Source organism: Manihot esculenta, chromosome 12 (assembly GCF_001659605.2).
Source record: "Manihot esculenta cultivar AM560-2 chromosome 12, M.esculenta_v8, whole genome shotgun sequence".
NCBI lineage: Eukaryota > Viridiplantae > Streptophyta > Magnoliopsida > Malpighiales > Euphorbiaceae > Manihot > Manihot esculenta.
Genome location: NC_035172.2, coordinates 6,715,063 through 6,787,151, shown reverse-complemented (window position 1 = coordinate 6,787,151; position 72,089 = coordinate 6,715,063). Strand labels below are relative to the sequence as shown.

At 35.8% G+C, this 72,089-nt stretch overlaps 3 protein-coding genes and 1 long non-coding RNA gene across 6 annotated transcripts in view; 2 read left to right on the top strand and 2 right to left on the bottom strand.

Annotated features, from left to right (window-relative positions):
- LOC110628670 overlaps window positions 1-14 on the bottom strand; it is a 12,429-nt gene extending 12,415 nt beyond the window's left edge. Inside the window, exon 1 of the long non-coding RNA XR_002490094.2 lies at window positions 1-14. This exon is cut by the window's left edge and continues 421 nt beyond it. This is a non-coding gene — a long non-coding RNA (uncharacterized LOC110628670).
- Window positions 15-12,463: 12,449 nt separating this feature from the next.
- On the top strand, window positions 12,464-18,814 carry LOC110628487 (indole-3-glycerol phosphate synthase, chloroplastic). The gene is made up of 10 exons (XM_043948986.1): window positions 12,464-12,745; window positions 12,846-13,106; window positions 13,194-13,370; window positions 15,187-15,261; window positions 15,409-15,453; window positions 15,555-15,719; window positions 17,258-17,336; window positions 17,495-17,577; window positions 17,724-17,792; window positions 18,391-18,814. The coding sequence occupies exons 1-10, from the start codon at window positions 12,614-12,616 to the stop codon at window positions 18,472-18,474; spliced, it is 1,170 nt and encodes a 389-aa protein (XP_043804921.1). The 5' UTR covers window positions 12,464-12,613; the 3' UTR covers window positions 18,475-18,814.
- Window positions 18,815-39,688: 20,874 nt separating this feature from the next.
- Window positions 39,689-67,513, top strand: LOC110628454. 3 transcript variants are annotated; one of them, XM_021775108.2, is made up of 7 exons: window positions 39,689-40,103; window positions 40,897-41,181; window positions 41,288-41,336; window positions 46,163-46,457; window positions 54,378-54,456; window positions 65,933-66,033; window positions 66,117-66,797. In XM_021775108.2, the coding sequence occupies exons 1-7, from the start codon at window positions 39,759-39,761 to the stop codon at window positions 66,577-66,579; spliced, it is 1,617 nt and encodes a 538-aa protein (XP_021630800.2). In that variant the 5' UTR covers window positions 39,689-39,758; the 3' UTR covers window positions 66,580-66,797. The 3 variants fall into 3 exon arrangements, with proteins under 3 accessions (XP_021630800.2, XP_043804535.1, XP_043804536.1); XM_043948600.1 differs by having other exon boundaries at window positions 39,691-40,103; window positions 65,933-66,017; window positions 66,117-66,596; XM_043948601.1 differs by lacking the exons at window positions 65,933-66,033; window positions 66,117-66,797 and adding an exon at window positions 67,082-67,513 and having other exon boundaries at window positions 39,697-40,103.
- A 337-nt stretch (window positions 67,514-67,850) lies between these two features.
- On the bottom strand, window positions 67,851-71,565 carry LOC110628337 (protein NOI4-like). Its single transcript, XM_043948602.1, has 3 exons — window positions 71,392-71,565; window positions 69,068-69,259; window positions 67,851-68,227 (listed from the first exon to the last, which is right to left on the bottom strand). The coding sequence occupies exons 1-3, from the start codon at window positions 71,395-71,397 to the stop codon at window positions 68,186-68,188; spliced, it is 240 nt and encodes a 79-aa protein (XP_043804537.1). The 5' UTR covers window positions 71,398-71,565; the 3' UTR covers window positions 67,851-68,185.
- Between the last annotated feature and the right edge of the window lie 524 nt (window positions 71,566-72,089).

Below are 72,089 nucleotides of genomic sequence, written 5' to 3'. Positions count from 1 at the left end.
ATGTATAGTGTAAATACTGTAATTTCTTTTCAATTATTTATTGGCACAATGAACTGACTTTTATTCCCATCTAGAAAGACCCATAAACGTGTATATAAAGGAATGCAAAATCAATAAACATTCATTTCTTCATAAATATATTATTTTGGCTAACCATACACGCATATATGACACAAAAAATCCTTGATTTTACTAATTGTATAATTATATTTCTAAACTAAATATTTATGATTAGGACATGCATTTTGCCTCATAACATAAATAATAATTATTAATTACTAGTAGGGAGTGACAAATTAGCATCTAAATCTTTATTTACTTCTCCTTATATAGAAATGACTGTCCTATCTCTCAACAAACTCACAAACCCATAGAAACGTATGAGAAATATTTATCTGGATCTGATCTATCCTAGATCAAGGCATTTTCAATGAACAAGAAAGTGGGATTCTCAATGAAAAATAGATTAAACCCACCCCAATATCTTTTAAATCTATGGTGGACTAGATCCACCTAAAAATTTTCTATAATCAAATATTTTTAGTAATTGTCAATTGCCAACAAAGATTGACAACATACCTTCTATATTCTATCTCCATCATACAAAATACATCATAGTAATTTTAGTAACGGTTAAACACCAATGATAATTAATAACTTACCTTTTAATCTTGATCATTTTATCCACTAAAAAAAGTTGAATATTGATCTCCATTTTTTTTATTTGTACAGTTATTTAGCACATCTATCCTTGTGGGTGCATGACTTACAAGCTCTATAAGTTTTCAAATGTTAAATAGTTATATTTTATAAAATTTAAGTGTTAAATAATTATATTTTATAGATATAATCACAAAAAACATTTTTTCTTTTTCTTATTTTAGTAATTGCACTATATTCCTTTTAGTTTCACCAATTAAACTTTATATTTTTATATTCATTTCAATTACACCATGATGTTATATTTTCTATTAAAGACTAACGAAATTGTTATATCATCACCACATCATTCTACCATATTAGTAAAATTTAGAGTGCAATTGATTAAAATTAAAGTTCAGGATGAAATTATAAATTTTTTAAAAGTCAAATTTTTTTAGGTAATTTCTCCTAAAATTTAGAATTTATAATATTAAAAAATAATTTATATTACTATTATAATTTTTATAGTTTTATCAATTATTTAGTAAACTAATTTATCTTAATTTAATCCGAATTGATTCACTTCTTAAATAGTTTGTTTGAAATTCACACAAAGTATTACTATAGTTTATAATAAAAAAATATGATTAATAATATAGTTGATTTTTTAAAAAAATACTATTTAAAAGAGTTATTAAAAGAAAAATTGTTATACTATTTTATTATTTTATATTTTCAAAATAATAAAATTATTTTTTTAAATAATAAAATAGTATGTTGTTCTTTTTTTCTCAAGAGGTCTTACTATTAGAATATTTATATATTTTTATTTAAAATTATTAAATATATGATCTGGTGTTAGTTTCACTAAATAAGGTATTTTACGCCAATACCACAAGGCGGATATCCACTAAGCAAGCCACAAGGCGGAAATTCGCAGGTCACATGTATGGATGTTAGTCCCAATTAATTAAGGCATTTTATGCCGACACGACAAAGCGGGTACCCGCCAAACACACGACCAGACGTTGGTCCCATTAACTAAAATATTTTATGCCTAAACTACAATGCAGATATCCGTCAAGCACATGACTGGGTGTTAGTCCCGTTAACTAAGGCATTTTATGCCCAAACCACAAAGCAAGTATCTGCCAAGAAAGGACCGGATGTTAGTTCCGGTAACTAAGACATTTTATGCCTAAAACCACAAGGTGAGTATTTGCCAATCACAGGTGTAAATCCCGATTAATAAAAATCGCAAAGGTATTTCACACTTAGGCCATAAGGTGAGTATCTACTAAGCACATGACTAGATGTCAGTCCCGATTAATAAAAATTGCAAAGGCATTTCACACCCAGGCCACAAGGCGAGTATCCGCCAGGCTAACAATCGGGTGCCAATCTCGATTAATAAAATTCTTAAGTCATTATCGTGATCGGGTGTTAAGTTCGATTTACTATTTTTTTCAAGTTATTTATTCCATAGTTACGAGGAGGACATCCGCTAGATAAGTCAGGAGGCGGATGTTAAGTCTCATTAAAAAGTTTAATTTATTTTATAGCAAAAAGCAAAGGCTGCCAGGTGCTTGATTAGGTGTCAACCCCACTTAGCAATTTTAAAAAATTATTTGACGATAGTTGAACGAAGGTTATGATCGAGTATCGATCATATAAACACTTTGTAAAAATAATGACAAAATATAATGAAAAGATTTTTCATTCATTAAAAAGGAGTATAACAGGGCAGGAGGGACATCATCAGTCACCTCCTCCCGAACTTCTGTTATAGGTTCATCTATTACTATTACAATAGAGGCCGAGACAACAAGATTGTCTTCAATTGTCCTCTTTTCGTCCTGCTTATCCTTGTCCTCATCCCCCTCATCTAGAAAGATGTTGTCAATTTAGGAGAAGTCCTCTACAGGAAAATGCTTGGCGAGTTCTTTCTTGATAGAATCATGCCCTTGTACGAACATCTCTCCGCCCCGAGCCACCGTTTCCTCAAGCTTAGCTTTCAATTTAGCCACTCTAGAGGTGGTAGCCCGGACCTTCTCTGCTTGAGACTGCAGTTCTTGCACTTGGCATTTGAGAGTAACCACCTGGTCCTCGGCAGATTTAGCCTGGTTCTTAGAGGCCAACTTTGAAGTATTAGCCTTGTCTAGGTCTGCTTGGAGTTTATCAACGGACTCCAGTGTCTCCTTTATTGTACCCTCCACTTCCTCAACTCGAGCCTTCAGCCTCAAGCATTCCTTTTGCAGGAGACATTTGTCTGTCTCTTGGGTGCCGAACTCTCGCCTCAAAGCCTTGTTACGCTCATTGGCCATGTAGGCACAGAGTGCACTCTCCATTGTGGTGGAGTGGATAATGTTATCATAAAGATCGTCTGTCTCGACATCATTCAACCAATGACAATCTCTAGGCCTTAGGGCATTTTTAGCTATAAGGATTGGTAGTTGGGGTTTCTCGACAACTGCTTTGCCTTTACAAGCAGTGCATGCTACCTCGGCAAACTTATTTTGTGACTGGCTATATTTGCATAAAATACAAGGTGAGTAAATAAGGCAGTTTGAAATATAAAAAGAGTTGGAAAGAGAAATACTCTGCTCGCTAGCCAGGGAGGTGCTTTCTCCAAGGTAGGGAAGGCTGGACGGGTGAGGAGCCCATGCCTGACTCGTCTGGAGATGGCTCTGCCAGGATAAAACGGTGTTCCTCAATACCATGGTGATGTCTATCTTTTGGGATGTGGCTATCATCTGGAGAAAGTTTAAAGCCTCTTCCTCACTCCTCTGTGGCTGGACCCTATCCTTTCTCAACTCCACATATACATTTCAGCTCGTGTGAAGGGGACCAAAATCCCCAGACACTTGGTGGTAGAGAATGAAAAATTTATTCTTTCAGCGTTTCAAAGATGAGGGGATCCGATCAAAGAGTGTTTAACGTTTTCTCCTGCTAAAGAACCAGAACTCCTCATTCTTTCATGTATCCAGCTGGTACATTTGGGAGAAAAGCGCAATGCTCGGCTATATATTATTATTAAATAAACGAATTGAAAGGCCACAAGATCCTCCAGCTGTAGGGGTGCAGTTGGGTGACTGACAACTTATGAAATAAAAGGACCTTAGTAAAAAATGGATCCATGGAGAACCGAAGACCCGTCTTCAGTTGCTCTTCGTAGACCATGATGATATCCTCCTTAGAGATCTGGTCATCTACGCGAATGCTCGGAGATGGAGCAAAGACACAAAAGATTTCTCGAGAGATGTGGTATTGATCGTGTAAGCAGTCTATGTCCTTCTTAGTTAGTAAGGGATGTTGTTAACCAGGGGGCTTTCATTCTCATGGATTGCCCTTAGTGGAATGATAGGTGCTGGAGCGCGAATAGGGCCGTCGGAGGAGGAGCTTGAGGCGAACTTCCACCAGAAAAAGAAGAAGAAGAAGAAGAAGTATTCCTATTCATTTCTATAAAAGGGAAAGCAAATAGGAATTACTTTGAAACAAGGAAGTGTGAATGAAAAAGAAAAGTGGTTGAGTTTTTTCTAAAGTGCAAATATTATTTGTGAGCAAAAGTGGTATTTGGAGGAGATGAAAGGTTTTTATACGGTGTCTTCGTCGGCAAGTTTTGAATACAACTCGAGAAATAAGACAATCATCATTTATGTGCAGGAGCACGTAAAGTGATGCGAATATGGAAAACCAATCTAAAGAAAACACATGTCCTAAATCGTGAAGATAATTGTCACCTTCAAATCTGAAAAATTGAAAACCAACGGAGTACTTCTGATATAGCACAACAATCGTCTAAAGTAGGCCATAAGCTAGTACTTGAAAATATGGCTATGTGATAAGGGTCTGATCAGATAATACTCGATTCCACTAACAAAAAAGAAAACCTGAACACCGTAGGTCTCAACTCTTCGTCAACCCTCACTCTCTCAACTGCAGGGCGAGACTCCATGGAAAGTTACTATTAGAAAATGCAATCTAACATATCCTCATTTCACCTCACTTATAAGCACGGCTCTATATCCACTAACCAGTACTAATTAGATTTAACTATTTAATTATTAAATTTACAATAACTTCTATTATTATTATATCTATTAAATAATTTTATAATATTTTATTTTATTATAAAATAAATTTTAATTTATACACCAATGTCATATATATTATAAAGATATAATAAAAAGTTTTCATCTATTTTAGTAATATTTTTTACTCTTTTTCTCTACAAACACTATTTCGTTATAATATTTATAAAATGTAAATACGATATTTTATATTACTATAAAATATAATAAATATAAAAAAATTGCAACGACCTGCGAATTGCAAAATGTTTATCATTACATCTTTATTTAAATTTCATTTGATACCTAAACATAATAAAAGTATAACTATAATTAATCTCTTAAATATTAGTCAATAAAATGCAAATATCTAATATGAGATTATTAGTGTAATTTTATAAAAGTATATTAATTTTTATAATTTTATTTATTAAAGTAATTATATTAATGAAATTTTAATAACTTCACATGATTACTTCATATAAAATTAATATTTAAAAAATAATTATTATATATCATGTGTGTTCTACTATATTATTATGCACTTGATAGAAAATGTTATCAGTTGACTCTGCCATGTTCATGATTACCGTATAAGATATATTAATTATAAGGAGAAATGAAAAAAACATGATATTTACGTTATTTTACAATTTAATTTAAATATTTAATTTTTTATTATTAATTAGTATAATATTTATATTTTAGTGTAATTTTAGTTAATTTTTAAAAAAATTAAAAAATAAGAGTTCAAATAAAATATTTTTATTATTTTTTAAATATAAATTAATTTTAAATATAAAAATAATATTAACTCATATTTAATTATAATTAAATGATATATTTAATTTTAAAGATAATAGTAATATAACAATTAATATAAAATTATATTATTATTAGTTATTTTATATTATTTTAAATTAAATAATATATTTATTATAAAATATTTATAATTATTATTATAAAATAAAATTTATAAGCGTTTGAAAATGTAAATTGTATATTTAATCATTAAATTACTTATTTTTATTTCTAAAAAAGCTTTTTAAATTTAAAAAAATAAAATTTTTATTCTAAATAAAAAATTTAATAGAAAAAATAAATTAAATTAAATTGAATATTATGAAATCTTTAATTCAAACAATGGGCATATGATAAATATTATTATCAGAAAAGAAAATCTTTTTTAGGAGAAAAAGTAATTGTTATTAAAGTCTATTCATAATTTATATCTATTTTTTATTATTTAATTATTTATTTCGTCCATTAGGAATTTTCACTTCTATAAGCTTATATCTTTAATACTTTACCATTCATCATAATTTACATTTGATTTTTATCATTAAATCATTTATTTTATCACAAAAGTTTATATTTTTAATTACAAATTTATTATTTCATCACTAAATATTATTTATTTAGTGATGTCAATACAAGTGTAATTATTTTGTGATATTTTTAATGACGTTGGAGTGTTAGCATTAGTTTTAAATTTTCATTATATTATTTTTTTAAAAAATTATTATTTAGTCTTTATATTACGGAAAAACTCATTAGTTAGTTTATTAATTTTAAAAAATTGTATTAAAATATTATGATATTTTAAAAAGTTTGCTAGTTAATTTTTTCTTTAATTTTAGCCATTAAATATTACAAAAAGTCTAAAATATTTTTGATACGGAATAACTAATTAGTAATTTTTTTAAAAATATATGGGATTAATTAATAAATTTTTTAATATAATAGAGATTAAATAGTAAAATATTTAATAATAAAATTAACAGATGAATTAAGTAGTAGACTTTTTAAAATATTAGGAATATTTTAATGTATTTTTTAAAATTGAGGAATTAATTACTAAATTTTTCTATATTATAAAAATTGAGTAGTAATTTTTCATAATTTTTTTTTATTATTAAAACGTCATTATAAATGACAAATTTATCTACTTATTGTAATAACTTAATTATTTAACGACTAAAAATTCAAAATTCAAAAACTGTGACAAAATTTAAGCGCCATGTTCCTCTTTAATTATGGTGTCCTAACAAATTGTTGCTATTTTTTATTAATTTATTATATCTTCCAAAAACTATTTTGTAGCTCTAGTTGTTCCATCGCATCAAGCCCTTGAGAAATGGACGCATGGAGTTCGCATAATAAAAAAAAGTAGGAGAATTTCTTAGAGCTATCTAACAAAGATTAAACTATAACTGAGGTTCAACCATCATTGTCCGAGGTCTCTAATTATTACTGCATGCAGGTCAGTGTCTTTTGAAGCTCAACTTTCAGTTCATTAACTCTGTCAGTGGTAGTTTGACTTTTTTGAGCATGTGATTGCAGCTCTTAGATTTATCGTTGAAGGTTAGCCACATGATCGTCAGCAGTCTTGGTGTGATTTTCAAGAGTGAACTTTGTAGCATTTGCCTCATCCAAGTTCATCTGGAACTTGTCTACAGACTCTAGAGTTTCTTTCATGGTGTTCTCCACCTTAGACACCTGAGCCTTTAGTCTTGAATACTATTTTTGAAAGAGGTTTTTATCCATCTTTTGCGCCCCAAACTCTCTCCTTAGGCTTTTGTTGCGCTCCTTGGCTAGGTAGTCAAATAGAGCACACTCAATGGCCGAATGGAGTAAGTTGTCGTATAAGTCATCCATCACAACAGCTCCGAGCCTCTGATGATCTCTAGGTTGTATAGCGTTCTTCACCATGAGGAGGGATAATCTAGGCTCCTCAAGGAGAGAATCAACCTGGGTTAGCACCATGTCAAGGTGTTGGATACTTCGAGGCCAAGGAGCCCCTGTACTAGCCTCTTCATAGCTTTGTGGAAGGGGATGACTGGGAGAAGGAGGAGTGCTCCTGAACGAAGACTCGGGCTGAGTATTTGAAGGCCCGGTCGCAGTAGGAGGAGGAGGAAGAGGAGGCAAAATAATAATCTCTTCTGCCCGTTGTGCCCGTTTTGAAGGAGGATCCAAGGTACCCATAATGGACTTTCCTTTTTGAGCAGCACGAGCTATCTCTGCAATCTTGCTCTTCCCCTTACCGCCATATCTGCATAAAATGGAGAGTGGATAAGTAAAATAGTGTAAAGGTAAAAGTGGTTAAAAGGTAAAATAACCTGCTTTGCAGAAGAAAGTAGTGTCATCCGAAGGTCCCATTGACCGGGTGACCATTGCAACTGAGCCTGTTCTGCATGGTATTGGCTTTGCTATGATAGGATGGCATTTCTCATGGGCACATTTATGTCCATTTTGTGGGCTAAGGCCATCTTTTGTAGGAAGTCCAAAGTCTCTTCCTCATCCCTGTGCGATCGGACTCCATCCTTTTGAAGTTATACAAAAACATTTTGTTGTCCCTTGAAGCAAACCCAAGAGGGAAGGGGTAAATTGGGTTTATAAAAAATTAAAAGCTAAAAACACAAATTAAGGGATTAAAAGGAAAGATAAAGTGATAATGAACGCAAAGATTTATAGACGTTTAGCTATCTCAAGCCTATATCCTCTCCTTAAGGCCTTCATTGAGAGTTCAACTCTACTATCAAATCTTATTTAGGTGAAGACTAAAATCTTTTACAATTCTAGAGCACAACCCTTACTCTTTTCAATTCTCTTTTTCTCACAAGAGCAATTCTTTGCTCAAAATCACACCCATTATAATAAATTTACTCAACAACCTTCACTCAATCTCAAAATACAAACCAATTACAACTTAAAGAAAACTTTCAAGAAATTAATATTATGGCTCAAGGTTTAGAGAGAGAGTGTGTGAAAAACTTGAATCTTAATAAATGTGTGCTTAGATAGTTGTTGTAACTTTTTTCAGATAAAAAACACATTATATTTATATAGTTATTAGGGATGTATTAAATGCAAATAGAGTCGTTGTGTATTGAAATAGCCATTGTTTCTAGCTAAGAAAAACTCAGGTTCGACAGCCTAATGTTAAAGTTCGGCGGCCAAACCTTTGGAGGTAAAAATACAATTTTTTGAAAACAGACTTTCGGCGGCCTAAAGTCCCAATGTTCGACGGCCGAACATTGAAAGTTTTGCCTCTACTTCTCCACTTTCAGAAGCCTAACATTGACTTTAGGGACACAAAATATTTCATTAAATCTTTAAAAAACCATAACTTAGGCTATAAAACTCCAATTTTCAATCCGTTTGAATCATTGTAACCTATATTTTAAGATATTTTAGATTGATAAAAAATAATTTCAAAAGCACTCCATTTAAAATTTTTTATTCTGGTCCCTTAAAGAGTTATGGAGCAAAAACTTAAGTTACAAACTTTCAATTTTTATTCTATTTAAATTTTTGTAACCTATAATTTGAAATCTCTTGTTTGATATAAAAATATTTTTAAAAAGGCTCCATACGTCAAATTTCATTTTTGTTCCCAAAAATAATTTTCTTAAAGAGTTGGCCATATTGATAAGATTTAGAATTAAAAAAAAACAAAGAACATGAACCAACACAATTAATTAATTGAAATTCACAATTCATAAAGTAAAAATTATGTTTTAGTTCTTTTCTTGTAGTATACTTCCATTTTTGGCACCTTTTATTCATGAAAATGAAGCAATTCTATTTATTTAAATAAGGGACATACAAGCTCACAAACTAAAATTCTTGTAGTATACTTCAACGTTTCAAGGAAGAGGAGATCTGGTCGAAGAGGTTCTAGCACTTCTTCTCGTTGAAGAACTAAAATTTCTTATTCTTTTGAGTTTCCATTTGGTATAGTTGGGAAAAGAGAGCAACACTCAGCTCAATGTTGTTATTAAAGCATACAAAACGGAAGGCCACAAGAATAAAGTTGGACGATTGATAGTTTATGGAATCTGAGTACTTCAATGAAAAACGGGTCAATTGGGAACCGAAGACTCACCTTGAACTATTCCTTATATACCATGATGGTATCTTCAGCAGGGATTTGGTCATCAATACAAACATTCAAATTAGGAGCATAAATTCAAAAGATTTCTCGAGAGATCTGGTAGTGATCGTGAAGACAATTTATGTACTATCTGTGCTAACCAGTAGGGTGTCATTGTCATGGACCGCCCTCAATGGAACTATGTGAGCCAAAGCAAAGATGGAGCCGCCAGAGGAAGAGCTGGAGGTTGAGCTACTACTAAAAAAAGAAGATGAAGAAGACCTATTCATCTTTAGAGAATGGAAGATGACAAGAAGAAATTACCTTTGAAAAATATGAATAAGAGGACCGAGTGTTCGAGCCTTTTTAGAGAAGAAGGAAATAATTGAGAGCAAAAGTGGTAATTGTAGGAGAAATGGAGATTTCATATTGTTGTTTCGATGGCTGGTTTAAATGCAGTTCGAGAAGCAAAGCAAGACATCATTTATCACTAGTACAGGCAACATGGGTATGGAGAACTAATTCGGGCATGTCACGTGTCCAAAACCATAGAACACAGTTATAAACTTCAAAATTTGAAGAGTTGAAGATCGATGAGGAGATTTCTGATATGACACAATTTGGGCCTAAAGTATGCCATCGTTGTCACCATACGACAGAGTCACGTGACAAAATCCTAATAACCCGTGACACTTAGCCATTCAAGTCTCGCCCATAAGAAAGAAGACCCAGTCATTATGATAGTCAATATTCAAAATGATAGAAGACTTGCCCCATATTGGTTGAGCCTCTCATGACATCTAAGTTACCATTAAAGGATATTATATAACAGATTTTCATTACATTTATAATTATGAAATCTTTTATCCACTAGCTGATACTAGCTGATTTTCAGGAAAGTCGCTAACCTTATCTTTTTACAGTATAACAGCAAAGTATACACAGAATTTAAGGTACGCATTATTACACACTCCTCTTAAGCTCAAGCAATCTACTTACACTCACCCTCTCATCGAAGTTGCTGCTCATAAGTGCCAACCACCTCACATTCCTTTTTTGCAGGTTGAGAGATCATGTTCAGCATCTTTTCGGTCATATTACTATGTAAAAGTATTTTAGATAAATTCTTGTAAGTTTTTCTAAAATTAAGCCTATTAATTATTTTTATTGGTTTGGATAAATAAATTTTAAACGATAAATATTGTGTGACGAAAGTAATATGTATTTATATTTTAAAGAAATCATAATTTTAGTTCATATTTTAATTTTTGTCAAATTAAATATTTTTATCTAATTTTCTAATAAATAATTATAATAACCTTGGAGATATACTATTTTTTAACATTAAACTATATCAAAATTAACACTTGTTTCTCTTAAATTTTTGAAAAATTAATGATTTTAATTTCTGTGTTTTGATTTTATGAAATAAACAGAAGGTTTTAGATATGGTGTGAACTTTCATTTTAATAGATAAAATTTAAAAAAAAAACTGTTTTTTTTCAAGAATAAATAAAAAAAATACTAATGTCAATATAATTCAACAATAAAAAAATAATTTATCCTAATTTTAAAGTTAAATTAAAGTTTGCTGTACCTGCTGAATGAAATAAATAAATAAATAAAATGAGGTCTTTTCTTTTATCAATTACTGGACATTATCTGCCTGTTAAAATTCATTTGTTTGGTCGATTACTTTTTCTTTGTTTTTTAAAAAATTAAATCCACTTTTTTATTATAAAAAAATAAAATTATTTTTCCAACTCAATTTAATTATTTTCTTGAAAAATAAACATTTTAGTCCACCTTTAATTCCAAGTGTTAGCTCATTTTCTTTGACAATTACCACCATAGATTGGATTGGAGGAGGACAAATTTTAGGCTTACCCTTCAAAATCAATACAACCAACACATGGGCTGCAAAGCCTTTTATTAATTATATATATGCGGGGAGATGTCAAAGCAAAGTGTATTAGTCTCTCCTTAACTATTATTTATATTATTTGTTGTTTATAATTTTAATTATAAATATTTATATTATTTAATTTTTTAATTAATAAATAGTAATATTTTAATTGAATAATTTTAAAATAAATATAAAATAATAAATTTTTTAAAAATTTAGAAATCACATAATAACTTTTATAAAAAAATATTTGACAAAAGCAGCGACGGAAGTGTTCATCTCACTAGAGATCATAGGCTCATAGCCTTCAAAAAAATAAAAAATTATCTTTTAATTAATACATAAAATTAAAAAATCATATCTACATATGAAAATTTATCCATATTTTTTCACAGCAGTTTTAAAAATAATGTCGAAAAAAATCAAAATAAATTTACAAAATTTTTAATATTAAATTTGTTTATTTTAATAAATTTAAAGATTTAAGTGGGAGATTTTATTTGGTAACAGTTTAAAAGATATTTCATTTATTTTTAAAGACTTCAAAAATCTTTTTTCTCTAAAAATTATTTATATAATTTCTTTCAAGTAAATATATTTCATAATATTCATATTTCTAATATAGAAGTTAATTTTAAAATATAAATTATTTTTAGAATAAAAAATTATAAAAAAATATTTTTTAAAATAGAAATTATTTTTTCCAAAGAGTTAATTTTTATATGATTTTATAATAAATTAATTTTTTTAAAAATAAATTATACCAAATCAGGAATTACCAACATAAAAAAAAGGGGGGGAAAAAGTAAAAAAAAATATTATTTTAATGGAAACAAACTAAAAAAATATTATTTTAATGGAAACAAACTAAGGAAAATAATTTAATTAAATTAATAAAATTTCAATTGTCCAATCCATAATTTCTTTGTTAGGCAGCTATTTTTTTTTTTTCCATATAAATGTCTGCATAAACGCACAATCCATGTGAATCCTTGGTGTCAAACGTGGCAGGAGAAGGCCTGTGCATATTCCAAATCCACACCAACCATCCTCCGCTTTCAGCTTCAAAACACTCCAGACGCTGCACAAACGTCTCTGCTGCGAAATCCCCGTTGAAGAATGGAGGGATTGGTTTCAACTAGGGTTTCCCTCAGGACTACTCTCTGTCACAGACCAAAGTTCTCAATCAGACGCCCAATGGACTTCCCTAAACTGAATCGTTTATCTGTTGCTTCAATTCGAGCTCAACAGGTATGCTTACGGACATTTGTTTCATTTCTCAATTCTTGTGTTTTTTTTCCCCTTTAGAAAGAGTCTGTAGGTTTTTTTTATAACTGATTGGTTTTTGTAGCCGGAGACCAAGGAGGGTGCGGTTACGGTGTCCGCCGTGAGGGAGGAGCAGGCAAATACCCTCCAAGTGAAGGAGTGGGAAGTGGATATGCTCCAAAACGAGGTGGCTGCTAGCCAGGGGATTAGAATTAGGAGGAGGCCGCCAACGGGGCCGCCTTTGCACTATGTTGGACCTTTTGAATTTCGCATACAGAACGAGGGTAATACCCCCAGGAACATCCTCGAGGAAATCATATGGCACAAGGACACTGAAGTCTCCCAAGTAATTCTTCCAGACTTTTTTTTTTATATTTTTTCTGGGAGAGCTGCTTGATGTTGATTGATTCTTATTTGTTCATTTTTGTTGCAGTTAAAAGAGAGAAGGCCTCTCTTCCAGCTGAAGAAATCTCTCGAGAATGCTCCTCCTCCGAGAGATTTTATTGGTGCTCTCAAGGAAGCTAATCTTCGAACTGGACTTCCAGGGTTGATTGCTGAAGTGAAGAAGGCTTCTCCAAGCAGAGGAATCCTAAGAGAGGACTTTGATCCAGTAAATATACCTTTTTTTTTTTTAATTTGTTTCCTCATGCAATTGCATTTTTTTATCATGTTTTTGGGCTAAATTTGATATCTTGGGTGTTCCACAGGAACTTGAACCCAACCAATCTTTAAGCTTTACAGGCATATAGGCATAGGCATAATTTTACTCTCACTTGCTCACATTATTCTCATACCCAATAAATTCTTGTTCTGGAAACATTTTGGGCTGTTTCTTAATTCTTTCCCTTGTTGATCGGTTTGTGCTTTTCTTGCCATTTTGTTTCTCAATGGCTTATGATTTTCCTTATCTGTATCATGTTTACTTCACCTTACTTAGTATCCATGAGGCCTTTCAAACACATTACAGAAATTATCTGGCTCTGTATGGTGATGCAAAGACTTTCTTACTGAACGTGGAAACTTTAAATTTGAGTTTTTTTGTTTGCACCTCTTCCCCTCAAATCCTTAGCAACAGCCCCCTCCCCTCACCCTCCCCTAACATGCAAACACACAAAGACCCTAGATTATGGCCTTGATATCATTCATTTCCATCCATACTCATATCTTGGCTTTATTAAGTTGGATGCTCAAGCACTGCAACTGGCTTCAGGAACCTGGAGTATTAATAGCCTTAAATTAGGGCTCTTGTCTATGAGTATGCCACTTGCATGGTTCATAATATGCATGTATATATATATATATATAAATGTCCCCGAATAATTTATTTTAGAATAAATTACACTTTAGTATCTGAATTTTAGTATAATTAATAGATTGAGCCCTGTATTTTTTAAATCGAACACTTAAGTCACTCTTTAATCAGTCCATCCAAATTAGAGGTCTCTCCATCCATTTTTGCCGTTAAAAGTGTGAAAATGTCTTTATTACCCTCCTTAAATGGATAATTACACTTGAGTCTTTGAGTTATAACATAATTAATAGATAGTTCTCTGTATTTTTAAAATCGTACATTTAAATCCCTCTATGATTAGTCCATTATCATCTATTATAATTTAAACTTTTTGATCCTTCATTTTTTATTTAAAAGAACACTTAAGTCCCCATTAAATTTTATGTATAATATCTCATTTAATTAATATTTAACATTTTTTTTTAATTTCCATTTATTAAAATACTTCAATACTTATAATTTCAAAATTTTCAGAAAATATTTACAATTTCAGCTATTTTAAGTGGTACCAAGTAACTTTTAAGTAGGTTATAAACTTTTATAAAGAGTATTTTAGGAAGAAATTATAATTCTGAAAAAAATTTGACTACCTACTAGTTTTAAACTAATGTCTGTAGCGAAAAAATTATAATTTTAGACGGATTAAATATAGAGAGATTTAATAATTTAGTTTAAAAAATATAATGATTGATTTGTCAATTACCCTAAAACTTAGGGATCAAAGTGTAGTTTACACAATATAAAATTCTCAACTATATTGAGAAGGATTTAAGTATTTATAAGGGCATTTTAGGTATTTGAAATGTTTATTTTCCATTTGACCGGTTGACTAACGGAATTATGGATGGAAGGACCTCCAATTTGGATGGAACGATTATATAGGGATTTAAGTGTTCGATTTTAAAAATACAGGGACCGATCTATTAATTATGTTAAAACTCAGGTACTACAATGTAATTTACCGTTTATTTTATTGCAATGCTGCCTCTTTTCCAATCAAGTCTTCTGTACTGAAATCTCATACCAGAAGTTAAACCGTTTATTTTGCATTTGGCTTTGCTGGGTGTTCATCATTAAGTTCTTTTTCTTTTAAGTTATGTTATTTCACCTTATATACAATTGTTTCTCATAATAGGTTGAAATTGCCCAAGCTTATGAGAGAGGTGGTGCTGCATGTCTCAGTGTTTTGACTGATGAAAAGTTTTTTAAGGTACACATGCCATCTCCTGGATATTATTTTCTTGTGCATGCATGACAGTTTTCTTTTCTTTTCATTTTATTTGTGGAATATGCAGAGAACATAGCTAATTCAATTTGGTAGCTTTTGTTGACTTGCTTTTGTTTTTTATGAATTAAGGGGAGCTTTGAAAATCTGGAGTTAATAAGGAAGTCAGGAGTAAAGGTCTGAATTTTATTGGTGCTATTTGTGTATAATTTGTTTCTAATTCTTTTTGTTTTGATGGCAATCCTAAAATATAATCCTAATGCTATCAAATGATGCAGTGCCCATTACTGTGCAAAGAATTTGTTATAGATGCATGGCAGATCTACAATGCACGAGCTAAAGGTGCAGATGCTATTCTTTTAATTGCTGCCGTTTTGCCTGATCTTGACATCAGATACATGGTCAAAATCTGCAAAATGCTTGGGTTGGCAGCACTTGTTGAGGTTTGAACAATGCTTCCTTTATCATCATTAAATTTGTCATTTTTGTAAAACATATTTAGAGTTGCTTATCTTTTCGTTCCTTTATTTTACTTTAATTTTATTGTGAACTTTGTGCTCTTTACCAAGACTGGGCTTCTGTTTCATGTTTAACTTCTTGAGCTTTTTTTCAATATCTGTCTAATTAAACTGGATTGTTGTTATTAGTTTTTATTAAAATGTTTGGGAAATTTAAACTGTGTTCCAGTTAAAAAAAAAAAAACAGAACTTTTCTGGATCTCATAAGCCCATGTGTTTTTGTGTAAGAACAATTGATACCTATGATGACTATTTTTCAACTAAAATTGTCATGTATGAGGAACTCTGCATATGGAAAATTGTCACCTGATGGTGATTTCATTGCTGATGCAACTGTTCAACCCACTTCAAGTTGGTCTTTTGCATTGTAATCCTAGTAAGTGCGTGCATGTTTCCTGTTGGACAAAGAAGTTAGCTCTAACGGCAAAAGTTACTTGTCATTTTGCTAAAAATATTCCTTAATGAATCCAAAAGACCATACCTCTTATTCTGTAAATAGATTGACAATCACTTCATCTTGTTAATATTTTCTCAAAGATTCTCCAGATCCAAGTTCCACTGTTCTAGAAATGAGATGGGACAGTTGTTGGTTGCCATTTATACTGTTCAGAGGAATTGCTATGCATGTACATGGCAGGCAAACATCACAACCCAAATTGTCACTTGGGTGATTGTTGCTGGGAATCATCATCGTGCTAGGAGCTTTTTTTGCAAAATCTTGTCATTCCTAATTAATGGTCTCAAATGCCTTGTGATCTGTTGATTGGCTGGATCTATGGGCTCCAGCCAACACTGCGCGGCAAAAATTACTGATGTAGAATAAGCTTTGATACTGTATTGATGTAGAACCAGGGGAACCAAGGGATGAGAAACAGATTCTCAAAGAGTAGAAAAACACATTCTTTAGAGAAACACATTCTCAGATAAAGAAAACTCAAATTCTCTAATCTTCTTAGTTGTCTTCAATAATATCTTAATAATTTCTCTAATAAAATACCTGGAATCCTTAAATGAGAAAATTCTACTACTATAATATTATCCTACTGCTGTTAGGATTTGGAATCCTTAAATGATAAAATTCTAATCAAATATTAATTAGGGATCTTAAACCAATACAAGGTAGAAATACTAAAAAAGATGAAATTTGAGTGTTCGTATCAATACCCTAGATTTGATTCATCATTTTGAGAATTCAATTTCATATCCCAAGCTGTTAAAAGGATAAAAAGGATGACAATTACTGATTACAGAATTTTAAAATGAAGCCCTGACTTTTTGCTCTTTTATATTGGCATAGCTAGTTTGTGTTGGTATTTAGTATCACAATATTTCATTCATCAGTTTTACTTAGTTTGTGGCTCCTCTCATTTTTCCTTCTTCCATTATGACAAGTTTATTTCGTCACTGAAATAAGATAACAATTTTTTGACTGCCTTACTGCTGCTTCTGCTGTTCATTTGCAGGTGCACGATGAGAGGGAGATGGATCGTGTACTTGGAATAGAGGGAATTGAGCTAATTGGTATCAACAATCGTAATCTTGGTAAGCTTTTCCTTCTCCTGTAAATTGGCTTTGTTATGGAAGTGGTGATCCCCAACACAGACTTTTCAAAATTTATGAATTCTATATCTCACCCATGTATAGCTCCCATATAAACTATAAAATTTACCAGCAACTTATTTTATTCTGCTTGCACTCAGAAACATTTGAAGTTGATATCAGCAACACAAGGAAGCTTCTTGAAGGAGAGCGAGGTCAACTTATCCAACAAAAAGGCATAATTGTACGTGTCTTATAGGGTCTTCACCAACATAGATGTTCTATTCCTATGCATATCACCTTCCCGTGGTTAGAGCAGCAATATGCCTTTAAATGCTCGCATCATCTCATTGACTGCCGTTTCGGTTTTTTTCTTGTTGGATTTTTCAGGTTGTTGGGGAATCTGGGCTATTTACTCCTGATGATATTGCTTATGTACAAGAAGCTGGTGTGAAAGCGGTAAGCTCACAAATTGAAAATCTTACTTGGCTAGATGAGTTTGTTATGCAGCAGGATTCTCCACTCCAGAAAAGAGCAGAATGAGAGAGCACTACAATAAAAAGATCGAAGATTTCTATTAGATTCTTGAGATTGATTACAAATGCCAGTATATTCTCAGGGTACCTCTATTTACACAGCTACACTGATTCAACTAGCAACTCTTCCCGCCACACACTAACAAATTCCCAGCTGACTCTACTACCGCTGCTAACTTCCATATTATTCCTTTATTACAATTTTAACCCCAAGAGACCCTCTATTTTATCTTCAATACCCTTTATTCTCCTTATCATAACCAGAGTCCTGATCATTGTTGCTAGTAGAAGCACTGGATCACTCATTTGAAACCAAAATGCATTTCATTGCCCATTCATGCTCTTTGGTGACAACGTATGAATTTGAACTGATAGTATTATCTATCCAAACCTCAACTGCAGAAATTTTGATACTATTTTGCATGAACGTAATAGTGAACTATAAAATCTGTGCTGCAAAAATTTACATGCATTTCCGGTGTTTTTGTACGGAACACTTTTAATTTTCTGTTGTATTGCAGGTTTTGGTTGGGGAGTCGATTGTGAAACAAAATGACCCTGCCAAGGGAATAACTGGACTTTTTGGTAAAGAAATTTCATCATGAGTTGAAACTAGGAAGTTTAAACAGAGCAGCCTTACTGTGACCAGCATAGAGTTGAAGCCAAATTCAGGCGCCCGTTCATTTGGGTTCCTGCATCTTTGTTTCCCGTCCTTCCCCTTAAATTTGAAATCTCCAAAAGATATATGATAAGCAGGCATTCCTATCTAAACTCGGAAAACGAGTTACTGATGCTAAATGTACTAAAATCCATTCCCCATGTTTGGAATATGTTTTTTGAAATATAATTTAGACATAATTATGTAAATATTTATTTGAATTCTTATGTTATAAATCATCTATCCCAAACTAAGCATTGTAGTGAAATAATTTTATATTTTAAACATATGTTATGTGGATAAGTTGATCTGTATTTATTATATTCATAATTACATTTCCTATCAGTGAGAATAGGAATATTATTATTTGGTTGTGAGATAGGAAACACATTAGTTAGTTTATATGTTTTGAAAATAAGTTTAAAATGTAGTAGATATTTTTATGAAACTGAATTTTTTATAAATATTTTAAGGTTATTGGGATGACTATGTAGTATATTTTAAAAATATATATATATATAGAGGTTATGTAGTAAATTTTTAAAATATATTTTTTTTTAATTTGAAAGAAAACTTTTTAAGTTTTTTTTTATAATACTGCTTTTTTAATTAATAATTTTAATTAATAGTTGAAAAAGCAAAGAAGATAAACGATGAATTTCATACTGTTGATTTGCAATAAATGAGAGTTAATTTGATCTTTACAATATTACTTCTTAAACATAGATTTCATGCCAATGTGAAAGGAAAATTTAAAAGGTAATGAGCTCACAATCTTATACCCACATATTTTTTAGGGAAATTTATTATTTACTCCTTAAATTATAAAAAATTTATTAATTAGTCTGTGACTTTTAACAAGTTATTAAAATATTAATTATTTTATTAATTTTAATTATTAAATATTTTATTATTTAATTTTTATATTTTAAAAAAATTTATTTATTAGTTCATCAATTTTATAAAAAATTTATTAATCAGTCATATTTAATGATGTTTAATGACTAAAGTTAATAGAGGAACATATTAATAACTTTTTAAAAAATAAAAAATATTTTAAAATTTTTTAAAATATTAAAAATATTTTAATATTTTTTTTAAAATTAAAAAATTAATAAGTAAATTTCTCCATATTTTTTTCTTTTAATATCGTTGAATTAAATTTTAATAGTTTAATACCGTTGAATTAAATTTTAATTGTTAATAATGAAGTTTACTAAATTTGCGAAATCAAATTTAGTTAAAAAAAATTCTATTTGAAAACAAAAAACATCCTTTAACACAAGGTTGTGTTTACACTTTTTTATTTAAATTTCAAAGTACAAAATTTTTTAACAATTCGGTATTAATCTATAATTTTTCGATATTAAACTTTTCATTAAATTAAAACAAAGTTATATTTAAATGCAAATTGCATTTGTAATTTTAATTTTAATAATTAAATATTAATTTTATAATTTTGAAATATCAAATTATTATGTTAAAAAATTGAATTTACTAAAAAAAACAGCAATTTTCAACCAATCCAGATCGATCGATTCTTCTTAATCGATTAGTTATTTTTGTCGTTCTGCCAAATCTGCCAAATCTGACTCTCTTTTGTTTTGCTCCAGTCATATACCTGCGTAGTGTATCCTTCAACACACGCATTACTATTTTGGTTGGGAATTTTATTTTTAAAAATTTTAATTTCAATTTAGTTTGATTTTAATTAAAAAATCAATATAATCAATCTGAATTATAATAATAATATATTATTTTTTATAATATAAAGATATTAGGTTATAATTAAAATTAAAAAATTTTAATTAAATTTTAAAATATTAAAAATAAAATATAAAAAATAAAAAAATTATTAAAAATTTAACTTATTAATTCGAATCGAATCAAAATATTTTTTATTTAAAATTAATTTAATTTTTATAAATATTAAAATTTTAACTTTTAATTTAATCAATTCAATTTAATTTTAAACAAAAATGATGAAATGATTATTTTATATTTTAGTACTATCTCAAAATTGTATTAGAGATTTGGCGATGTTTAGAATCATTTTGTAAATTTCGTTCGAGCCTTGATAGTATATGCAAATTCTTATATTATTAGGATATTTTCTAAGATTTTTGGTTTCACACAAAATAAAATTTATTTTCTTACCAAAAATAGGATGACAGTATGATTTTATAATTTATTTCGTATGATTTTCACAAAATGACACTATTTTTCATAAGCTACTTAAGTACAAAATTTTATTAATTTAATTTAAAAAAATAACATTTATTCATATGAAAAGCATATAATATTTTAATTTATATTATAAAATATTACTTATAAATGGCACTAAATAAGTTATAACTTTTCATATTTAAAATTTATGATTTTAATTAAAGGTATAAAAACTAAGATGCTTAAGAAGAAAAAAAATGATTTAACATAATTTTTACAATTTTATCTCACAACATTTTTATAAAATGATTTTTTAGAAGAAAATTAATTATAAAAAAATTGATAAATTAATTAAAAAGAGCTTCACAAAGATTTGTTTTTAGTAATACTAAATAAAATAAAATATTGGGTAAAAATAAAAATTGAGTTTTATAATATAAAAAAAAATTTAATTTAATTTAAATTTTGTTATATAATTTGATGGAAGGTTTAATAATTTTTGTTAATTCAAAGATGATAAATGAAAATTTAAATTGAACGAAATTTAATTAAGAGATATTATCCATATATGCAATTAAAATATTTTCTATTTAGATATAAATTTTATTTTATTAAAAAGATGATTTTGATTAATTAAATATACAATTTTATTATTAAAAGAAATTATTATATAATTAAAACTCTAAATATATATTTTGAGTAAAGTTTTCTCTCTTAAAATTAAAAAATATATTTTTTATTATTTTATCATATAAATTTAAAGAATATTAATGACATTATTATTAATAGAGCTATATACAATTAACAATTTTAAAAATTTCTATATAAAAGTTATAGTTGATATTATTTTATAAATTATAATAGTTAATAATTATGAGATTAATTTATTTAGTATTTATTTCAATTTATCTATGATTTATTATATTTATTTAAAGTAGAAGATATTTATAATATAAATAAAAGTGAGATAAATATTTATTATTATTATTATTTTAAAAAATTATGAAATTTATTTATTTTTATTATAATGGTAAGTTATTGAATTTGAATGAATACTAATATTTAAGAATTTTAATTGGATGATTATTTAGTAATAATTAGAAATTTAATAATTTTAAAATTATGCAAAGTATTTTTAAAATATAATTATATATTTAATAAAAATTAAAAATCATTCAGATGATAAATTATAAGTTAATATAAGTTAAATTAAAATAATTATATTTATGATTTTTATTTTGATGAATGGCCGAGATAAATATATAAATATAAAATTGAGACTAAAAATATTTTAAAATTATTTAAATAGATATTTATCGAAATCAAGATTGAACTGATAATAATATAATGATATATATTTTTCAACTAATAAAATTTAAAAAATAATATTCTATTAATTCTATATAATTTTTTTAATTCTTAATCGATTTAGTCATATAATTATTTTATGATAAGTATTTAATATTTTTTTTTTAAAGTAAAACTACTAATTGTATTAATAAAATTTCATCAAATAGAGAAACGATCATACCTAATAGATTTTCTAGCCAAAGTATGAACAGGTAGAGTGGCATGACTACGAACCCACCTAACAGAAATATCAGTTCTAGAGTCTAACAAAAATTTACAATCATTCAAAATCAAATTCAATTCAGAAATGTCTAAATGTGTAGACTGAATAGCTTGAACTACCTGCAAATAGTCTATAAGAATGCAGCCATTAAAAAGTAAAATTTCCGTCGCAAAGAGCAAACAGTGACGGAGAGCTAAAGCTTCAACAATTACCGGCGTACCATTACCTTCCGAGAAATCAAAAACACTACGTTGAAATATACCCTCAGAGTTTTCCACAATAAAACCGTAGCCAATAAAATTTTGAGTTTGAAACAAAGCCCCATCAACTTGACAAAACCAACTGAAATTGTCCAAACTTGAAGATGATGCACGAATTTGGAGAGAAATGGCTTCAGGATCACGAACAGGATTGGAGGAATAAAACAAATTTCTGCTCTAATATAAAGTAGAAGTGGTATTTTCATGCAAAGCACCAGCACGTTGAGCAGCTTCCCAATCCAAGATATGATGCATGACGTCTTCCACAAGGTGAGCTGCTGAATTTTACACCTGGTTCCATAATAATGAGTTCCTTACTGACCATAATCTCCATGCACATACCATTACAAAGATTTTTTCGAACCTTGTCTTGGGACTTCAAAATTTGTAGTAAAAAATTAAAAAAATTATCATTACGCTGCAAATCTCCCACTCCCCCTAACCTCCAAACTTCCTTAGACACAGGACAATGCAACAAAATATGATTAATATTTTCATCTTCATGGCACCAAAGACATCTAGCATCCACATCCACACCCTTTTGCCTTAAGTTATCCTTTGTAGGCAATATATTTCTACAAGCTCTCCAACAGAAATCCTTCACTTTTGGAGGAATCAAAACATTCCACAAACTAGTCCACAAGTCACCCCCCATATTAAAAGATGATCTTCCTAGCAAGTTCATACACACAAAGTATGCGGACTTCACCGTATATACACCTCTTTTATCAAAGTGCCACAAGAAGAAATCTTCCTTATTGGTAATACTAATAGGAATACTAATAATAGACCTGATATCTCTTGAAGAAAAAAATATCCATTAAAAGAGCAATGTTCCAAACCCTCCTATTACCTTCAAAAAGATCATAAACATGCAAATGTGGTTCAATAAAATCGGGGCCATCATCCGCAAAAAAGGTATCCTCCTTAGGAATCCAGCTGAAGCCACTAAAATCTTATCTCCATTACCCATCCTCCACCTTATACTCCTTCGAATCAACTCCCTTGATGCCATCACAATTTTCCAAATAAAACTAGCACCATTACTTACATTGGCGGAAAATAAATCACCATTTGGAAAGTACTTTGCTTTAAACACTCTATAACAAAGAGTATTAGGATTTGTTAAGAACCTCCACAGTTGTTTGCCAAGTAAAGACAAATTAAAATTCCTAAAATCCCGAAATCCCATACCCCCCTCTTTCTTTCTACTACACATCTTCTCCCACGCTAGCCAATTAATACCCCTCCGCCCTTCTCTTTTACCCCCCTCCCACCAAAAGCCATTGACCATTCTATGCAATTCATTCAAAATAGTAATGGGAATAAAAAAAATATTCATGCAATATGCAGGTATAGCCTGCAACACAGATTTTATGAGAACCTCCCTGCCTGCTCTAGATAGGAATCTGCTGCTCCATGAATTAATCTTCTTCAACATTCTTTCTTTCAGAAAATCAAAAATTGCTTTTGTAATACCCGGCTAAGCTCCGGCATCGAAATTCCAACTTTCCAGCGGAATCTCTGTTGGAATTTGGAATCCCGAGATCAGAAACCCTTAGAAGGGTAGAAATGAAAGTTTTCATATCATGTTTTAATGTTTTTATGGTTTTGATAAAGAAAGAAAATTGAGTTTTAAAAGAAAATGCCTTGGAAGAGAAACCCAGGTTCGGCCGCCGAACATGGTGGAGTTGCGGAGGCACTTTTGGCCCTCGAAGGTGGTCTGGCCAGCCACCTATAAAAGGCCCCATGTCCAAAAACGGGCGAGTTTTCTCTCTCCATTTTCGGGCAAGGTGATTCTCTGCCACCCCCTTGTTGATCTTGTGTTTTCTCCTCAAATCCTGCAAGTTTTTTTTATAAGTTTTTACCTTGTTTTGGAGATTTTTAAGCTAATACCAAAGTTTGAAGCTTGGAGACCTCCGGAGCTCGTTTCCTCCTCATCTCCAAGTTGGATCACGCTTACCTTCGATCTTCAAGAGGTAAGTCTAGATTCATACCTTTTTACATGTTTTAAGTAAGTTTTAAAAGGGGTTAAGGGTATATGATGCATGTTTTAGAGTAGATCTAAAATGTTAGAGTTTATGTTAGTTTAATGATAAATATATGTTAAATGTGATGTTTGTTGGGGTATAGGCTAGTTTTATGGCCTATATGCTTGACAATGTGTTTATGCATGTTTTAGAATAGGTGGATGTGTGTTGGGAAGTTTGGATGGCTGGATGTGGGATGGCAGAATCGGGTTCTGCCACCCAGGAGGATCCAGGTTCGGCCGCCGAAGCAAGGTTCGGCCGCCGAACCTGCCAGGGGAGGCAGTTTTGGCCGCCTAAACTCGCCCCCAAAAGTTGGGACTTTCGGCTCTGGAGGGGAGTTTCGGCCGCCGAATCTGCCCCCGAAGGTTAGTGACTTTCGGATCTGTGAAGGTTTTCGGCCGCCGAACCGTGCCCCCGAAAGTGCCTGACTTTCGGATCTGTAGGGACCTTCGACAGCCGAACCTGCCACCGAAAGTCCCCTGACCAGCCTTCCTTTGCCTGGTTTCTATGCATATTTTATGATGTTTTAGGGGGTTTTTGGGGAGATGTTTAGAGTCATGTTAGAGTGTGTTTGGTTCCTCATTTGAGTCCACCTGTGTAGGATCGGACCCGAGGAACCGAGGAGGCCAGCAGTGTTAGCTGTTTCAGAGTCAGCCAGAAGAGAGTAGAACATAACTTCTTTTATTTTCAAAGCAATCAAACTTTTAAGCATGTTCATGCATCATGATATGTAATAGGTTGTTTGCATTAGAATTCACGAATATGACGCATTGCATAATTTGCTGTTGATGTGGATGGATATTGAATGACCCACTAGCCCTCGATATGATGTGATATGATATAATATGTAAGTCCAGGTCGAGGCCCATGCTACGCTCCTGGCATTATGTAAGAGAAAGTCCAGGTCGAGGCACATGCTACGCCCCTGGCATGATTGGTTATATTATGTTATGTTATGTTATGTTATGTTATGTTATGTTATGTTATGTTATGTTATGTTATGTTATGTTATGTTATATTAAGAGAAAGTCCAGGACGAGGCCCATTCTACGCCCCTGGCACGGTTGGATATGTAGAGGGTTATTGGTGACAAGTCCATCTGTGATGTGATGCATTTCATGATGGCATATGTTTAATGAACCGTTTTTATTGTTCTGCTCACTGGGCTTTAGTAGCTCACCTGTAACGACCCGAAAATCAGACCGCTACCGGCGCTAGGATCCAGATCGGCTTAAGGCCGCTGGGACCCGTAGCAAGCCTGACATACAACCTGTAAACCTGTTTCATCCCATACATGATCAACAACATACATAAAAATTTGAACTTTTTCTTTTCTTTTCTTTTACCAAGCTCAACCTGTGCATGCACAAAAGCATATACATGAACATAAACATAAACCCCACACTGGAGCTCTCAACAAATGCTCCAATGGGGCATCTCATCATACTCGAGTTTGGTAGCACATAAACATCATAAAACATAGATCATGTATACAAAAGGGATTACTATACATATAGGGTCAAGCACAACCTCTAATCCTCAATATCATTTTTACATAACATAACTATTCATAACTTTACATCCTTTTTCAATTTATCATGTCCACATTCTAACTATTACATACACATGACTTCATTCATCTCAACTTCTCTGCCTAGCCCGTACATGCAAACCTGGGGGATTAGGGAGAGGGGTGAGCTACTAGAGCCCAGTGAGCAGAATACTAAAACATTCAAAACATATGATAACATGGAATGCATCACATCACAATCATATCACATCAAGGATGAATTTGTCACCAATAGTCCTCTACATGGTCCGACTGTGCCAGGGGCGTAGAATGGGCCTCACTGGTCTTTCTCTTACATGCTGCCAGGGGCGTAGAATGGGCCTCACTGGTCTTCCGTACCGTATCATCATCATCATATCATAACATACGGGGACTAAAGGATCATTCAACATTCATCCGCATCATCAACATATTATGCAATGCAACATATTCGTGAGTTCTAATGCAAACATCATATTATATCTCATGGCATTCATGATGCATGAAGCATGCAAAAATTGATTTATTTACTTTAAAGCATAAAGAGTCATTCCACTCACTTCTGGCTAGCTCTGACAGACACAGAAGCAGCTGAGCTCACTGCTGGGGTCCTCGGTTCCTCGGGTCCGAACCTACACAGGTGGACTCAAATGAGGGACCAAACATACATGAACATAACTCTAAACTACTCTCCAAAAAACCCCCTAAAACATCATGAAACAACCACATGAATCATGCAAAGGAAGGCTGAATAGGGCACTTTCGGCGGCAGGTTCGGCGGCCGAAAGTCCCTCCAGAGCCGAAAGTCAGGCAGGTTCAGCGGCACCTTCGGCGGCCGAAACTCCCAGACAGAGACAAAACTCATGCATGTTCGGCGGTACTTTCGGCGGCCGAAACTGCCCTCCAGAGATGAAAGTCTTCTTTCGGGGGCAGGGTTCGGCAGCCGAAAGGCTTGCCTCCCAGGCAGGTTCGGCGGCCGAAAGTCCTTCGGCTGCCGAACCTGGTTTTTGCCAAAGGGCAGAAACTTGGTTCCTCATGCATAGTTGCCTCCCAACCTTTTAGATCAAGCATACAACTCATTCAAATCGTGCAAAGATACATACATTGTCCATAAAACACATAAAACCTAACAATGCTCAACTAACATAAACCTACATTTCTACCCCATGAATCAACTTAAAACTTGCTTAAAACATGTAATGAGCTCAAGATCGGCCCTTACCTCTTGGAGATCGAGAGGAAAACGACCCTAGCTCGAAGATGGGAGAGATTGAGCTCCTTGAACCTCAAAACTCCAAAACTTGCTTTAAACTCGAAAATCTTCAAAACAAAGTGAAAACTTGTGAAAATCGTGAAAGGTTTGAAGGAAGAAACTCAAGATCGGTGAGGGACGGCGGAGAGCTCACCTTGGCCGAAATGGGGAGAAAAAGCTCGCCCGTTTTCGGCTAAGGGACCCCTTTATAGGTGGCTTGCCAGGCCACATTCGGGAGCCAAACGTGCCTCCGCATGCATGCCGTGTTCGGCGGCCGAACATAAGGTTCGGCGGCCGAACCTGGACTTCCCTCACTTATGCTTTCGGGGGCCTAAGGCACACCCGAAGCGCATGCATGTTCGGCGGCCGAACTTGAGGTTCGGCGGTCGAACCTGAGGTTCGGCGGCCGAACCTGAGTTTTCCTCCAAAGATAATTTCATTCAAAACTCATTTTCCTTTTTACTTAAAATCATAAAATACATTAAAACATTTCATGAAAACATGATTTTACCCTTCTAGAGGTCTCCGACACCCGAGATTCCACCGGACGGTAGGAATTCCGATACCGGAGTTTAGCCGGGTATTACATTCTCCCCCCCTTAAGAACATTCGTCCCCGAATGTTCCTCAACTAGCACATGCAAAGCATACAACATATCATACACATAAAACACATAAACTCACAAGGAACTAACCTTAGAAAAGATAAGGGTATTGCTGGAGCATGGACTCCCGTGTCTCCCAAGTGCACTCTTCCATATTGTGGTGGTTCCAAAGGACTTTTACCATCGGGATTTCCTTGTTTCTCAGCTTCCTGATCTGGGTGTCAAGAATCCGCACTGGCTGCTCAACATAGGTGAGATCTTCTTGGATCTCCACATCAGGCTCACTAAGAACCTTGCTCGGATCTGACACAAACTTCCTTAACATTGAAACATGGAAAACCGGATGGATTCTTTCCATTGAAGCAGGTAAATCCAGCTTGTACGACACATTCCCAATCTTTTGCAAGATTTCAAAGGGTCCGATGTATCATGGGGCCAGTTTACCTTTCTTTCCAAAGCGAACCACTCCTTTCATTGGAGACACCTTAAGCAATACCAGATCCCCCTCCTGAAACTCTATCTACCTTCTGCGGATGTCTGCATAACTCTTCTGTCTGCTTGCAGCAGTCTTGATCCTCTCTCTGATTATGGGTACCACCCTGCTGGTGATCTCTACTAACTCAGGCCCTGCCAAGGCCTTCTCTCCAACTTCCTCCCAGCAAACAGGTGATCTGCACTTCCTTCCATATAAAGCTTCATATGGAGCCATCCCGATGCTAGCATGATGGCTGTTATTGTAGGCAAACTCCACCAAGGGTAGATGCTGCCTCCAAAAACCGCCAAAATCCAGCACACACATTCTAAGCATATCCTCTATCGTCTGGATGGTCCTCTCTGAATGTCCGTCCGTCTGTGGATGGAAGGCAGTACTGAAATCCAACCTGGTACCCATGGCATTCTGCAGACTCCGCCAAAACCTGGAGGTGAACTGGGGCCCTCTATCGGACACTATTGAAACAGGGACCCCATGCAGCCTGACGATCTCATCAACATACACCTGCGCCAACTTGTCCACAGAATAGCCACTCCTGACAGGGATGAAGTGAGCGGATTTGGTGAGTATGTCCACAATCACCCATATGGAGTCCAATCTGTTGGACGCTGCCGGTAACCCCACCACGAAGTTCATAGCTATATTCTCCCATTTCCACTCTGGAATAGGTAGTGGGTTAAGCATTCCAGTCGGCTTCTGATGTTCCAGCTTCACCCTCTGACACACTTCGCAGGCTGACACAAACTGTGCCACTTCTCTCTTCATAGCTGGCCACCAATAAACTTTCTTCAGATCTTGGTACATCTTGGTGACTCCGGGGTGAACGCTGTATCTTGCATTATGAGCCTCTCTCATAATGTCTCCCTTCAGCCCTACATCATCTGGTACACACAATCGGCTCCCATAGCGGAGGATCCCTTTGCTGTCGAATCTGAACTCACTATCCTTGCCTGACTGAACAGTCCTGGCAATCTTCACTAATTCTGGGTCCTCATGCTATTTCTGAGCCACCTACTCCAGAAACACGGGTGCCACCTTCATCTGAGCAATCAATGCACCTGTACCAGACAACTCCAACTGTAGACCTTCATTAATGAGCTTGTAAAACTCCTTCACCACTGGTATCCTCTCAGCCGTGATATGGGATAGGCTGCCTAGTGACTTCCGGCTTAGGGCGTCTGCCACAACATTCGCCTTACCCGGATGATACTGAATCTTGCAATCATAGTCACTCAGCAATTCTACCCATCTTCTCTATCTCAAGTTCAGATCTCTTTGACTCAGGATGTACTGCAGGCTCTTATGATCTGTGAAGATCTCACATTTAACCCCATAGAGGTAGTGCCTCCACATCTTGAGTGCAAAGATTACTGTTGCCATCTCCAGGTCATGTGTGGGGTAATTCAACTCATGCTTCTTCAACTGCCTAGAAGTATAAGCAATCACCCTTTCATTTTGCATTAACACACAACCCAATCCCACTCGGGATGCATCACAGAAAACTGTGAAATCCTCATTGCTAGCTGGCAAAGCTAACACTGGTGCCGACGTTAACCTCCTCTTAAGTTCTTCAAAACTCTCTTCGCATTGGTCGGTCCACACAAACTTCTGATTCTTCCTGGTCAACCTGGTCAGAGGAGCTGCAATCTTGGAAAAATCCTGGACAAATCTCCTGTAGTAACCTGCCAAACCCAAGAAACTCCTGATCTCCGTCACTGAAGTGGGTCTAGGCCAGTTAGCCACAGCTTCTACCTTATTGGGGTCCACCTCTATTCCATTTTCCGATACCGCATGCCCCAAGAATGAGATGCTCCTCAGCCAGAACTCACACTTGGAGAACTTGGCATACAAGCCATGTTCCCTCAAGGTCTGCAGAACCAACCTCAGATGATGGGCATGCTCCTCTGCATTCCTGAAATACACTAAGATATCATCTATGAAGACAATAACAAAGTGATCCAGGTATTGGCTAAACACTCTGTTCATGAGATCCATGAATGCTGGAGGGGCGTTGGTTAACCCGAACGGCATAACAAGGAACTCAAAATGCCCATATCTGGTCCTGAAAGCTATCTTTGGCACATCTTCCTCTCTTATCCTTAGCTGATGATACCCAGATCTCAGATCTATTTTGGAGAAACAACCCGCTCCTGCCAGCTGGTCGAATAGATCGTTGATCCTTGGCAATGGGTACTTATTCTTGGTAGTGACCTTGTTCAACTGCCTGTAGTCGATACAAAGTCTAAGGGATCCATCCTTCTTTCTCACAAACAAGACTGGAGCACCCCAAGGTGAGGTACTCGGTTGGATGAAGCCCTTTTCTACCAGCTCTTGCAACTGCTCTTTCAATTCCTTCAACTCGGCTGGAGCCATCCTGTAGGGAGGGATAGAGATCGGTCGGGTTCCAGGCATCAGTTCTATCTCGAACTCTATCTCCCTAGCAGGTGGTAAACCCGGCAGCTCATCTGGGAAGACATCTAGAAACTCTCTAACCACTGGCACCGAGGCGGGCTCTCTAACCTGACTGCTAAGCTCTCTCACATGAGCCAAATACCCCTGACATCCCTTCCTAAGCAACCTACGAGCCTGAAGAGCTGATATCAGACCTCTAGGTGTACCCCTCCTGTCTCCCCTGAAGACAACCTCTGACCCATCCTGACCTCTGAACCTGACTACCTTGTCCCTGCAGTCCAAGGTAGCACCATGGGTAGATAACCAGTCCATCCCTAGAATGACGTCAAAATCTGTCAAGTCTAGAACCACAAGGTCGGCGGAAAGGCATCTCCCCTCAACAAAGACTGGACTGCACTGGTAGACTGACTCTGCCACCGATGGATCACACTTAGGTCCACTGACCCAGAGAGGACACTCTAACCCAGAGATCATCAGACCCAACCTCTCTACGGCTCTCGGAGCAACAAAAGAATGAGATGCACCAGGGTCCATCAAGGCATACACATCTGAACAACCAATGACTAAGTTACCTACCACCACGGTGTTAGATGCATCTGCCTTCTGCTGAGTCATCGTGAAGATCCGTGCTGGAGCTGATGGACCTTCACCTCTAAAACCCGCTGAAGAAGAGGCTACCCCTCTTCCTCCGCCTCTGCCACTAGCCTGAGTCGCGGCTGGAGCTGCTGGTTGAGCCACACTACCAGAAGCTGTCTGCTGAGACTGCGCTCCAAAAGCTGCCCTAGGACACTCCCGAGCCATATGTCCCTCCTGCCCACATCTGAAGTAGGCTGTCGTCCCAACCAGACATACTCCCTTATGCGGCCTCCCACACTTCTTGCATACTGCATTATCTGCACCAGAGCTTGTGCCACTCCTTAATCCCAGACCTGACTTGATCTTATTCCAGAACTTGTTCTTCTTTGGCTTCTTGGTGGTACTGCTCCACCTCTTGCTGCCTGAAGCTGCTGCACTTAAAGAAGAAGAGCCTGGGGTCTTTGAACCAGAAGGCTGTGCCACTGACTGCTTAACCATCCCCTGAATGATGGCACTGGCCTCCATCTTCCGGGCCATATCCACTATGGCATGGAAGCTTTCTCTATCTGCTGACTGGATCAAGGAGGAATACCTGGAGTGGAGTTTCATGATATACCTCCTTGACTTCTTCTGGTCTAAGTCAAGATTTTGCCCTGCAAATGGCAACAGCTCCAAGAATCTGTCTGTGAACTCATCCACACTCATATCATCAGTCTGCCTCAACTGTTCAAACTCTATCATCTTCAGTTCCCTTGAGCTATCAGGGAAAGCCCATCCTGCAAACTCGTTTGCAAACTCTTCCCAAGACATGCTGTCCACCCTCGGGTTCACATAATTATTAAACCACTCTCATGCCTTCTTGCACTTAAGCGTGAACCCAGCCATCTGAATGGCTCTACTGTCATCAGCCCCAATCTCATCTGTGATCACCTTGACCCTTTCAAGATACATAAACGGGTCATCCCCTTTTTCATACTGAGGGGCACCCAACTTCATGTAGTCGGTCATCTTGACCTTGCTCCCTCCAGATGAGCTAGGCTTAGGTACTGGGTTTTCTGGAACTATGGGTTCTGCTGGTGGAGGAGGAGGTGCAGCATCCCCTGGGGTAGGGTTTGCTGGATTTGGATAGTAGGGCGGGGGTGGATACATTGGGTACTGAGGGTATGATGGGTAGTAAGGTGGGTATGGCATCTGTGTGGGATAAGGGTTAAAGCTATGGTAATCCGATGTGCCTCCCATCGAATACCCGGGGTTTTGTGAGAAGGGTGGGTAGTAAGGTGGCTGAACAAATCCCGAGGCCTGAGTGCCTTCTTGGGACTCTCCCATACCTTCTTCTGACATGCTAACTCCCAGACTGCCATCCCTCCTCTGCTCTACATCCATATCATCCCCCATGTCCTCCGACATTCCTCCCTGAACTGTTCCCCTCACTGATCTGCTTCTACCCAGATCCAAAGATCTTCTAGGGTCTCTTACTGCTCTTTCCCTGCTGGACCTGCTTGACATTGCCCTAGGCAATGCAAGAGGACGGGCACTCGTGCCCTCATCCTCAGGTGGTACTCCAGTCAATCTTGCTGATCGACGAGTTCCTCTCATCCTGTTTTCTGAAAAACAGTGCACATCACACAAAAACATTAGCATTATATGGTTCATGTGAGCACACATGAACCCGCATCACATACATATCATTTATATCATAGCATTAATACACATGCATGTAATCATGGCATTTCACATCATCAATCAAGACAGGACTCTTTATCCTATCCTAGTGGACATGATTTTCCTATTGTGCTTGACCTTCTATAACATCTATGAGTCCGACACTCTAGGTCCGACCATATGAACCTAGGGCTCTGATACCATTCTGTAACGACCCGAAAATCGGACCGCTACCGGCGCTAGGATCCAGATCGGCTTAAGGCCGCCGGGACCCGTAGCAAGCCTGACATACAACCTGTAAACCTGTTTCATCCCATACATGATCAACAACATACATAAAAATTTGAACTTTTTCTTTTCTTTTCTTTTACCAAGCTCAACCTGTGCATGCACAAAAGCATATACATGAACATAAACATAAACCCCACACTGGAGCTCTCAACAAATGCTCCAATGGGGCATCTCATCATACTCGAGTTTTGTAGCACATAAACATCATAAAACATAGATCATGTATACAAAAGGGATTACTATACATATAGGGTCAAGCACAACCTCTAATCCTCAATATCATTTTTACATAACATAACTATTCATAACTTTACATCCTTTTTCAATTTATCATGTCCACATTCTAACTATTACATACACATGACTTCATTCATCTCAACTTCTCTGCCTAGCCCGTACCTGCAAACCTGGGGGATTAGGGAGAGGGGTGAGCTACTAGAGCCCAGTGAGCAGAATACTAAAACATTCAAAACATATGATAACATGGAATGCATCACATCACAATCATATCACATCAAGGATGAATTTGTCACCAATAGTCCTCTACATGGTCCAACTGTGCCAGGGGCGTAGAATGGGTCTCACTGGTCTTTCTCTTACATAACATAACATAACATTCTGACTGTGCCAGGGGCGTAGAATGGGCCTCACTGGTCTTTCTCTTACATGGTGCCAAGGGAGTAAAATGGGCCTCACTGGTCTTCCGTACCGTATCATCATCATCATATCATAACATACGGGGACTAAAGGATCATTCAATATTCATCCGCATCATTAACATATTATGCAATGCAACATATTCGTGAGTTCTAATGCAAACATCCTATTATATCTCATGGCATTCATGATGCATGAAGCATGCAAAAATTGATTTATTTACTTTAAAGCATAAAGAGTCATTCCACTCACTTCTGGCTAGCTCTGATAGACACAGAAGCAGCTGAGCTCACTGCTAGGGTCCTCGGTTCCTTGAGTCTGAACCTACACAGGTGGACTCAAATGAAGGACCAAACATACATGAACATAACTCTAAACTACTCCCCAAAAAACCCTCTAAAACATCATGAAACAACCACATGAATCATGCAAAGGAAGGCTGAACAGGGCACTTTCGGCGGCAGGTTCGGCGGCCGAAAGTCCCTCCAGAGCCGAAAGTCAGGCAGGTTCGGCGGCACCTTCGGCGGCCGAAACTCCCAGACAGAGACGAAACTCATGCATGTTCGGCGGCACTTTCGGCGGCCGAAATTGCCCTCCAGAGATGAAAGTCTTCTTTCGGGGGCAGGGTTCGGCAGCCGAAAGGCGTGCCTCCCAGGCAGGTTCGACGGCCGAAAGTCCTTCGGCTGCCGAACCTGGTTTCTTCCAAAGGGCAGAAACTTGGTTCCTCATGTATAGTTGCCTCCCAACCTTTTAGATCAAGCATACAACTCATTCAAATCGTGCAAAGATACATACATTGTCCATAAAACACATAAGACCTAACAATGCTCAACTAACATAAACCTACATTTCTACCCCATGAATCAACTTAAAACTTGCTTAAAACATGTAATGAGCTCAAGATCGGCCCTTACCTCTTGGAGATCGAGAGGAAAACGACCCTAGCTCGAAGATGGGAGAGATTGAGCTCCTTGAACCTCAAAACTTCAAAACTTGCTTTAAACTCAAAAATCTTCAAAACAAAGTGAAAACTTGTGAAAATCGTGAAAGGTTTGAAGGAAGAAACTCAAGATCGGTGAGGGACGGCAGAGAGCTTACCTTGGCCGAAATGGGGAGAAAAAGCTCGCCCGTTTTCGGCTAAGGGACTCCTTTATAGGTGGCTGGCCAGGCCACATTCGGGAGCCGAACGTGCCTCCGCATGCATGCCGTGTTCGGCGGCCGAACATAAGGTTCGGCGGCCGAACCTGGACTTCCCTCACTTATGCTTTCGGGGGCCTAAGGCACACCCGAAGCACATGCATGTTCGGCGGCCGAACCTGAGTTTTCCTCCAAAGATAATTTCATTCAAAACTCATTTTCCTTTTTACTTAAAATCATAAAATACATTAAAACATTTCATGAAAACATGATTTTACCCTTCTAGAGGTCTCCGACACCCGAGATTCTACCGGACGGTAGGAATTCTGATACCAGAGTCTAGCCGGGTATTACATCACCCCTTTCCCCTAACTCCCAAGTTTGCAGGATCAGAGATAGCTCAGGGAGTCAGCAAGGGTAATGGCTATGGCTATGTTATGTAATAGTCTAGTAGTGGACATGAAATGTAAAAGATGTAATGTAAAGTAATGTAATGAGGATTAGCATTGTGCTTGGCCCTAATGTTTATTGTAAATCCCTTTTGTACATGATCTGTATGTAATGTTTTTAATGATGTTATCTGATAAACCAAGCTTGATATATGAGATGTGGACCCAACTAGAGCATTTGATGAGGGCTCTATTATGGGGTTTTATGTTTACAGTTATGGTGCATGCACAGGTCAAGCTTGGTGTATGAAAAGTTTAAAGTTTTTTTATGAAAATGTATGATCATGTATGGGATTTTATCAGGTACACAGTATGTATAGTAGGCTTGCTACGGGTCCCGGTGACCTTAAATCGATCTGGATTCTAGCGCCGGTAGCAGTCCGGTTTCCGGGTCATTACAGCTTTTTTATTCCTCCCAATAAGAGAAGGTAACCCCAGATAGGCACTATGACTCAATGGTGAATGAACATCCAGGATATTACTGATATTAGACCTTACAGAGAAGACCACATTGGGACTAAAGAAAATTTCAGATTTGTTGAAGTTCACCACTTGTCCAGAAGCAGCCGCATAGGTATTGAGAATAGATTTAATAATATCTGCTTCCTCCAGTCTAGCATTAAAAAATAGCAGAGAATCATTTGCAAAAAATAAATGTGAGATCTTTGGGCATCTAGCACCTGCCTTACAGCCCTGCAACCAGCCCCTAGATTTAGCATCTTTAAGTAGTAACGATAAGCCTTCCGCACACACCAAATAGAGATACAGAGAAATAGGATCTCCTATCGAAGACCTCTACCAGGCACAATAGGACTAATCCAATCACCATTAAAATTGATACTATAAGAAACTTCTAAAAAGCACATAGTCAACCACCTAATCCATTGAGTAGAAAAACTAAATCGTTCCATCATACCTTTTAGAAACTCCCACTCTACCATATCATAAGCCTTAGAAATATCAATTTTAAGTGCACAATTACCATCATTTCTACCCTTATTAATTTTCATATTGTGAATCATTTCAAACGCAACCATAACATTATCGGTAATCAACCGATGATGGATAAAGGCAGACTGATTCTCAGAGATAATCATAGGAAGGACCCTTTTAAATTTGTTCGCCAAAGCTTTAGCCACAATCTTATATAACACATTACCTAACACAATTGGACGAAAATCTTTAACTGTTTCAGGGCTATCCACTTTAGGGATCAAAACAATCAATGTTTCAGTAAGAGAAGAAGGAAAAGTACCTTGTTGAAGCTATAGGCGACAATCATCGGAAACATCATTGCCAATCAAGTGCTAAAATCTCTGGTAAAATGCAGGATTTAACCGATCCGGTCTAGGTGCCTTGTCTGGATGCATCTGAAAAAGAGCAGTTCTAAATTCCTCATTCGAAAAGGGAGCACAAAGATCAGCATTATCGGCATCACTAATCAATGGCGGCAGCAACTCAAAAACCCGTTCACAATCCACAGAACCACTATAAAAAATAGACTGAAAATAATGCAGAACATGGTTTTTAATTTCCTGCTCATCCTCAATCCAGGTACCCGACGACTCCTTTAATTTAGTAATACGGTTCATTCTTCGTCTACCATTAATTTTTGCATGAAAAAATTTTGTATTTCGGTCCCCATTTTTAAGCCAAAAGCACTTTGCCTGTTGTTTAATTTTAGCTTCTTCCTGCTCAAGGAGACAATTCCAATCTTCCTTTAAAGAGGCGTGAGAAACAATACTAGGCTCATTATCCACTAATCTCTGTATAGTCTTTTTCTTTTGCCAAAATTCTTTATTTCTACTCTTACCCCACAACAAAAGAGCAGAAACTAAATCATCACGTTTCATCAAAAGGTTGCGTGGTATAAAATTAGCCCAAGCTCCTTTAACAACCTTAGCTAGACCCTCATCATATAACTATGCATTATCAAATCGAAATCTCCTTCTATCTCCCCTATTATCCTTAGAAGCTGTATTAATCACCAACGGCTTGTGATTCGATCTAGGAACATGAAGAACCAAGCAGACAACATTAGTGAATTTACGAGCCCAGTCCTCAGTAGCAAAGGCTCTATCAAGCTTTTCACTAACCAGATTATTCGACTCCCTGCCCTTCTCCCATGTGAAGAAAGAGCCAACAGTGGGTATTTGAACAAGATTACTGTCCTCAAGTGCTTGTCTAAACCCCTGTATAAGATAATTTGGCAAAGTTGCTCCTCTTTCTTTCTCATCTCTCGAGCATAAATCATTAAAGTCTCCCGAACAAAGCCACGGAAGAGAGCTTCTACGAGATAAAGCTCGAATAAGGTTTCAAGACTGACGTCGTCGTTGTGATTTCGAAAATCCATAATAACCAGTAAACCTCCATTGAACATTACCTTCTGAAATAACTAAATCAATAAAATTTGAAGAAAAGCGAACCATAGAAACAAACACATGACTCTTCCATATTAACGAAAGACCTCCTCCCAATCCTTGTCTATTAACTGAGAAGCAACTATCAAAGTGTAAAAAATTACGAAAAAATTCAATACGAGAATTAAGAGATTTTATTTCCATAAAAAATAAAATGTCCGACTTGTAACTAATAACCAAATCCTTCAATGCATTAACTATCCGAGGATTGCCAAGTCCTCGGCAGTACAGGACGTTCATTGCTTTCGGCTGTCCTGACCTTTAACGGGATGAGCCGCTTCGATAGTCAATTGATGCAGATCGTCTTCCATGGGGAAGGGGAAAGAAGAAGTCAAATTTAAGGAAGAGGAAAAGACGAGAGTATCGAATCACAGAGGGACCACAAAGGAAAGCTTCGCAACCAAGTAAGAGAATCGAGAGAGTTGGAGCCTTAGGTGCCAGTCCAATTAGGCTACTCTAATTATTAAGTGTTTAATAGTTTATCCTCTCATTTCTAATGATATGATTAATAATTCTGATAAAAATGTAATTTTTAATAAATATTTTAATTTTAAATTAAAGATTAAATCATTATAAAAAAATATAAATAATTTGATAAATAAATTATTAGATAATATGTTGTTTTTTTAATTATCAATAATTATATTTGAATATTAAAGTGAAAAATTAATAGTTATCATAAATAAATATTTAAATTTTGATCATATACATTAATAAATAAAAATATCAAAATTTAAATATTTATTTATGATAACTATTAATTTTTCACTTTAATATTCAAATATAATTATTGATAATTAAAAAATAAAAATATCAAAATTAAGATAATCTTATTGAAATAAATTTAATTTTGATAATATTAAATTATTAAATAAAAAATTTAAATTAAAAAAAGATCGTAAGATAATAAACAATAATATATGATAATTCAAATTTTTAATGAAAATATTAAAATATTATTATAATTCTAATTATTTAATAAAATGTTTAAATTTATAAAATTAAATTATATATATATTGCTTTTAAATTTATGAACAATGACATGTAAAATATCATTTTAAAGAGGAAGATAATTCAATTAACTTTATAAGATAAAATTTATAAATTATTAAAATGATAATTTGATAATATAAAATTATTAGATAATGTTATAAATAATTTGATAATATAAAATCTTTAGATAATATGGTGTTGGTTTAATTATTAATAATATATATTAATTTTAAAGTGAAAAATTATAAAATTAAAGTAATAAATCATAATATTAAAAATTAATTTAATTTTAAATATTAACAAAATTAAAAAAAGTGTAATTTAAGTGTAATAAAACTCATTTTCTACTCTTATAGAAAGTTATAAAAAATTATTATATTAATTTTAAAATTTAATTTTATAATATTAAAAAAAAATAATGTAGTGTAATATTTATTGAAGATAATTAACAATATCATTTGATTTATTAAAAGATAATAATAAAATATTAAATAATTTAAATAATAAATTTATTTAATTTATAAAAATATATTAAATATTAAATTATTAAGATAATATTAAAATATCACATAATACATTTAAATTATTATTATTAAATATCACATAAATAATTAACAATATCATCGGAAGTACTGTTTTTTAATTATTAAATATCACATAAATAGCCGGAAACGTAATCGATGTCGAGTAACCGCTGCCATTCTCGATGTCATTAGCGAAGCTCAACTCTGGCCCTCCTCATTCGCCATCCGATTACAACGTCGAGTACCGTGCCATAGCCGACGACGCGTGGTACAGTGTACGTGCAGTGCTTGATGGAGAGAAACTGACGGTCAAGTATTGCAATTTCAGCGATGATCATGACAACGTTTTCGAGCCGCAATACTTCAAGTCAGTAGTGGAGATTGAAGAGTTCGTGAACCGGTTCAGGCCTGTTTCTAATCAGTTACAAGACCGGGATTGTAAAAATGTGGCTGAGGGTGCGGTTGTTTGTGCTTCTCACTCCTTCTCTGACCTCGACGTCCGCTTCCACGACGCGGTTATCGATGATGTAAGTACACTATATTTAAAAATGGTTAGTGAAGAAAACATTGCTTCAAAATTTCTAACTTTTGTTATTGTTCAATTTGGAGTTTGTACATATTACACTTTAATTTATTTTTAATATGGGTTCATACAATGAATAGTATAAAGCTGCTTATACATATGTTACAACTCAATCATATTCTCAACGTGGGTCTTTTATTTTAAATTTATTTCTCAATATTCCTCTCACGGACTCTCATGCAATGCTGTATTAAGGTTTTATGATTTTTCAATTGAAACACATTCCGAATTTCCTTCATTTATGCGCAACTATCCGAATAGATTCTTATGAGATTTCAAATTTAGCATTTTTTCCCTTAGACTGGGGTGAGGACATGTTTATTGTGTTTTTCATAGTTAATGTTGAAACTTAGAATGATATAAAAGACTGGAGAAAATAACAATAGAATGATATAAAAGACTGGAGAAAATAACAATAGAATGATTTATTTGTTCGGATACCAAGAGTCTATGTCCATGGACACAAAAACCTTAAAAGGGCTAATTTCATTCACTTGTGGTATTTTTTTCACCATAATATAACATTACAGAACACATGAGTCAATATTTATAATGGAAGGCACAGAACATATTCCAAAATTAAGGAAACACTCCCCCTTGAATCATGGGTTTTCCATTAGGAGACATTTTCCATAATGAAAAATCTCATCACTTAGAACAGTTATTGTTATTACTTTTTTTTTTCTAATTTTCTGTTTCCCCTTCTGTGAATTATGTAAATGGGGCTAATTTATCAGGTGTTTCACAAGAATCATTCTTTTGTCAATGGAGAAGAGCAATGCATGTGCACCTTTGTGGTTATTTGGCAACATGGTCCAGGTGCTGGATGTTTGGCCAACAAGAAAATTGAGAATATATGCATTGTTCGATCTAATGCAGAGCTCGATCCTAACGTTGACATTTTCTCGAAGATAGTCAGGGAAAAACTTGAAAGTGCTGCTTATTGTAATGGCACAATTCATGGAGAAATTGCCAGCTTGCCTATGAAGCTTGGGTCAACTTGTGCACAGCGCTTTTATCAGGCAAGTCTTTCTGATATTGGTTGTTCCACAATTTTTTTTTTGTCTAAGCACAAAAAAAATATTTTTGCTAACACCTTCTTTTGATGTTTCATATACTTGTTTTTAGGAAACAAATTGTGCCAGCCAATCTACAAGAAATAGATGGTCATATGAAGGTATTGTTAAAAACGTGTATTGTTATATAAACTGTGTTTTCAAATTTCAACGGAATGCTAAATTCAAGTAATTAGGATTTTCCGTATGTTTTCCTCTTGCCACTCAAATTGGGAACGAAGATATCTTTGTTTGAAATAGGCATTCATGTTTATTTACTTCCTGGGCTCATGTCTTCATTGGCCTTCCTCGGTGTCTTCATAGCACCGCAAAGAAAATAGTTCCGTTTTCTTTATGGGTTAAATCCAACTACCTCCTAAATTAAATATTTGATCCTGTTTGGCATTGTTGTTGAGGGGCTACAAAAGTGCTTGAAAATGATGATGAAAAGAAGAGGGAAGCAAAAGCTTTGAGAGAAAAATGCTTGATCATTCCCCAAGCCTAATCATATCCCAATCATATCACACAATCATATCCCTAATTATGTACACAATCACCACAAATTTAGGCTATTTACAGAAAATATCTCAACACTCCCCCTCAAGCTGGAGCGTACATGTTATATGCTCCAAACTTGTTACAAATGTACTCGATTCGTGAACCCCAAAGAGATTTTGTGAAAACATCAGCTAGTTGATCATTTGAGTTGACAAAACTAGTAGAAATGCATTCCGACTCAATCTTTTGCCTAATAAAATGGCAAACCACCTCTATATGCTTCGTCTTATCAGAAAAACTGGATTTGATGCAATATGGAGGGCAACTTGATTATCACATATCAGCTTCATTTGGCCAGCAATTCCTGAAGGAGTTGTTTCAACTAAATGAGTTCACATGTTGCCAAAGCCATAGCTCGATATTTTGTTTTTGCACTTGATTTTGCAACCACATCTGTTTTTTACTTTCCAGGATATAAGATTCCCTCTAATCATAATATAATATCCTGAAATGGATCGTCTATTTGAAGGGGAACATGCCCAATTTGCATCAGAATAGCCAACAATTTGTGAGTGACCTTTGTCCTCATAGAGTAGACTCTGTCCTGGAGCTCCTTTAATATATCTAAGAATGCGAATGATTGCATTCCAGTGACTACTGTATGGGGTTTGAAGAAATTGACTAACTACACTTACAACAAAGCAAATATCTAGTCGAGTGATAATGAGATAATTGAGATTGCCAACTAATCTTCTGTATCTAGCAGGATCTTTAAGTGGCTCCTCCTGTTTAGGAACTAGTTTGACATTTGGATCCATGGGAGTGTCCACATGTCTACAGTCTAACATGTCTGTTTCTTCCAATATATCCAAAACATATTTTCGTTGAGAAATTGCAATACCTGTTTTAGACTGTGCTACTTCAATCCCTAAGAAATACTTTAAATTTTCCAAGTCTTTAGTTTGGAAATGACTGAACAAATGTTGCTTAAGCTGAGAGATTCCATCATGATTATTTCTTATAATGACAATATCATCAACATAGACCACCGAGTAAAATATAGAATGATCAAAATTACTTCGAGACATTTCAAACTGTTGAACTATAGTGCTGAATCGTCCAAACCATGCTTTTGGAGACTGTTTTAGACCATACAAAGAGTGTCGAAGACGACATACTAAGGCTGACTCCCACTGAGCAACAAACCTTGGAGGTTGCTCCATATAGACTTCTTCGGCGAGCTCACCATAAAGAAAGGCATTTTTAATGTCTAGTTAATGAAGGGTCCAGTGATTAATTACAACCAGTGAGATAAAGAGGCGAACAAAAGCTATTTTGGCTACTAGAGGGAAAGTGTCACTGTAATCAAGCCAAAAAATCTGTGTAACCTTTAGCTACAAGGCGAGCTTTAAGGCGATCAATTTTGCCATTAGATTCCACCTTAACTGTGTAAACCCAGCGACAACCAATAGTAGACTTGTCAGGTGGTAAAGATGCCAGTTTCCAAGTTCTATTATTTTGAAGAGTAGTCATCTCCTCAACCATTGCATTATACCAACCAGGATGATCCAATGCTTCTTTGATTGTCTTGGGTATAGAAATAGCATACACGGTGGAAACAAAAGTATAATAGGAAGGAGACAAACGATGGTAACTCACAAAATTATAAATGGGATGAGGATTTCGAGAAGAGCGAATACCTTTTCGGAGAGCAAGAGGAGGAGTAGCTGTTGCTACTGAAGGCATGACCGAAGTAGGTGATGATGGAATTGAAGGTGAGTCATTAGAAGTACCTGTATCAGGGAGAGAAGTATCATTGTTATTAGCAGATGGGTGAGGTCGACGTGTGTAGACCTGAAGAGGTGTAGGAGTGGGAGATGGACTGACTTGAGGCTAAGGAGAGATAAGAGTTGTAGGTATAGGCAAAGCTCTAGGAACAAAGGTTTTGTGCGTTGGACTAGAATAAAAGTAAGGGGAAGGTTTCAAAAAAGGTGACATATGCAGAGACAAAATATCTGTTAGTAGTGGGATCAAAAGCATTTGTAATCTTTTGAAGCCGAGAATAGCTGAGAAAGACACATTTAACTGATTTGGGCTGGAGTTTGTCTTTACCAAGAGTATGATCATGAACAAAACATATACATCCAAAAACTCGCAGTGGCAATTGGTTGGAGGTCTGGTTAGGAAAGAGAACTAAATGAGGACTCTGGTGTTGCAAAATAGAGGAAGGCAAACGATTGATTGAGTAGTAGGCAGTAAGGACCGCCTCACCCCAAAAACGCAGCGGAATATTATGATGTATGAGTAAGGTGCGGGTGGTTTCAATCAAATGTCAATTTTTTCGCTCGGCAACACCATTTTGTTGAGGAGTATGGGCACAAGAAATCTGATGAATAATACCTTGAGTAGACAAGAAATGAGAAAAAGAAGAGGAAAGATATTTTCGTGCATTATCACTATGCAAAACCTTAATGCAAAACCTATGCAAAACATTAATATAAGAATACTCTAAACTTCCCCAAAATTCTTCGGTATACAATGTTTTGGCCTTAGTCCAGACCTTACAACAAGTTTTGCAAGACTAAAATAAAGCAAGCAATTTTGGATCTAATGAATGCCATAGAAGGCTACATAGTTGAGCATCAATCTTAACTCAGTTGGTTCTATCAGTGACATCTTTTGTTAAATGATCATCATACCCCTGTCCTGAAAACCATAATTTTACTGATGCAGCCGAAGACACATAATGATTACTTCCTTGCAACTTCACCGTAGTAATTGAAAAGAAAGGTTTAAGGGATTCAGAACCAGTATTGAGGGTGTTCTGCTTCTCAGATATGTCGAGAGAGATTCTGGAATTGAATAGGGACCTGAATCTACCAAAAAAAAGGAGGATTTGTGCTTGTGAACAGTAAATCCGAAGCTACTATTCATAAGAGACGTGTGAAGACGAGCTGGGCAGGTGACCGGACCTAGTGGGCTGGAGTCGCCGACATCGGGGGATGCTGGAGGAAGGGTCTCCGGAGAACGCGTGTACCGGAGACAGATGGCTTGAGCGGCACGTTGGGCCAGTTCTGGTGCAGTGCTTCACCGGGTCGCTGATCGGAAGCCGGCGAGAAAGATGGACTAGGGGCTGAGACCAACTGATTTCCAGAAAGTCTCCAAAGCAAGGTGGTAGATCTGTCACTCATAGTTGAACCAAGTTTCTTGGCTCTGATACCATGAAAACGATAATGAAAAGAAGAAGAGGGAAGCAGAAGCTTTGAGAGAAAAATGTTTGATTATTCCCCTCAAGTCAATTGGGATATATACTACTTAAAAGAATACATACTAGGTAAGAAAATAAATTGATTCCCTAATTATAGTCTAATCATATCCCTAATCATGTACACGATCACTACAAATTTAGGCTATTTATAGAAAATATCTCAACAATGCTTTTCAGGAAAAAAAGTCATTATAGAATTTAGATGCAATTGAAAAAAGCTGATTTGTTTTTATTGGTGTTATAACTAAAATAAGTCAAATATAATTTTAAGTTAATATTAAATATTTTTTAACTAATGTATTTAATAAAGTGTTTTTCTCAATAACTCTAACAACAATGCCAACGCAGACCCTTTGTCATTTTTCAATATAGGATAGCTGATTAAAGCAGGATTTTTTTTTTAAGCCACAAATGTGGAATTGCTTCGGGCATCGTATCACCTCCACCCCCCTTCCCTTCTTCCGGAATGGTTGCAATTAAGGAGAGGATAGGTTAAAGAAGTAGATTTAAACAAGAATAAGAGGGTTATGGGGTTGTTTGAAGTGCTTGTTAGTTACTATAAACAACGATTGATGTAAAGTAAAAGGGTTTAGGCTTCATTCCTAAATTTTGTTAGAGAAGCATCACAACCAAGGTTCAATGGATATCACTTAATTCGAGTCAGAACTGCTGGAATTTTATTGACTGAAAACTGAATTATAAAGATAAGATAGTTAAGCACTCTAACTAATCCTTTGCTAGGACTTAAGACATTGGTCTTCAAGACTAGTCCTTATCCTTATGGTTGGCTCTCAAAGTAAACTCAAAGAAAAAACTATTATGCTAAACCAAGAAGGACTAGAAATAAGACTGTACATAAAAGTATGTTCTAACAACATCAGGACAGAAAGCTAAAAAATTACAAAATTCCCCTGAGACTTAAATAGATCAGCAGCATTTTTTATACACAAGTTATAAAATCTTGAAAAGACTAAGAAGGAAACTACAATTTTCTGAGAAAACCTAAATCAAAATTGAGCACAATCCTAAGATATTTGAGTATTTGAATTTTCTTGACTTCCTTGTCTATGTCATTTACTCTTACACATCCTTAAGTTTGCTTAAAGGCATTTATTTCTTCCTCTATATGTCATGATAGTACATGGTCTAACACCCCTTCCTGTCTTCATGCTTTGATTATAGAGATAGAGAGGATATGTCATCATACCCAAAGAATTAAAGAAGAATCTGATATTGGAGGGATTGAAAACCATTATGTTGTGTTGATTGACAATGTGGATAAGGACATGTCTCCTTCAACAATTACAGAATTTATACACAGACAAACTTCAATCTCAGTTCGAGTATTTGTTTTGCCAAGTTCGACAGCAGAGACATTTACTAAGGGGGCCATTGTCCTGGACTCTAAGAAGAATCTGCAAAAATTATGTGAATTTTTGGATAGTCCCAATCACATTATCATGTCACGGAGAGGGAGGTACAGAATATGATATATACGGTACTTAGCTTTAGGACATGCTCTATAATATGACTATATCAGAGATTATGCAATGCATTTGGGCACATGCATTCTTCCTCACTGTTGTGTGAGATTCATTATCCATATTTTAAATGGATCCAACATGCTTATGAATGTCAATTGCACTATTTTCATGTGAACTAGGTACACGTAATAGTTTCTTCTATATTAGCATAATTCTATTAGTCGTTGTTGTTTCTACTTCTTTCTTGTAGTTTTATCTTCATCTTTATCTTTCTTTTGTCCCATAATTGATATATTGCTTTTCAAATCCCTTTATGTTGCACCTTAGCTAATTAAAAGAGATCTTTTAATTATCAATAGCTAATATTTGTTTTTTAAGTTTGGGTGACACTATTTGCAATCTACTTGATGATGCCAAATTCCATATTGATTAGCGATTGTTGTCCTAAGGAAATGTCCAGGGGAGAGGGGGGTATAGTGGTTTGGCTCTCTTTAGCCTACATCCACTCCTCAAAGAACACCTCTGAGATTTCCTTTCCACTATGGTCTCTTTTCATGGGCAAGAAATAAGCCTTGTACAATTCCACAAGCTTCATGGGTTCTTGCAACCTTTACAAGAGTATCCTAACTCTCACATTCGCTTTCAAGTTCAAGGGTGCTTGAACTTCCTTTATGATTTGATTTGAAGAAAAGATATACTCTCAGTCACTCAAGAACAGACCATTAAATTGCTATAAAAAAGAGAGAGTAGATTTGCCAAGTTAAGCTCTAATGAATGCACAATAATGGAAACACTTAGTTCTCAAGAGTTCTCAACAGTAAAATAGCATTCTCTATCTTTAAAACTGATGAAAAATGAAGTTTATACATGAGAGAAATGAAACTAGCTGTTTGAAACATTTCTGATTCGATTTGGATCGAGATTTGGTAAAAAATAGCCGTTGTTGCATAGAAGTTTGTGCATTTTCGAATGTCTGAATCTCAGTTAACATAGTTAACTATATTTCAAAAATAGGTGACTAAAATTGATTAATGAAACAAAGCAAATTTTTAAAAAGATAGATGGCTAAATTTAAATTTAGCAGGCTGTAATTTAGTCTGCAGAATAGCTCAACCTCTTTGAAAAATTAACTTTCAAAACAGATCTCAAACATTTAAAACTTCAAGATAACTTAATAAAATATGATCAACATCCATGCACAAAAGATATTTTTAAGCTTGGCAAGTCTAAACTTTCTCTTCTTTTACAAATAAGCCTAAAGTTTACCTAGAACTTAGCCAATATCTTAAACACTTAAACTTTAAGGTTAGATTAGATTTCCTCAAGTTTTGAAATCATCAAAACTTTGCTCCTTGGAGCTCATGGGATCAACAGGAATCAAGGGAGCTTACACCTTATAAGACCAAGCACACCCCTTCTCATTCAAGGGTTCTTTGTTGGAAGGATAAGGTGACTTGTAGGGAGAAGGGATACGAGCTGGCCTTGTTAATATGATAAAAACTTAGAGGTGCTAAGATGATCTTTTACCATCCTTGACAAATGAATAAGTGTTTTTAATCCATTATGCTCCACCCTCCTCTCATATTAACAAGGCCTCCTACCAACAAGCGACTTGCATCCATTGTACCACATCACATAACACATTATCTTTGTAATTCTCACCAATAGAAAATGGAATAACTTGTCTACTCACCTTTATTCCTTCTTTTTCATTGAACCATTGCAACTTATGGGGTTTAGGATGCTTTAAAGTAGCCGAACTCAGTTTTTTCACCAAGCTAGTAGAAGCAACACTGGTATAACTTCCACCATATATAATCACTCCACATATTTTCCCTTGGATGGCACACCTTGAAAGCAACAAGTTTTTACATTGCTCTTTCTCCTATTTGGCTTGTGTACTCAAGGAACGCAAATTACAAGCAATTCATCCTGGTCAGCATGTAGCACACATTTCCTCATCATCTTCATGAACCTCTTCTTTCTCCTCTAGTTCATCTTCACTTTCCTCCTCAATCTGTATTTCCCTCAAAACAATCCCTCTTTTGTCAGGCATTTGCATGCGCTATGCCCATGGTCAACGCACTTGAAGCACTTGATTTCTCTTGTTCGATTTACAAGATTGGTATCTTCCTACTTCTTTCCTTCGGAAACGCCACTAGGAGTTGTATTGGAGCTTTTAGCTTTCTCCACTTGCTTTGTGTCGTATTTCAGGGCAAGAATTGGATTATGTAGTTGTTGTAATGGTGGTTTTAGCAATTGGTGAAATGCAATAGGCTTGTAACCTCTCCTTATGCATTGACATTAACATCTACATCATTAAGTCCATCAAGAAAACGAGCATTTGTTTGCTCTTGTCATTCCTTCAAATCGCATTTCACCATGAGCATCTTGAACTTTTTTTACATAATCCTCTATGCACATGCCTCCTTGCCTCAAACTCTGAAGCTTGATGTAGAGCTCCTAGTTGTAGTATTTAGGAGGGAGCATCTAGTCAGTTCCGTTCTAAACTGAACCAAATAAGAAACACCAAAAAATCAAATCACATCTCAACATAGACTGAGCCAAACGAAATGTCAAAGAATAACCAAACCAAATGACTAATATCAGTTTGGTACAAGAACCAAAAATCAGTAAGCATTCTCAATTCTCAGTAACCATTCTCAGCCTCAAGTAATATGTTATGGTTCATATAATAGGATCTGGTTATAGGATAATTGAGTGGAAAAAAATAGAGTTAATGAATGAGGGTGGAATCGCGTTTTCTTTTTTTGACCTATGACGAAGGTTGTACAAGCTCATTAAGAGAGAACTTGAAAATCTCTTGAGTTTTAGTATTCAATAACTTTTGACAATTTTTAACATAATTCTTTTATGAATTATTGCACTTAAATACAAGAGGGAGATACAACTATCTCCTAAAAACACAGAACCATTAAGCAACATAGAAGATCACCCATCTACCACTAAAGGAAAATAAAAAATTAACTTTCACTATCTACATCATGGGTTATGTTAACAGCCTGAACTCCTGGTTTTAATGGTATCCTGTGATCATGCATCTTTTAATGAGGTAGGCCTTTAGATTCTGTAAAGACATCTGCATACCGTTGTAATAGCTCAATAAGGTCAGGCCAATATCCTTCTTGCACCTTTATCATATTCAAGTGAATTGAACTCCTTTTGTTGAGTTTTGCATACAAGAAATGGTCTGTTGTAACCTGTAAAACTTGTTTGAGATTGAAATTGAGATGAAAAAGGAGAGAGAAGCAGAGAATTTGAGAGAAAGATGCTTGATGATTCCCCTCAAGCCAATTGGGTATATATACAAGAATATATATTAGGTAAGAAAATAAATTAATTCCCTAATTACAGTCTAATCATATCCCAATCGTATCACATAATATCTCTAATTATGCACACAATCACTACAAATCTAGGCTATTTACAGAACGTATCTCAACACTCCTTCGCAAGCTGGAGCGTACATGTCATATGCTCCAAGCTTGTTACAAATATATTTGATTCATGAACCTCGAAGAGATTTTGTAAAAACATCAGCTAGTTGATCATTTGAGTTGACGAAGCTAGTAGAAATGCATTCCAACTCAATCTTTTACCTAATAAAATGGCAATCCACCTTTATATGCTTCGTCCTCTCATGAAAAACTGAATTTGATGCAATATAGAGAGCAACGTGATTATCACATATCAGTTTCATTCGGCCAGTATCGCCATGTTTCAATTCCTGAAGGAGTTGCTTTAACCAAATGAATTCGCATGTTGCCAGTGGCATAGCTCGATTTTGCTTCTGCACTTGATCTTACAACCACACCCTATTTTTTACTTTTCCATGATATCAGATTCCCTCCAATCATAATATAATATCCTGAAGTAGATTGTCTATTTGAAGGAGAACCTGCCCAATCTGTATCAGAATAGCGAACAATTTGTGAGTGACCCTTATCCTTACAGTCCTGGAGCTCTTTTGATATATCTAAGAATGCGAATGACTGCATCCCAGTGACTATTGTAGGGGGTTTGAAAGAATCGACTAACCAGACTTACAGCAAAGGGAATATCTGGTCGCGTGATAGTGAGATAATTGAGCTTGCCAACTAATCTTCTCTATCTAACAATACTTGTTTCTTTCAATATATTCGAAGCATATTACGCCTGTTTCTTTGGATAATTGAGCTTTGGATATATTGACATTTGGATCCATGGGAGTATCCACATGTCTACAATCTAACATACCTGTTTCTTTCAATATAACCAAAGCATATTTTCGTTGAGAAATTGCAATATCTGTTTTAGATTGATTTCCATTATGATCATTTTCTGTAATGACAATATCATTAACATAAACCACTAAGTAGATGCATCTATCACTATTATGATGGAAAAAATACGGAATGATTAGAATTACTTCAAGACATTCCAAACTGTTTAACTACAGTGTTGAATCGTCCATGTTCTTAGAGAAAAATGTCGAGTTGATAAAGGGTCCAGTGATTAATTGCAGCCAATGAGATAAGAAGGCGAACAACAACTATCTTGGCTACTGGAGAGAAAATATCACTGTAATCAAGCCCAAAAATCTACGTGTAACCTTTAGCTACAAGGCGAGCTTTAAGGCGATTAATTTTGCCATCAAGTCTCACCTTAACTTTGTAAACCTATCGACAATCAATAGTAGACTTGCCAGATGGTAAGGATACCAGTTTTCAAGTTCCATTGTTATGAAGAACAACCATTTCCTCAACCATGGCATTACAGCAACCTGAATGATTCAATGCTTCTCTAATTATCTTAGATATAGAGACAGTAGACACAGCAGAAACAAAAGTATAATAGAAAGGAGACAAATGATGGTAACTCACAAAATTATAAATGGGATGAGGATTTCGAGAATAGTGAATACCTTTTCGAAGAGCAAGAGGAGTAGCTATTGCTGCTGAAGGCATGACCGAAGTAGGTGATGATGGAACAGGAGGTGAGTCATTAGAAGTACCTGCATCAGGGAGAGAAATATCATTGTTTTTAGCAGATGGGTGAGGCCGACGTGTGTAGACTTGAAGAGGTGGCATAGAAGTGGGAGATGGGCACACTTGAGGTAGAGGAGAAAAAAGAGTTAGAGATATAGGCAAAGCTTTAAGAATAAAGGTTTTGTATGTTGGACTAGAAGAAAAGTAAGGAGAGATTTAAAAAAAAGGTGATATCTGTAGATACAAATATTTGTCGGTAATAGGGTCATAACATTTGTAACTTTTTTAAAGCCGTGAATAGCCGAGAAAGACACATTTAACTGATTTGAGCTGAAGTTTGTCTTTGCCAGGAGTATGATCATGAACAAAGTATATACATTCGAAAACATGCAGAAACAACTGGTGGAATTTTGGTTAGGAAATAGAACAGAATGAGGACTTTGATGCTGCAAAACAGAGAAAGGTATTCGGTTGATGTAGGAGTAAGGTGCGGACTGTTCCAATCAAATGCCCATTTTTTCGCTCAACAATCCCATTTTGTTGTGGGGTATGAGAATAAGAAGTTTGATGAGTAATACTCTGAGTAGACAAGAAATGAGTGAATGAGAAAAACAAATATTCTCTTGTATTGTCACTTTGCAATATCTTAATACGAATACCAAATTGATTATGAATTTCAGCATAAAACATCTGAAAAATAGAGAACAACTCAGAATGATTCTTCATTAGAAAAGTGCAACGAGAATAGTCATCAATAAAGGTAACAAAATATTGAAATTCTAGAGTTGTACTAACCCGACTTGGACTCCAAGTATGTGAATGAACAATGTCAAACATACAAGTGACCTTATTATTGACTTGCTAGGTAAAATAAGCTCGAGTTTGCTTCCCAAGTTGACAAGACTCACATTTTAAAGAAGGCAAGGAAGAGAAACTAGGAACTAATTTTAAAACTTGTTCGGACTTAGTTGTCCCCAGTGATTATGAATGAGTTCAGTGGAAGTGGTAGATACAAAAGCACTTGGATGATTAGAAGTGGAAAAATAGTACAATCCGTGTGACTCATATCTTGCTCTAATCATCTTTTCAGTGCTTCGGTCCTACACAACCATAGCTTCAGTAATAAAGATGATTGAACAATGAAGATCGTTAGTCAATTTGCTAACAGAGATTAGATTGTATGGACATTCAGGGATGAATAAAACATTAGTCAAAGGGATAGAAGGGAGGAGATATAAGTTACCTATCCCTTTAACTTGAGTTTTTAAATCATTAGCTAATGTGATTTTAGATGGTGTAGAGGTGAAAATAAGAGTAGAGAAAAGATTGAGATTACCAGAGATATGATCAGAAGCACCAGAGTCGAGAATCCATGAACTAATGGGTAAAGACTTGGTTAGATAAGTAAAAGATTTTTACCAGAATGAGCAATATTTGAAGAAAAATATTTATGAGTAGTTCGGAACTGTAGATATTCTCTATACTCTGCTTCATTTAGGGTGACTGAATTCAGTTTGGAACGTGAGTCTACTCTATTTGATTGGGTTATGTGAACTGTATTTAGGGTTATATGCTTCTCAGACATGTTAAGAGAGAGTTTGAAGAGGAAAGAAATCTGCTTCAGGACGTGAACAATAGTCCCAAAGTTACTATTCACGAAGAATAGGTGAAGGAGAGCTGGGCTAGTGACCGGAGCAGGTGGCCTAGAGTCGCCTTCGTCTGGCGAGTCTGGGAGAAGGATTGCCGGCATGAAAAGATCGTCGGAATAAGGGTCACGCATTGGTGCATGTACCGAATGTAGAAACAGAGCGACGACACGTGAAGGCGCGTGGCGGCGTTTCTGGTGATAGCGCTTCAGGGAGGTGCCGATCGGAGACCGACGAGGCTAGTGGCTTGATATCCCAATCATATCCCTAATTATGCACACGATCACTATAAATTTAGGCTATTTACAGAAAGTATCTTAACAATACACAAAGAATCAACCTAAACTAGGAATATTTACTATAAGAATAAAATCCTTACAATCAATCCCTATAATTAAACCTTATTAGGATTCCAAATATTCGAATCCTTCTAATTAGGAACCTTCTATATTGGTCAACAAAAATAAAACCTTATAAATTCATAACTGAATTGAAAAATAAGTAAAACCTAAATTAACTTTGATCCGAAACTTGATTGGACTTTAAATGCTTCCTGCTTTAGAACTGAATTGATCTCAGTTCTTTTTCATTTCTCTTCTTTTTTTTTTCTTTTTCAATTTAACGATTAGAACTTAATCACAGGCCCTGTTCCAGTTCCCCTCATAAAGACGCAAATACACGCGCACACACACACACACACACACATGCACATAAAATAGGTTTCGGTCTCAGTTTTAAGTGTTGTTCTTGATCCAAGTATTAATAAGAATCTAGCTTGGCTTGGTTCAGTTCATACAGTGTCGAAGACTTCTATTATCAAACTGTTTGCTTCTGTTTCTTGGTTATGGAATCCCAAGAACTGTGCACAGCATAACCTGATCCTCCAATCAGCTTTGCCTTCATCCTTTGTCCTCCGCGGAAAAGATCTTGGAAAGGAAAAGGGTGTACTTGGCCTAATAAGGCACAAGCCCACTTAAAAGTTTTAGTTGATTTGGCGGCATCACCACTTATTTATTTGCTCTCTACAAGTCTACATTTGCTTTTTTGGGGAAAATTATTGCTAACCTAAAATAGTAACTTTTATGTCTTTGATAACAGAAGGAAAGATAATATACTGAACTAAAATGGAACAAAATTTTGCAAGAGATTTGATGGCATCCATGTAGCTTTACAAAATATTCTGAAGCTGGATATGCAGTTTTTTGTTACATTTGTTTCAGGCATTTTAGCTTTGTGTATTAGAAAAACTAGTGTTAATAAGTTCATTCACTGTCTGCAGGCCATGGGTGATAGCTGATAAATTGAATAGGCATGATAAATATATGGTGCCTCTTGGAAACTTGATGCCTAAATATCAGGTCTGTTTATTTATTTATTTTAATGTCTCTTGATTCTTTATTAACCCTTCATTTGGCATAACAAAATCATGTAAGAATTCAACTTCTTTCAACTTCTTTTAAAATGCAATTTTTTAAAGTTAAAATCTATTGAATTCTTTCATTCCAAATAAGAAAATAGTTAGAAAGGAAATTAATTGGATTGAATTCTTGCGAAATTCTTTGTTCCAAATAGAGGGTTACAATTTCTCTAGTGTCCTGCTTGCTAGTATTAAAATTGGATTTGTATTTTTGATACGATGTGTTTAAGTAAATAAGAGCTGAGTAAAGTCCTTTTGCTAGCCCTGTCGTTTTGATTAAAAAGAAGGATTCCATATGGAGGATGTGTGCGGATTACAGAGCCTTAAATAGCATTACTATTAAGAAAAAATTTCCCTTACCACTTATTGAGGAGCTGTTAGAAGAGTTGGGAGGAGCTATCATATTGTCAAAGATTAATCTTAAGTCTGGGTATTGGCAAGTCATAATGGCTCCTGAAGATGTGCATAAGACAATATTTAGGACTATGAAGGTCATTATGAGTTCTTGGTTATGCAATTTGGCTTAACCAATGCACCTGCAACTTTTCAATCACTTATGAACACTGTGCTTAAGCCCTTCTTGAGGAAGTTTGCACTGGTTTTTTATTTTTTATGACATCTTGATTTACAGCCACTCCATTGAAAGTCACTTGCAACATCTCTGTTGAGATACTTTCAGTAAATAGTCTAGATTTATAGTGATTGTGTGCACAATTAGGGATATGATTATATGATATGATTGGGATATAATTAGACTGTAATTAAAGAATTAATTTATTTTCTTACCTAGTATGTATTTTTATAAGTAATATATATACCCCAATTGGCTTGAGGGAAATCATCAAGCATCTTTCTCTCAAATTCTCTACTTCTCTCACCTTTTTCATCTCAGTTTTATCTTTGTTTCATGGTATCAGACTTGGCCTAGTTGTGAGTGGCAGATTTGCCACCTTCGTTTGGAGACTTTCTGGAAATCAGTTGGTCTCACTGTTTAGCCCACCAGTCTTGCCGGCCTCCGATCGGTGACCCTGTGAAGCGGCGCCACCAGAATCGGCTTCCGATACACGCGTCGGCGCGTGAACAGTTCTCCAGCGACCTTTTCATGGTCGGTTCGGTCACCTGCCCAACTCTTCTTCACACGTCACTTTTGAACAGTAGCTTCGGATCTACTATTCACGGTCACAGATTCTCTTTTCTGCAAATTCAGTCCCCATGGCCCAATCAAATATTGCTCATTCTGGTAATTATTTTACTTGTCTGACCAAGTCTTTACCCATTGGTTTATGGATCCTCGACTCTGGTGCTTCTGATCATATCTCTAGTAATCCCAATCTTTTCTCTACTCACCTTCTATACCATCTAAAGTCTCATTAGCTAATGGTTCACAAACTTAAGTTAAAGGGATCGGTAACGTATATATCCTCCCTTCTATTCCCTTGACTAATGTTTTATTTACCCCTGAATATCCATACAACCTAATCTCTGCTAGCAAATTGACTAAAGATCTTCACTGTTCAGTCATCTTTAATGCTGAATCTGTGGTTGTGTAGGACCAGAGTACTAGGAAGATGATTGGAGCAGGATATGAGTCACAAGAATTGTACTATTTTTCCACTTCTAGCTCTCCAATTGCTTTTGTGTCTACCACTTCCGCTGAACTCATTCATAGTCATTGGGTACATTCAAGTCTAAACAAGTTACAAAAACTGGTTCCTAGTCTCTCTTCCTTGCCTTCTTTAGAATGTGAGTCTTGTTAACTTAGGAACATGGTTTTAAATAACGGCCGTTACGTAACGTAACGGCCGCTATGTAACGGGTTTTGAGGGGACCGTTACCCGTTATCCCGTTATATAACGGCCCCTCCTGATTTGCAGGCGTAACGGCCGTTACCAATAATTAAAATTCTTTTATATCTTTTATTTTTTGCTCCCTATTCTCATTTTCATTAGTTTCTACACTTTTCAGCAGCTTCAAAGACCATATTTTTTAAGTTTTCTCTTCCCTTCCTCTTTCAAATTTCAATCTTCCTTGCATATTTCTCATATAAACTTAGATCCATTATAAACTACTCTATTTCCAAGCTTATTTCTTCTAAAAAGTTAGTTAAATTTTATCTATTTTAACTGCTGTTTTTTTTCTCCTTTTTTTTGTAAGTTTTCGTGGATTAAAGTGTTAGTTTTGAGTTAAAATTATACTTTGAGCTATTAGTTTACTCGATCTATAAAGATTATGTTGATTTTTCTTATTTTAAACTATATGATGTTTTATTTAAGTTAAATAATCTATATTTTATATATTTATGTTTATTATGCATTTGTATACATTGTTCTAAATTAAATCTAATCAATATCATTTTATTTATGAACTTTGCAAATTTTTTTAAAAAATTTGCAATATTCTCTTGCATTGTTACTTCGCAATGTCTTAATGCAAACACCAAATTAATTATGAATTTCAGGATAAAACTTTTGAAAAATAGAGAACAACCCAGAACGATTTTTTTATCAGAAAAAACCAAGTGCAAAGAGAATAGTCATCAATAAAAGTAATAAAATATTGAAATTTCAGAGTTGTACTAGACTTGGATCCCAAATATCTGAATAAACAATGTCAAACATACAAGTGGCCCTATTATTGACTCGCTTGGGAAAATAAGCTCGAGTTTGCTTCCTAAGCATGGTTTTAAATCGCAGTCGCGGCCACATTCGCGGTCGTGGTCGCGAGTAACGGAAACAGACCTATAACGGCCGTAACGTAACGGTAACGGCCTGGCGATTCATTTCTTAACTACTTAGGGTATTACTCGTCAAACTTCTTGTTCTCATACCCCACAACAAAATGGAGTTGCCGAGCGAAAAAATTGGCATTTGATTGAAACATCTCACACCTTACTCCTACATCACAATGTTTCGTTGTGTTTTTGGGGGAAGCTGTCCTGACTGCCTGTTACTTGATTAACCAAATGTCTTCCTCTGTTTTGCAGCATCAAAGTCCTCATTCTATTCTATTTTCTAACCACAATTCCACCCAGTTGTCTCTGCATATTTTCGGATGTATATGCTTTGTTCGTGATCATATTCTTGACACACACAAACTCCAGCTCAAATCAGTTAAATGTGTCTTTCTCGGCTATTCACGGCTTGAAAAAGGTTACAAATACTATGATGCTACTACTAATGGATATTTTGTGTCTGCAGATGTCACATTTTTTGAAATCTCTCCTTACTTTTCTTCTAGTCCAGTACACAAAACCTTTGTTTCTAGAGTTTTGCCTATACCTCCGACTCTTATTTCTCCTTTGCCTCAAATGTGTCCATCTCCCACTTCTATGCCACCTCTTTACGTCTACACACGTCGGCCTCACTCATCTACTAATAACAATGATATTTCTCTCCCTGATGCAGGTACTTTTAATGACTTACCTCCCATTCCATCATCACCTACTTCAGTGATGCCTTTAGTATCAATAGCTACTCCTCTTGCTCTTTGAAAAGGTATTCGCTCTTCTCGAAATCCCCATCCCATTTATAATTTTGTGAGTTACCATCGTTTGTCTTCTTCCTATTATACTTTTGTTTCTGCTGAGTCTGTTGTCTCTATACCCAAGACAGTTAGAGAAGCATTGGATCATTTGGGCTGGTGTAATACCATGGTTGAGGAAATGACTGCTCTTCATAACAGTGGAACTTGGGAACTGGTAGGTTTACAAAGTTAAGGTGGGACCTGATGGCAAAATTGATCGCCTTAAAGCTCGCCTTATAGTTAAAGTTTACACATAGATTTTTGAGCTTGATTATAGTGATACTTTCTCTCCAGTAGCCAAGATAGTTGTTGTTCGCCTCCTTATCTCATGGCTGCAATTAATCACTGGACCTCTCATCAACTACACATTAGAAATGCCTTTCTTCATGGAGAGCTCGCCGAATAAGTTTACATGAAGCAACCTCCAGGGTTTGTTGCTCAGGGGGGAGACAGGCTTAGTATGTCGTCTTCAGCGCTCTTGTATGGACTAAAACAGTAATGTCTCGAAGTAATTTTGATCATTCCGTATTTTTTTATCACAATAGTATTTGATGCATTTGCTTGGTGGTCTATGTTGATGATATTGTCATGTCAAACTTGTTCCTGAACAAGGGGAGCCACTTAAAGATCCTGCTAGATACACAAGATTAGTTGGTAAGCTCAATTATCTCACTATCACGCGACCATATATTTCCTTTGCTGTAAGTGTGGTTAGTCAATTTCTTCAAACTCCCTACAATAGTCACTAGGATGCAGTCATTCGCATTCTTAGATGTATCAAAGGAGCTTCAGGACAGGGTCTACTCTATGAAGGCAAGTGTCACTCTCACATTGTTGGCTATTCTGATGCAGATTGGGCAGGTTCTCCTTTAGATAGACGATCTACTTCAGGATATTATATTATGATCGGAGGGAATCTTATATCTTGGAAAAGTAAAAAAGAGGGTGTGGTTGCAACATCAAGTGCAGAAGCAAAATATCGAGCTATGGCTCTGGCAACATGCGAACTCATTTTGTTGAAGCAACTCCTTCAGGAATTGAAATATGGCGATACTGGCCAAATGAAACTAATATGTGATAATCAAGATGCTCTCCATATTGCATCAAATCCAGTTTTTCATGAGAGGACGAAGTATATAAAGGTGAATTGCCATTTTATTAGGCAAAAGATTGAGTCGGGATGCATTTCTACTAACTTTTCAACTCAAATGATCAACTAACTAATGTTTTCACAAAATTTCTTTGAGGTTCATGAATCGAATATATTTGTAACAAGCTTGGAGCATATGACATGTACGCTCCAGCTGGGGGAGTGTTGAGATATTTTATATTAATAGCCTAGATTTCTAATGATTGTATGCATAATTAAGTATATTATGTGATATGATTGGAATATGATTAGGTGCAGTATATATACCCCAATTGGCTTGAAGAGAATCATCAAGCATCTTTCTCTCAAATTCTCTGCTTCTCTCTCCTTTTTCATCTCAGTTTCAATCTCAAACAAGTTTTACAAGTTACGAAGGACCATTTCCTGTATGCAAAACTCAACAAATTTTACTTTGGAGAGGAGAAGGTTGAATATCTTGGTCATGTTATTAGTGCCAAGGGTGTGCATACGGATCCACAAAAAGTTCTAGCTGTTGATAAGTGGCCAACTCCTCAAACTGTGAAACAATCAAGAAGCTTCTTAGGGTTAACCGGATATTATAGGAGGTTTGTGCAGGGATATGGTAGTTTGGCTCCATTGACTGAGTTGTTAAAAAAGGGTTCATTTCAATGGTCATCCTTAGCCCAGCAAGCTTTTGAAGCATTGAAGATGGCCATGATCAGTGCTCCAATCTTAGCTCTGCCAGACTTTGGAAAGATATTTGTTATATAGACAGATGCTTCATGAGGAGGCATTGGAGCTATTCTTATGCAGGAAGGATATCCATTGGCCTTTATTAGCAAAGCCTTGTATCCAAAGAACCAGGCCTTATCTACTTATGAGAATGAACTTCTAGCAATTTCGTTTGCTATCAAACAATGGTCACATTATCTTCAGTCAAGACACTTTGTGATCAAGACTGACCACAAAAGCTTAAAATATTTGTTGGAGCAGAAAAGACTCGGTACTTCAACTCGTCAGGCATGGATGACCAAGTTACAACTATATGACTATGAGATTTAGTACAGGAAAGGGCAGGAGAATCATGTAGCACATGCTTTGTCAATGAAGCCTTCCACTGGCATGTTTGCCATTATTGTCCATGTTATGCTAGATCAACTCATGACTGCAATTAAAGCCACTTGGCAGTCTGATCCTAGTCTCAAGCAATTAATTGCAGAGTTGCAGCAGGACTTTAATTCTCATTCCAGGTATACTTGGCAAAATGACTAATTGAGGAGGTTGGGAAAGTTGGTGGTAGGCCAAAATTCTGAACTCAAATAGAAGTTGATGGAGTTATATCATGATTCTGCAATTGGAGGACATTCTGGTGTGTCTGTCACAAGCAGAAGGTTAGCTTCCATGTTATACTGGAAAGGGATGTGGAGAGATGTCAGAAGACATATTAGAAGTTGTGCGGTGTGCCAACAGAACAAATATGAAACCATTGTCATTCTTGAAACCTTGCAACCTTTACCTATTCCTTAGGGGTTGTTTATTGATGTTACTATGGATTTTATTAAGGCTTTACCGAAGAGCAATGGCCGATAGTGCAATTATGGTGGTGGTGGGCTCTTGGTCACACTATGATTATGGTGGTGGTGGTGGTGGTGGATAGATTGACGAAATATGCTCATTTTATTGGTCTCATTTTCACTAGCCAATTTTGGCAAGAATTTTTCAAACAGCAAGGGGTAGCAATTGCAACTTTCTACTGCTTATCATCCACAAACATCTATAGGCAATCTAAGGTGGTTAACAGGTGCCTTGAAACATACTTGAGATATATGGCTAGACAGCTTCCTCACACATGGTTTCAATGGTTATCATTGACTGAGTATTGGTATAACACTTCTTCTCACTCAGCTTTCCAGCAAACACCATACAAGGTTTTATATGGGGTACCTCCTATTTATTTGCCTTATTTCCCTAGTGATTCATCAGTTCTAGCTGTGGATGTGTATATCCGAGATAGGGAAGAAACCATTATGATACTTAAGAATCAGTTAGGGAGAGCTGCTCAAAAAATGAAGTTGCAGGCAAATAAACATCAAACCGAGAGGCAATTTAATATTGGAGATTTGGTTTATTTTAAACTTAAACCATATATACAACTATCTATCTCTTGTTCTCATCACAAGCTTCATCACAAATATTATGGTCCTTTTAAAATTCTGGATAAGGTCGGCCAGGTTGCCTACAGGCTTCAACTGCCGCCTGATGCTCAAATCCACTATGTGTTCCATGTCTCTATGCTGAAGCCAACTTATCTGCTTCAGGAGACAGCCTTTGCTTCATTACCAATACTGCCATCAGTTCAAGGTCCTTATACCTTTGGCTCTATGATGAGCCAGCTCATTCGCAGCTTCAGGAGACAGCCTCTGCTTCATTACCAATAGGACCATCAGTTCAAGGTCCTTATCTTTTGGCTATATTGGATAGACGTATCAAGAAAATAAGGAACGAAGCTTCTACTCGGTGGCTAATTCAGTGGGTTAATTCTCCTCCAGGGAATGTGATACAACACCGCAGCATGAGGAAAGGACAGAGACTTGGGAGATTAGTCTCCAGAACCTTGTTGATCTTTGATTTTGAGGATTGGAATACAACTCTCTTTTCCTACTCCATTATTTTCTTGTTTTTCTTGCTTTAACAGTTCCTTTCTATCATTTTAGTCCGACCTGCCGATGGATGCTAAACACACGCTTGGATAATAGGATAGAGACGATAGAGAGGAACCTCGCCCTTCTGGAAGATGGGTTCTCCAAGCTCAAAGCCGATAATGAACATGTCCATATCAAACTCTCCTCTATTGAAAGTCTGTTGCAAACTATTACTCGTGGAAAATCTATTGTTAAGTAAGGAAAAATCTCCACACAGAATCCTTCGGGGAAAGAAGACTGTTGTCGCGTCAGTCCACCACATCTCTTCTCTTTCCCTCACAGATGAGCTCCCCCTCTCTAATAAACTGGATATGCCAATGTTTAATGGTGTTGATCTTGTAGGCTGGTTGGCTCGAGCAGAATAATATTTTGAACTCAACGACGTGCGGCCTAACTTGAAAGTGATGATTGCTCTGATTTATATAGAGAAGGGAGCCTTGCATTGGTTTCGCCAGCGTGTTTCCAATTTGCCCTGGTAACGTTTTTCCTTTGAATTGTTACATCGCTACAGCCCAAACGCCCTGCTTAACCTTTTTGAATGCCTTGCAGCGGTGAAACAAACAGAGTTAGTCGATGCGTATATTGACGACTACCTTATACAAGCAGCTTAGGTACCGCAAATTTTTTATCCTCACTATTTTGGGATATTTTTTGAATGGCTTGAAGGAAGAAATTCGTGTACGCATGAGAAGCCATGACTTTTACTGATATCTCCCGGGCAATGGCTCTGGCTCATGAAATTGAGAAAGAACTTCGTGTAACTCACCCACCATCTTCCTTGTCTCCTTCTATTGGCAAACAAACTCCTTTCTTATGGTCTTGAACCCAAGAATTGGATTGCTAGGCCCATGCCTAGTCTTTTCCTTAGCATACCTAACCCATCGACTACACTTCCTAAACCTCCCGATAAGCCCTTCTCTCTCACCAAACTAGCGATTTCCTCTTCTGCCTCTTCTGCCTCTTCTGCCTCTTCCATTAAACAACAATCTCTTACCACCTCCAGTCCATAATGTCCCACCAAACACTATTCTCACAAGGAACTTCAAGTGCTAAGGGCTTATGCTTTAAATGTAAACAACCTTACTCTCCCCTTCATCAATGTCCTAACAAGTCTTTTCGCATGATTATTGCCAGTGAAGATGAGTCTCCTCCAGGTGAATTAGATCTGTTAAAGGGCGATAGGGCTGAACCCTTGACAGTGGCCATTATCGATTCCCATTTCACTCAAATGGAACTATCATTCTTCTCAGTTGGGGGCATTTCTCAATCGAAAACCATGAAGCTTTTTGGTCAGATTGGGTCTACTCGTGTTGTCTTGATGGTTGACAGTGGCGCGAGCCATTGTTTTGTGTCCAAAAAATTGGCTCAATGCCTCGCTCTTCCTCTTTGCTCAATAGATCCTTTCCATGTGAAATTAGGGGATGGTAGATGTTTGCAAACGTCTGGTCTTTGTAAGGATCTTTCCATCAATCTGGGACCCTTAACTATTTCTCTGGATTGTTATGTTTTTCCATTGGGTGGTGTAGACGTTATTCTAGGCATTTCATGGTTGGAGACGCTGGGTAATGTTAAGATGAATTGGCAAGCCTTGACTATGCGATTTTCTCACCAGGGACAAAAAGTAACTCTTCGGGGCAGCCATTCGTTATTCCATTCGCCCCTTTCTTTGCATTCTTTTTTCAAGCTTACTGATGTGGGCTATAAAGTTATTATATGGCCTTGCGAGGCCGTCTTATCTGAGCATACTCTAGACTTGACACTCTCTCCTGATAAATCAACCCAGCTTTCATCCGTATTAGACACCCATTCTTCGATATTCTCAGAATCTCATAGTTTACGTCCAATTAGAGCTTCTGATCATGCGATTGCCTTACAATCTGGGGTTACAACAATTTCAGTTAAATCTTATCGCTATAGCCATCACTAGAAGAATAACATAGAACGCTTGGTCTCTGAAATGTTGGCCGTTGGCGTTATTCGTCCTAGCTCATCTCCTTTTTTCAGTCCCGTTTTATTAGTTCGGAAGAAGGATGGGAGTTGGCGGTTTTGCATGGATTACAATTGAATAAAGCCACAATTTCAGACAGATACCCCATTTCGATGATATAGGAATTGCTCGATGAATTATATGGAGCCCAGTATTTTTCTAAGATTGATTTACGTTCGGGCTACCACCAGATACATATGAAATCTGAAGATGTTCCCAAAATGATGTTTTGCACTCATACTAGTCACTATGAGTTTCTGGTAATGGCTTTCGACCTTACTAATGCTCCAGCAACTTTTCAGGTTACTATGAATGACATCTTCCGACCTTTCCTTCGCCGTTTTGTTCTATTTTTTTTTATGACATTTTGGTTTATAGCAAGAGCTAGATAGATCATTTGAATCACCTGAATCAGGTCCTACAGGTTTTATCTTCTAATCAACTAGTTGCTAATATGAAAACTCATTTGGTAGGCAATCTCTTTCATACTTGGGTCATATTATCTCATCTGACGGCGTTTCAATGGACCCGAAGGTCTCAGCAACTTTGCATTGGCCAATCCCTCATTCAGTGAAAGCCATTCGCGACTTTTTGGGTCTCACAGGTTACTATCGTCAATTTATTCGACACTATGACAGGCTAGCTTAACCTCTCACCATGCTGACCATCAGGGATTCTCAACACCATTTCCAGTGGTCAGAGCTAGCCTGCCTAGGTGGCCTTTGAACAGTTGAAGGCAACCATCATTTCTGCTCCAGTTCTCATTATGCCGGATTTTCAGACGCCTTTTGAGATTGAATGCGATGCGTCTGGCTCGGGTGTGGGTGTTGTCCTCGTGCAACAGGGTCAACCAATAGCCTATTTCAGTAAGGCTCTCTCTCCTAAAATTGTTTCTCATTCTGCTTATGAGAAGGAGTTTATGGCTCTTGCCTTAGCCATCAACCACTGGCGGCCATACTTGTTGGGCAGAAAATTTGTCGTTAAAACGGATCAAAAGAGCCTTGGCCATTTATTAGAGCAGCAAATTGTTACCCTTACCCAACAATGCTGGATAACAAAACTGTTGGGATACAAATTTATTGTGGAGTATAAACTAGGCCGCATCAATAGAGCCGCTGATGCTCTTTCACGCCGTGAAGATAAGGATATGAGTCTCTCGGCTTTGTCCCATTTCCCATGGATCGAAATAGATGAGATTGATTCTGCAGTAAGGGCTAACCCTTCTCTAGTACCCATTGTTGCAGCTCTTGAAACCAATACTCAGACTCACCATCCATTCACTCTCATCTAGCCGCATCTGTTCTATAAATATAAAGGTCGCCTGGTGATTCCAACAAACTCTCCTTGGGGACTAAAGCTTATTGCTGAGTTCCATTGACTTCTTCAGGAGGCCAGAAAAGCTTATCGCACTTATCGTCGTTTGGCTACAAGTCTGTATTAGTGAGGTGTGATGTCCTCGATTAAAAAATTTGTTGCTTCTTGTTTAGTTTGCCAAAGGAATAAATATGAGGCTCTTTCTCCTGTTGGGTTGTTACAACCATTTTCAATTCCAAATGGTATATGGGAGGATATCTCTATGGATTTTATTACTGGGCTTCCAAAATCTCAGGGATTTAATTGTGTGTTTGTGGTGGTTGATAGACTCTCTAAGTATATTCATTTTTTTTTCTCTGCGACATCCCTTCACGGCTAAGAGTGTCACCAACATTTTTTTTAAAGAAGTGGTGAAGTTTCATGGTGTTTCAATTTTCATTATCATTGGTGATTGGGGTCCTATTTTTCTTAGCCATTTTTGGATAGAAATTTTTCAGTTGATGGGCACTCAACATAAAATGAGCTCTCCATACCACCCCAGACGAACGGGCAGACTGAAGTGACTAACCAGTGTTTGGAACAATATTTGCATTGCATTGCTTCGGAACAACCAAAAACTTGGATTCAGTGGTTGCATTAGGTAGAATACTTGTATAATACCAGTTTCCATAGTGCTATTAAACAATCTCCTTATCAAGCTGTTTATGGCAAACTACCCCTACTCTTTTGCATTACCTCCCAAGAGAAACCACAGTGGCTGAAGTTGCTAATGCTTTATCAGATAGGGATGAAATTTTGCGACAACTCAAATTCAATCTTCAGAAAGCTCAATCTTCCATGGTTCAGCAAACTAATAAACATCGCAGGTATATGGAATACAATGTGAGTGACATGATTTTCCTTAAGCTGTAACCTCATAGGCAACTGTCAGTTTCTTCTTGTGTTAATCAGAAGTTATCTTCCAGGTATTTTGGTCCCTTCCAAGTACTGGCACGCATCGATTCCACAGCCTATCGTCTTCAACTTCCATCTGCTGCCAGGGTGCACCCTGTTTTTCATGTTTCTCAGCTTAAAAAGCAAATTGTGGATAATGAGGTTATTGTTTCACTTCCTTCTAAATTGGCTATTGAGGCTCCTTCACCGACTTTACCAGAAACAATTCTTAGCTGGCGAATTCTTACTTGTGATGGTCAATCTATTCCACAATGTTTGATTAAGTGGCACTATCCTTCTATTGATGATGCTACTTGGATGTTTGAGGCAGATTTAAAGGGTCAATTTCCGGATTTCAGCCTTGAGGACAAGGCTGTGGTTAAAGAGAGTGGCAGTGATACGACACTGCAACATAAGAAAAGGACCAGAGACACGTGGAGAGTTTATTCTGGAAGATCAAAAAGGAATCTTGAGGATTTGGGAGAGCAGAGTTAGTTACAACACAATATGAGGTGTCAATTGCATGGGTAGACTCTTATAAATAGAATAAGGAAAGGACAAAAGGGATATGTGTGATTATATTTTATTGTTTAGGAGCGGTATATGTTTTCTGCTTGGGAGATTAGTCTCCGAAACCTTATTGGTCTGTGATTTTGAGGATTAGAATACAATTCTCTCTTCCTCACCATTATTATACAATGCGTTTAAGTAAATAAGAGCTAAGTAAATCACGTACTTAAGATTGTGTATGACACGCCAGTAGGAGCGTATCTGATGAGAGAGGATGTTAGTTACGGTTGTTAGTGTGAGCTGTATTTAGCTTTTAGACCACAATTGTAAGAGCTAAATAATTCTTTGCCAAACACTAATGAAATTTTCTCTTCTCACTTGAGTTTTCTCCCTATTTCTGTCATTCTTCTTCTCTTCTTCTTTCATCATCTTCTTGGAGACTATAAATTTTTGTTTGTTGTCTTGATTTTTGCATTGCATTTTGTAGAACAAATTACAGCACAGAAAGATTGGGATTACCAATGATCTAAAAGTTGTGTATTCCGGATCAGAAGAATACAGGACGGCGAAGCGGTTAAGAGATTTGTTCATGGAGTTCTCTGAGCATCAACAACGATTGCACAAGAGGCTGGCTTTAGAGGAGCAAATGATATTGCAGCCATCACTGACAGTGTAGCCGTAAGAGAGAGAAGTTAAGTATGTGCATATTTCTGTTGCTGTGTAAAGTTATGTATATCATGTGTCATCACATAAGGATAAGTCCTGAAGATGCTGAGTACCAAAATTTCATTGACATTGTTGCAAGAACTTGTAGTTTCCACCAAAAGTTACTTGACCTTGTGCCGTGTGGGAATGCTAAAAAAATATTTGCCTTTTTTATTTTCACATAAAAAGTCATTTGATACTCTTAATTATTTAATTAAGATTTCACACCTAAATCTTAGTGAGCATATTAACATTAATGTCCACGTCAAAATAATTATAATTAACTAAATAAAATTTTGGGGTTAAACGTACTAAGAATTTTAGGAAAAATATTTTCATAAATGAAAATATAACTATAAATATTTAGTGTTTATAAAATTATTTAAATCTTATAAACCTTAAAAATTTTAAATATGTTTAATATATTAACGATTTATTAATCACTTAGGAGTATTTTAATTATGTAATGAAATTTTAAATTTAAATAAAAACAACATGACACTCTTAAATCTGAGTTCTACGAGGCAACGCATTAAGATCAGATAAAAAGAGAGTTTCAATATCTATAATATATATTATAGGCAAATGGACACACATGAAAGTCACAACCTCAAACAAACACAAACAGCTTTTTAACTCCAGGTAAACAATGAATGGAAAATATAACCCACCAACGCACTCAAATACCAAACCATATTGTTCCTTCCATCACATTTTCCCCCCCAACCCCCACATCCTCTATAAAATCTTACCACAAACACATTCCAGCAGGACCCATCATAGCTTCTGAGTACAGCTCCAGTCCTCTGGATTTTATATGCTAGGGCCAGGTGTACATAAATCATACTCTCCATTCATTGCTCTTACAAGGCAAGAGCCACCTCTTTTATTCTGCTTGAGCAGATTGCATGCAGCAAAACCATTTTTTCTGCAAACCAATAAAGCGTTTTGTGATAGTCAGACAAGTGTTCTAATTACATAACTTTTTTGGCCACAGAAAGTACCATAACATTTTTTGTTCACCAATAGCCAACAGCTGAAAGATGACCACACTTTCTCATAGGATCAGCCAGAGGAACACGAATACATCTAGTGAAGACGGTATTCAATAGAAGCAACATATAGGTAATAATAACATCAAGTAAAGAAGTGATTAGGAGAGAACATCTAAAAGCATTTTCTCTGTGGCAAAAAATTGGTGCAAAAACCTTTTCCAGCAAGTACTGATAATTTAAGACTCATAAAAAGATTGCTGACTGCCACCATCATGCTTAGGAAATGCACCAGATATCGTCTTTTAGAAAGAAAAAAAAAAGGCTCTCACATGAGTGATCAAAGACCATAACAGCAAGCTTAAAGTGTAAAAGGAAGATAATATTTGCAAATAAAATTATTTATTATGCAAGATATAGCTTAGAATAAAAAAGGAGTAGAGTAGCGCAAATAGGATAAAGCTTTATTGACAGAAAATGAGGTCATCAACAACAATTCTAAAGGAACAATCCCATGCCAGTTTATCACCAAACAAGAAGAGTCGATATATTAGCAGATGACAAAGTTTGAATTTGGAAATCATTTATCATTAGCATGATAGAGAAATCAGGAGGGAGAAGTTAGAAGCATTCCACACAAATATATATATAATTTTAAATAGATTATTAATTCAGAGTAAAAAAGTAATATTTGTCAACAAAAACATTTACTTGCGGGATGATGCTGGCAAGGTATTTAAAAGACTACCAATGCAAGTAGCAATGTTTCAACTTACAGGCTGAGGCTTTCCAAGTGTAGCACTAGCATTGCCAGACTTGAATCCAGGGCTATCCCTTGCTGGAGACTCCGGCTTTCCACCTGACTTTTTCTCATTCCTAGCCTTGTTGAATATGACTGTGAATCCCTCAGCTGATGCTGGGTCATTGACATCCCATTCACCAAACTTAGGCAACGGTTGACCATTTTCCTGGAAAGATTAAATTCATTAAAAAGTCAGTAATCTAAGCCGAAGACAGCCACAGAATGATACGTGGCACTTGGCATGAGACCGTAACATGCATTCTGAACAAGCTACTGATAGTGTTCTAATTGATGCTCCAAAAGTTACATAGATAAAACTGAAGTGAAAATGTGATCAATTTATTTATATATTCTATCTTTTAAGATATAGGAACTCAAGCTGGCATCAAATCATGACTAGTACTTACAGAAAAGCTAGAAGATTTTCTATGGGCAGAACCTTATCTTTAGATTTTGTTGTGAATTATTTGAAAATTTTCAAGCAAAACAAATAGTGGACATCCATTCAAAATGAAGACAGAAACAACAGTGGACATCCATTCAAAAGTGACAACCGAATCAGTTTCACTTGGAAGCTTTTTGCTCCTGACCGACCTAAATAGCAATGGAAGAGACAATCAAACAGCTTTCGGGAAAAACATGAGCTTCAAGTTTTAAATATCCAACTGTATACAAATTAGAAATATTCCAATTAGGAAACAGAAGACATAGGAGAGAAACAGAGAAGTCAGAATAAGTACAGGTAATGACGAAGAGAGGACAAAGATAGACTAAGAAGAGAGAGAGAGAGATAAGACCCAACTTTCAAGGATACTAATTAAAATGCCATGGCAAGAATCAAGTACAATCTCAGCCGAAATCTGACAGAATGGCCTTTCAAAAACACAAAGTAAAATTCAGTGGTTTTGTGTGAATATCTGAAAGATAAGTATTGATGCATGAAATTTAGCACACGCTTAGTTGATATGCACACTCACTTTTTTTTCCCACCCTCCTACAACTCTCACAAGCTTGACTATAGATTTCCTCTTCAACCTTTAACAATGCCTCCTAATCTCTCACAAATGGCATCTAGGATGACAACGCTACAATAATTGGAACAAATTTTCTCGTCCTTATAGAGTCATAATCCTAGTCTAGGATGTTAATGTGATGCTGAGCACAAAGTCAAAGATGCCTTATAGAAGTGGAGTGTTCATAAGAGAAAATAGTTTGCTAGAGTGAATATAAAACGCAATACAGTAACTGAGCATTGAATGCACATAAGGGACAGAACAGAGTACAGTCATTCAGATTTCAGCACCAACAAAATCGTCTGTTTACAGTTCCCTGTCTGAAGCTAGAGCCTATTACTTGACTGCACAGTATTCACAAGCCACTACAAATTTACAACCACTACGCGAATCTTCAAAACCATGACAGGTGTAAGACATTTTTGACATACTTGAACCAACTAAAATTGAACAGTACTTGGTGGTGAAGAAAGAATGAATTGATTTAAGCACAGTACTTGGTGGTCTGCTTACCACTTGAAATTTTACTAGAGAAGTGTTTTATCATATAGGTAGTTAAATCGACTTCCATATTTGTGTGGCAGCAAGGAGAGCTGAGGAAAGGGGGAGAAGCTCCATCTAAGAGGTTCCTCCAAATTGAACATAATATTTCAAACTATTTTTGGGTCGATATTATTCTAGAACATATATGAAGAAACACGCTTTTGGAGGAACTTCTCGCAAGTATGAGAAAAGAAACAGACTGCAGCATTGAGAATCAACACATTTAAGTAAATTCATCAGCAAATCACTGTGAATGGTAAAATATCCAATAAAACATCATTTCTTCAGTGAATTTTCGACTATATGGAATATGGAAGCTCAACACTAAATGAGCTCAAAGTCATCAAAAGAAAATCCAAATTCAATCATGGAATTGGAGAAGAGCGGTAGAAACTAGATATGGAAATAAGTAAACAGATTCTATTATGGCAACAAATTAACATCAAACCCAATGGAAACTTACAATATATAAGAGGAAAAACGAATCCACCCCCGAAAGAGTCCAATTGCAAAGAAGGAAAGAAATCATAACAAAATGTAAAAATTTTAAAAGCGAAGAAGATAAAAGTACAGGCTTTGAACCAAATTCTACAGAGTTAAGCCTCCAAGAACCAAACCAAAACAAATTTTAACTGGAAAGAAGAAGAAGAAGAAGAAGAGGAAGAAGCGCTATTGTTCATTATGGTCCAATCTCAAATCAAACACCATGATAGATAAAATTACATAGGACAAGAAGGCATACCGCCATGATTAGGAGATAGAAAGAGAGAGTCGACTCTCCTCCTCAGCTTGTGATTATGGTGGAGGACGAGGAGGCGGCAGCGGCAGCGGCGACGGCGGCGGTGGCAGCAGTGAAAATAGATTCCGAGAGAGAGAAAGAGAGAGATAAATGTGGGTCAATTGGGCCAAGAAGGAAGAGGCACATAGGTATTATAAAAGGGCAGAAGCGTGGGGGCCCACAAGTTTGAAAGGCTAAAACCCAGTTAGCTTTTTGTATTCCAGCTTGGCGAATACGCCGTGAGCTGTAGGACCAAGGAGGCAGGAGGTGTTTGACAAAAGTCCCCTACCGGTAGCCTATCACCCTCACCTCACCCTCAGCCACTGCAGACATCTCACGCTTTCTTCTGCACTGTGACTGTGTAAGATTCTGTAGGCCTTTTCAAGTGGGGGAATCACCTGGGTTATAAGTACTAGTAACCATTAATCACATTCTCATTAAACTGATTTAATAAAAAAATTATTTTTTAAAAAATTTTGATTAGATTTGTATATTTATATGACTTGCTTTCTCGATTAGTCTGTGTCATCGCTCTTTTTGGATATACCACTCTTATTTATATTTGAATGTAAAGTCACTTATTATTTCTTTTTAAAGTAAAATTAGATTTATAACATTAAAATGTCTATTAAAAATATATAAATATAAATTTAATTTCATGT

What these genes read in the sequence shown, in the direction of transcription:
- LOC110628337 (XM_043948602.1), bottom strand. An exon ending in CACTTGGAAAGCCTCAGCCT is followed by an intron (nt 68,228 to 69,067) that starts GTAAGTTGAAAC and finishes ATTGGTTTGCAG; the next exon opens with AAAAAATGGTTTTGCTGCAT.
- LOC110628487 (XM_043948986.1), top strand. Translation starts at nt 12,614, where the DNA reads ATGGAGGGATTGGTTTCAACTAGGGTTTCCCTCAGGACTACTCTCTGT. An exon ending in CTTCAATTCGAGCTCAACAG is followed by an intron (nt 12,746 to 12,845) that starts GTATGCTTACGG and finishes TGGTTTTTGTAG; the next exon opens with CCGGAGACCAAGGAGGGTGC. An exon ending in CTGATGAAAAGTTTTTTAAG is followed by an intron (nt 15,262 to 15,408) that starts GTACACATGCCA and finishes TTATGAATTAAG; the next exon opens with GGGAGCTTTGAAAATCTGGA.
- LOC110628454 (XM_021775108.2), top strand. Translation starts at nt 39,759, where the DNA reads ATGTCATTAGCGAAGCTCAACTCTGGCCCTCCTCATTCGCCATCCGAT. An exon ending in ACGACGCGGTTATCGATGAT is followed by an intron (nt 40,104 to 40,896) that starts GTAAGTACACTA and finishes CTAATTTATCAG; the next exon opens with GTGTTTCACAAGAATCATTC. An exon ending in GTGCACAGCGCTTTTATCAG is followed by an intron (nt 41,182 to 41,287) that starts GCAAGTCTTTCT and finishes ACTTGTTTTTAG; the next exon opens with GAAACAAATTGTGCCAGCCA.